The 72,089-nt window shown below is 32.6% G+C and overlaps 6 protein-coding genes and 1 non-coding gene across 10 annotated transcripts in view; 3 read left to right on the top strand and 4 right to left on the bottom strand.

Annotated features, from left to right (window-relative positions):
- The window catches only part of RSY3 (Adenine nucleotide alpha hydrolases-like superfamily protein), an 11,134-nt gene extending 3,983 nt beyond the window's left edge, over positions 1-7,151 (top strand). For both annotated transcript variants that reach the window (XM_083072532.1, XM_083072538.1), the window contains 5 exons: positions 4,102-4,211; positions 4,417-4,506; positions 4,593-4,673; positions 4,877-5,728; positions 6,549-7,151. In XM_083072532.1, the coding sequence (XP_082928658.1) occupies positions 4,102-4,211; positions 4,417-4,506; positions 4,593-4,673; positions 4,877-5,728; positions 6,549-6,641 (1,226 nt within the window). In that variant the 3' untranslated portion in view covers positions 6,642-7,151. The remainder of the gene's footprint in view (positions 1-4,101; positions 4,212-4,416; positions 4,507-4,592; positions 4,674-4,876; positions 5,729-6,548) is intronic.
- Positions 7,152-15,870: 8,719 nt separating this feature from the next.
- Positions 15,871-26,399, top strand: LOC109801631 (Tesmin/TSO1-like CXC domain-containing protein). Of its 2 annotated transcripts, none has more exons than XM_020362745.3 (8): positions 15,871-16,460; positions 18,898-19,005; positions 20,802-20,979; positions 21,832-22,182; positions 23,276-23,376; positions 23,449-23,543; positions 24,504-24,935; positions 25,608-26,399. In XM_020362745.3, exons 1-8 carry the CDS (start codon positions 16,243-16,245, stop codon positions 25,838-25,840), a joined length of 1,716 nt encoding a protein of 571 aa, XP_020218334.2. In that variant the 5' UTR covers positions 15,871-16,242; the 3' UTR covers positions 25,841-26,399. The 2 variants fall into 2 exon arrangements, with proteins under 2 accessions (XP_020218334.2, XP_082928646.1); XM_083072520.1 differs by having other exon boundaries at positions 24,504-24,939; positions 25,608-25,782.
- Positions 26,400-31,811: 5,412 nt separating this feature from the next.
- AIM1 (Enoyl-CoA hydratase/isomerase family) lies at positions 31,812-39,790 on the bottom strand. The gene is made up of 18 exons (XM_020360750.3): positions 39,510-39,790; positions 39,329-39,400; positions 39,177-39,239; positions 38,994-39,050; positions 38,817-38,884; positions 38,632-38,713; positions 38,466-38,521; positions 37,734-38,036; positions 37,476-37,562; positions 37,155-37,329; positions 36,525-36,646; positions 36,099-36,262; positions 34,889-35,143; positions 34,394-34,515; positions 34,164-34,285; positions 33,826-33,974; positions 32,870-33,008; positions 31,812-32,135 (listed from the first exon to the last, which is right to left on the bottom strand). The coding sequence occupies exons 1-18, from the start codon at positions 39,601-39,603 to the stop codon at positions 32,091-32,093; spliced, it is 2,175 nt and encodes a 724-aa protein (XP_020216339.1). The 5' UTR covers positions 39,604-39,790; the 3' UTR covers positions 31,812-32,090.
- Positions 39,791-46,254: 6,464 nt separating this feature from the next.
- TRNAN-GUU (transfer RNA asparagine (anticodon GUU)) lies at positions 46,255-46,328 on the bottom strand. Its single transcript has one exon. It is a non-coding gene; the product is annotated as a tRNA-Asn (tRNA).
- Positions 46,329-50,786: 4,458 nt separating this feature from the next.
- Positions 50,787-54,434, bottom strand: LOC114915797 (transposon Tf1-107 polyprotein). The gene has a single exon (XM_029270731.2). The coding sequence runs from the start codon at positions 54,432-54,434 to the stop codon at positions 50,841-50,843; it is 3,594 nt and encodes a 1,197-aa protein (XP_029126564.2). The 3' UTR covers positions 50,787-50,840.
- Positions 54,435-62,429: 7,995 nt separating this feature from the next.
- Positions 62,430-65,922, top strand: LOC109799811 (protein ABIL1). 2 transcript variants are annotated; one of them, XM_020360446.3, is made up of 9 exons: positions 62,430-62,586; positions 62,720-62,819; positions 62,938-63,020; positions 63,889-64,036; positions 64,211-64,310; positions 64,454-64,490; positions 65,300-65,460; positions 65,562-65,626; positions 65,718-65,922. In XM_020360446.3, the coding sequence occupies exons 2-9, from the start codon at positions 62,730-62,732 to the stop codon at positions 65,802-65,804; spliced, it is 771 nt and encodes a 256-aa protein (XP_020216035.1). In that variant the 5' UTR covers positions 62,430-62,586; positions 62,720-62,729; the 3' UTR covers positions 65,805-65,922. The 2 variants fall into 2 exon arrangements, with proteins under 2 accessions (XP_020216035.1, XP_020216034.1); XM_020360445.2 differs by lacking the exon at positions 62,430-62,586 and having other exon boundaries at positions 62,611-62,819.
- A 500-nt stretch (positions 65,923-66,422) lies between these two features.
- Positions 66,423-69,759, bottom strand: LOC109799809 (rop guanine nucleotide exchange factor 9). The gene is made up of 7 exons (XM_020360444.3): positions 69,014-69,759; positions 68,708-68,824; positions 68,373-68,527; positions 67,963-68,037; positions 67,607-67,876; positions 67,065-67,385; positions 66,423-66,951 (listed from the first exon to the last, which is right to left on the bottom strand). The coding sequence occupies exons 1-7, from the start codon at positions 69,285-69,287 to the stop codon at positions 66,514-66,516; spliced, it is 1,650 nt and encodes a 549-aa protein (XP_020216033.1). The 5' UTR covers positions 69,288-69,759; the 3' UTR covers positions 66,423-66,513.
- Positions 69,760-72,089: the final 2,330 nt, after the last annotated feature.

Below are 72,089 nucleotides of genomic sequence, written 5' to 3'. Positions count from 1 at the left end.
GATGTGAAGAGAAGTATGCACCGGGACATGTGTGCAAAAACAAGCAAATTCGAATAATGCTGTTAGAAGAAGGCGTGGTAGTGGAAGATGAAGAGGAGGAAATCCAATGGAGTGGTAAACCATCCACCACAACATTAGATTTTCGGAGCATGGTGGGAATGACTTCAAAACATTCTTTTAAATGCTGGGGGGAGATAGGTGATAATTCAGTTTTGGTTTTGGTGGATTGTGGGGCTTCCCACAACTTTATTGCTGATTCAGTGGTAAGGAAATTGGGGCTGGAGGTGGAGAGAACTGAACCGTATTGGGTGAAGGTAGGGGATGGGCATAGTGTGAAGGCGCAGGGCATGTGCTCAGGGTTGGAAATGGAGTTACAAGGGGTTCCGTTGAGGCAGAATTTCTATCTGTTCGCTTTGGATGGGGTTGACGTGATTTTAGGAATGGAATGGTTGAGGGGGCTGGGAGAAATTAAGGCTAATTTTGATAAATTAACCTTAAAGGTTAGAGTGGGAGGAGGGGTCTATCTAATCAAGGGGGACTCTTCTTTGAGTGTGTTGGAAGCACCCTTGAAAGGCACCCTCAAGCAACTGAAGGAGGAGGACGAAATCTATTGGGTGGAATGTTGTGTGGCAGAAACGGAGTCAGGGGAGAAGATGAGAGCCATTCCGGACAGTATTCAGAAACTCTTGGAGGAGTTTGAGGAGGTTTTCAGGGAACCCCAGGGACTACCCCCGTCAAGAAGGCAAGACCATGCGATCAATTTGAAGGAGGGAGCGGAGATCCCTAACCTCAGACCATATAGGTATCCATATTATCAAAAAAATGAGATTGAAAAATTGGTGCAGGATATGCTGAGAACCGGAATTATCCGACCTAGCATCAGCCCTTATGCTAGTCCTATAATTTTGGTTAAAAAGAAGGATGGGAGTTGGAGGTTTTGTGTAGATTACAGGGTGCTAAATAAGGTAACCGTCCCAGATAAATTTCCAATTCCAGTTATTGATGAGTTGTTGGATGAACTAACTGGGGCCACTATATTTTCCAAATTGGATTTGAAATCGGGATATCACCAAATTCGGATGAGAGAGGAGGATATTCACAAGACGGCTTTTAGAACGCATGAAGGGCACTATGAATACTTGGTAATGCCTTTCGGCCTTACTAATGCACCCTCAACGTTCCAAGGGCTGATGAACGAAGTATTGAGGCCATTTTTGAGAAAGTTTGTTTTAGTATTTTTCGATGATATATTGGTGTATAGCAGGAATTTGGAAGAGCATCAATACCACTTAAGGCAGGTGCTGAATTTGTTAAAGGAAAATGTGTTGATGGTTAATGGAAAGAAGTGTGAGTTTGCAAGGCCTCAAATGGAGTATTTGGGTCATGTTATTTCGGTCAAGGGGGTGGCAGCTGACCCTTCCAAAGTAGAAGCCATGCTTAAGTGGCCTCAACCTACGAGTCTTAAAGGTTTGAGGGGGTTTCTGGGTCTGACCGGGTATTATAGGCGATTTGTTCGTGGCTATGGGGTGATTTCTCGACCGCTGACTGAATTGTTAAAAAAGGAAGCATTCGTTTGGAGTGGGGAAGCCACCAAGGCTTTCGATGCACTAAAGCAGGCCATGGTCGAATTACCAATTCTGGCCATACCAAATTTTTCCAAACAGTTTGTGGTAGAGTCAGATGCATCCAGCAAAGGGATTGGGGCAGTGCTGCTTCAAGAGGGCAGACCTTTAGCCTTCATGAGCAAGGCACTTTCTGAAAAGGCCCAGAGCAAGTCAGTTTATGAAAGGGAACTGATGGCGATTGTGGTGGCAGTTCAGAAATGGAGGCATTATTTGATGGGAAGGAAGTTCACTATAAAGACTGATCAGAGGAGCCTTAAGTTTCTTACAGAGCAGAGGTTATTGGGAGAAGAGCATCACAAGTGGACGACCAAGTTATTGGGATTTGATTTCGAAATCCAATACAAACCAGGTTATGAGAATAAGGCGGCTGATGGGCTCTCAAGGCAGATGATGTATGCTGCCATATCAAGAGTGGAAATGGAGGAGTGGCGGAAATGGGAAGAGGAGTTCTTGGGGGATGCTGAAATGCAAGCATTAATACAGAAATTGGTCACAGACCCGGATACGAAAAAAGGGTATGAATTGAAGGAGGGAAAATTATTCTTCAAAGGCAAATTGGTTTTACCCCGACATTCGAGCAGGATTCCTCTTATCATCCAGGAGTTCCATGCTTCAGCAATGGGGGGGCATGCTGGAGTCTTCAGGACTTTCAAGAGAGTATCGGCTGCATTTTTCTGGAGGGGAATGAAGAAGGATATTGCCAAATTCGTAACTGAATGCCACGTTTGCCAAATTAATAAGTATCAGACGTTAGCGCCAGGGGGATTGCTGCAACCATTACCGATTCCGACACAAATATGGACTGACATATCCATGGATTTCATTGGTGGACTCCCAAGAGCTTTAGGCAAGGATACCATTTTGGTGGTAGTAGACAGATTGTCCAAGTACGCTCATTTTTTACCCCTATCACACCCTTTTTCGGCACAAGAGGTGGCTCAAGTGTTCATTCAGGAAGTGGTGAGACTACATGGATTTCCAGAATCCATTGTAACGGACAGGGACAGATTGTTTTTGAGTCAGTTTTGGTCGGAGTTGTTTAAATCAGCAGGTACGAAATTGAAATATTCTTCTGCATATCACCCCCAGTCGGATGGACAGACAGAAGTGGTGAATAGGTGTTTGGAGGATTACTTGAGGTGTTTTGTAGGGGATAAACCCAGGCAATGGCCTAGATGGTTAGCTTGGGCAGAATTTTGTTTTAACACTCATTATAATCAGTCTTCGGGTATGACCCCATTCAAGGCTGTGTATGGAAGGGATCCTCCTACGATTTTCAAAGCTCAAACTTTTCCTTCCAAGGTGGAAACTGTGAATGTAATGGCAGAAGAGAGAGACGGAATTTTGGAAGAGTTGAAAGCTAACATTGGAAAGGCGCAGCATAGGATGAAACAACAAGCAGATAAGAAAAGAAGAGATGTGAAATTTGAGGTGGGGAACTGGGTTTATCTGAAGGGCCAACCGTATAGGCTCAAATCGCTGGCGAAGAGGAGAAATGAGAAATTGAGTCCTAGATACTATGGTCCTTTTCAGGTAGTGGCTAAGGTGGGTGAGGTGGCTTACAAGTTGCAGTTACCAGAAAACAGCAGAATTCACTCAGTCTTTCATGTCAGCAAATTGAAGAAGGCAGTTCCACCAGAAAAACAAGTGCAGTCCCTTCCGGAAGACATTTCTGCAGACTGGGAATTGCAGCCACAGCCGGCGGAACTTTTGTCTTACAGGTACAACAGAACAGGAGAGTTAGAGGTGCTTATCCAATGGCACAACCTTCCGGATTGTGAAAACTCGTGGGAGACAGCAACCAAGATGCAGATTGCATTTCCACAATTCCACCTTGAGGACAAGGTGATTGCTAGAGGGGGGAGTATTGATAGGAGACCTGTGGTTAAACAGGTCTACGTTAGGAGGGAAAAGGGGGACAGTTAGTTAATTTTGTAACTAACTGATGACAGTCTGGTAGGGACTGTTAAATTGTATAAATAGGAGGGAATAAGGGAGAAGAAGGGGGGGAGAAGTATTGTATTTTGGGAGAGATAGGCACTCTCGAATTGCTTGATTCATTGTATTCTTTCTTTCTGTTGTGTTGACAGCAAGAACTCAAGAACAATAATACTACAATCTTTCGTTATTCTCAAATTCTCTCTTAATTTCCAGTTGAGACCTATCAGGATTTTTTTCAGCTTTGGTTGGTGGGGACTAATTTCTTAAACGATTATTTTAGATAAATTCACTGTCTTCACTGTTCATACATTTAAAGCCTCCTGCCATGTCCTGGGACAAGCACAACATTTTCTATATCTGAGAAGTTGTCCTCGGCATTGTGTGCTAAAAATTGAGTTTGTGCTTATATATCATAGAAACTTTCAGTAACATTTTATGCATGTTCTTGAAGATCAGGTGGTATAGTCATGATTTATATGGAAAACACAGGCTCTGAGTTGCCTAAATGACTTTTTTTATATTTTAATATTTCCAGCTATATTCAAGTTTGAGCTCCAAGCATTAATTTCTGCATGTCGAATGACACGAACATATGTTGATCAAATTGGCTATAGCTTGATACGTGATGCTGTGGTTGTCAAGGATGTGGGTATTACTTAACTTCTTATTCCATTCATTGTCTATTTGAAGTATGGAATAACTAATTAGCTATTGTCGATGTTGCTATGAAAAATAGTACATATAAGGCTATAAGCCCTTTGTCTATTTGTTGATTAACTTATTTAATCTATGTCCCTGGAATTTACTATTACTCTGATTGTTGGGATTATGGCCTGGTTTTTGTTGGCAGCATGGATATGCTGTTATTGATTTACAGATTCTTTGTCCTTCAAAAATTGAGGACATATGCTTGATGAAGTTTCTTTCCATGGTCTTGCAGGTACTTCTGATCTTATATACGACAATTTTCCTTTTGAACTTTTTTTGTATGTGAATACTCTTGTAAAAGCTGTCAAATTGTTTCAGTTTGTATCACAAAGGCAAAGGCAAATCAGAGGTAGTGCTTTAAAATTGCTAATGGACTATATTCGTATTTTTCCGTGCAAGGTAAATCTTCTTCCATCTAATTGCTGTGTTAGTAACAAAAGTATAGAAGTTTATCTAATATTGCCTTTACTGCATGTAACTATAAGTCTATAAGGGATTAACTCTGACTATAGTATTTTTTGGACACATCAGTATTTTAGCTTTAAATATTTGATTAATTTCAACATTTTTAACTTTTCATTTTGTCCTCAATTATCCTGCAGAGCTCTATAACAGCAGCAGGTTGTTACCTTTGTCCAGATCCTGGTTCTAGAGGCTCCAAAGTCTTGGTCTGCTGCTGTAATGATGACTGTGGTTTGCCTTTGAAGATGGAATTTTTTGAGTCGCACCCTTATGGACAACAAGGGAATTTTGTTGCCAATGAGTTAGAAAATAGTATAGAGGATGAGAACTCATACGCAAATCACTTGGTTCCAAATGCAACAGATGTCCATTTTTTGGATGTGAATCCTGAGTTAGTTTTGACTGAAGCCAAAAGGCTAAACATAATTGGTGAATCAACTTACAATAGCATCCTTGTATTGCAAAAGCAAGAAAACACTCACTTCAGGTCTAAAACCGAGGCCATTTCTGACTCTGGTTCAAAGCATGGAGTTGAATTTGTTACGCCTGTTGGCAAATCACTTCAGCCAGGACAGTTCTGTTACTTCATGGATAGATTCATCCTCACGTGGAAGTTGAACAATAAAATTGATAATGATGTAGTTTCTGATTTAGTTGATTACAACATGGATTTCAGCGAGAAAGACTGGAGCTTTTGTTGCACATCTTGTGTAGCTGATCATAATAAAGCACCTGAGTTGCGGCACATGGTTGAATCTGATTGGCTGTATCTCACCGAGTTATCAAAATATCCTCTTTCCAAAAATTTCCTTCAATGTGAGGTTAAATCAGTGAATGGAACCAAGCAGATAATGGACAGAACAACTCCATGTTTGCACTATGCCAGTGTATCAGCAAAACAAGCTCTGCGCTTGTTAAAATCTATCCCAGGTCGCGCAAGGAGAAGCCTGCCTGTTCTGATCAATCATCACGGGCAATTACTAAGCATTCCAGTAAGCTGACCTTTCTCACTGCAATGCATTCATAGTGATGACAAATTTACTATTTCTATTTGCCTTGTTTTAACAACAGTTGTTTGAATTCCTTTACCAAAGGAAACATTTACACATGATGATGTTAGATCCCATCTTAAAACTAATTGACATTAAGGGAGTGTTTGGTACATGAGAAGTTTTTACTTTTCTGTGAATCTGACATTAGGAATGTCAATATTCAGGGAGTGTCATGTACCAAACGTTCTTTTAAGGGAGTATTTGGTACATGACAAATTTTTTCATACCTAGAAAGCATGATCCATGGGAATCATAAATTTTGGGAATTATGATTCTTAAGAATCATGAAAATCTGTTTGGTAATCAAGCATTTTTACTAAATTAAATAAGCAAATAAAAGTAACATGATGTTTTTACTGTATACCTCGGGAAGGTAAGTTTTGCACCTTCTCTGTGAGAATAATTTTGTGGAAAACCTATACAAAAACCATTCATTGGAAGCAATATTTCCTAGCAATGTTAACAAACCAAATGCGGAACGTTTTCATCATCAGATTCTTGAGAAAGTAAAAACATTGTGTACCAAATGCTCCCTAAGTGAAGTTACTCGATAGATATATAAGTTGTATCCCAAGAATTGAGACAGATATGTGGAACCTTCCAACAAATGGAACTCCCTGAATATTGATTATCCTTAACTAGTGTCACCAAATAATCAGAAGACATCCTCTAATATTTGTATTCTTCCTATTTGTAATTTTTTGCTCTGTTGTCAGCACTCGTCTTTTGGGACCTGATTTTGCATTGCTTATTATTTCAGAGTGTTCATTTCAAGCACTGCCCCTTCTTGATGGTGCATGTGGAATTTAAGCCAAAAATACCGCTTGGGGGAGGTCATACCTCATTCTTATAACCAAATAGTGACACGAGACTAAAGATCATGACTGCAATTTGCGAGAATGTTTTCGTTGTTGAAAAATGAGAGAAGTTGTAATCATCCCTGACTCCAGCAAATTTCAAGTCAACCAAAAGGGACACATCAAAATGGAATGATATGCTAGCTGTGGCCACCCAACAACCACAATCTGCTTCTCTTACCAAACAAAGTTCAACTTCCTATTCCGACTCTCGCACAGATTGACTCGGAAGGGTGCTAGATCTTAGGCCAATGGATATGAAAATGTGCAAAGATTACATCATTAATAATAGGGTATAGAATTTGCAAAAGTAATCAAACAACATATGTAAAAAGTCTACTCAAATACAAGTTTAGAAGAGGTTTGGAGACTATTTACCAAAAATTAGAGTTTTTTGGTTAGAGGCTCTTCCGTGACCTAGTTGGAGGTTTCTCTTAAGGAATGTAAGTTTTATAAGACAGTTAACAAGTTTTATAACGAATGCATGTTCACTTTTTGGTTGTGAACTCCTTATCTATAACTAAGCTCTATTACACGGTCAAATTCATGTAGATAGACGTGGAAGCTTAAGAAAGTTCACACTTCTAATATTTATGGACTCAATAATTGCTTATAGCTCGAGAATGATGAGGAGATTGAATAGGTATTTGATTATTAACCATCTATTAATTGTTTAAAATACTTGTGATTCTCAATAAATTATGAAGGTCTGTGTGATGGTCAGAATACAATAGGATAAGATAGGATAATTATCCTATTCAATTATATTTTGTTTTTTCTTGCATCAACAAGATATGATAATATTATACTGTCTCTTATTTATTTTGTTGGTGTAGTGTTTTTTTTTTTCTTTTCTGAAGAGTAAGCTAAGTTAGGAAGCAATAAGATATAAAAAAATTTCTCTCTTTTTTCTATATACATTATCCCATATATTATATCATACAAAATAATATATATATATATATAATATTAAAATATTAATTTATATATAATATAGGAGTGATTAATGGATGGATTGAATAATTTTTTAAGCAAATTATAATAGATCAGATAAAAATATTTTATTAATTTATTTAGATCTATTTATAATTTGCATAAAAATACAATTCACTTAAAACAAAACAAAAAAAATTATCCATTAATATTCAATCCATCCATAAAAATAATGTTTTAAAATTAAATAATTTTTATTTTCGAATTTTTTTATTTACAAATTATTACATTCTTATATAATTCTTTTTATAATTAATAATAATTTTTTATGTCAAAATAGTCTTTTAAAATATCAATCTAATAAACATTTCATAATAAAATTAAAAAGATGCATTGAATTTGATCTATTATTTATTTTTATTGAAATAGATAAATTGGATAAATTTACATATGGATATATTTAATAGATAATGGATAAATGAATTTATCTGTCATCCCTAAATATAATATAATATTATATATTATAACGTATATATTATTATATATAATGTTATAAAAAATATATAATAAATATAACATAAATTAAATATTAATTTATAAAATATATATCAATATATTATAATATTAATTTTATATTAATATATAATATTATATATATATATATATTATAATTGTATATTAATGTATATAATATACATTATAAAATATGCTTTCAACATTTTATTTTTATATAATTATAATAATTTTGACATTTAAGTTTAAAGTAAATTATTATTATTTAAAATATTAAAATTGAAAAATTATTATTTAAATATTTTTAAAGAAAATATTTGAATAATAATTATAATTTTGGCAAAAAAATAACTATGTACATAAAAATATTTATATTAAATTATGTTTTTAATTTTAAAATTTTAAATAATTAAATTGAAACTTAATTTAGAAAAATTATATGTAATTCTAATAGAATAATAATTTATGTTATATGATATTGGTTTATATTAAATATAATAAGGTTATTTGATTTGTTATTATGATTTATACTAAATATTAAATAAGATTAAAACTTATCTTATTTCCGACGCTTAACTTACCTTATTTTCACATTATATTGACCAACAAACGCTCACTAATATCATTGCATCCCATATTCTGGCAAGTGGCAATTATTCGTCTATTCCCTGCCATTTGTTTTTCTAGAGCCAAGGAATTAGATCAAACATTATTTGGACCACTAAACTAGTTTAAGAATTACTAATTCTTACTTCCATTTACTTTTGACGTATGATAATACGTTGAAAATGTGAATCAAAGTAAAAATTATATTAAAATATAAAAGTTATAATTAATAATTTTTATTTTAACATCATAAATCACGTTAAAAATTTAAACCAAACACACACTTCTTCTTATTAACACCATGTTTTGTTATCTTATAATATATTCGCTTTGTTTAGTCTTTTAATTTTTCAAAATAATTCATATAATATTTAAATTTTGGACATTTGTGCACGCCGTTACCAGAAACTATTAATTGCTATCTCAGCATGCCATGTGATGATGACATCAGACATGTTACTTTATACAAGGCATATAAGCCTTTCGAAAAGTAGTTATTTGTTTTTTAAAATTTATTTATTATTTATTTACCTTTCGAAGTTTGTCTCTTTACTCTTAAAACTAGTAATATTTTATTTGGGACTAGAATATTACCCTATGTACGTTTATAATTATTGACAGAAGTTACTATATTTTACAGTAAATATTTTGTATTAATATTATAATTAAAAAATAATTTTTGTTTGTCCAAAACTCTGTCCTTGGGAGAAAATAGAAGAATACTTTGCTCGAAACATAAAGCAGAAGAATATTAAGAATATATATATCATTTCTTAATTTCTTCTAAATTGTATACTTTGCATTGCTCCTACTCATGTTTTCATTCATTACTGAAATGAATGACAGACACCATATAACAGAATTAGCTAATATAGTTTGCCTTCCACACGCAAATTGCATAAAAGATTTCGTCAAAAAAATTAATATTACGTTTCCTTTCTGCTACTTTTCTATGCCATTGCCGATTAGATTTCGGGACCATGTTCTTTATGTTGGCAACTAGTCTAGTGTTTGTCCTAGTCTTGTTTTTCTCTTTGCTTTTTTATGTGGAGAAAAACCTTGAAACATTGTTTGTTTCTAACACCTAAATGCCTTTCTGAGTTATAATGGTGGTTATCATATTTATCTTCTTAATTCATATTTTTTCATGACTAATTACGTCCAAAAAATAAACCAAATATGCATCGAAAATATGAAATTGGGTGTGGCTCATTTTACATTCTCCACGAATTAAATGTTTGGTCACCACTCAAATCACTCTTTCAAGTTATTCAGTGTCATTTTGCAACCACCATTATGATTCATTCTACACTGTAGTACACTGCTGTCTGCATTATCAAAATTTATTACAATGGAACGTTGCTATTAATGTAACCCTTGTTAACTTGAATAGAAAATGTCCCAAAAGCTGTTGCATTATCAAATGATGGCTGTTATATATTATTGTGTCCCTCCTAAAAATATCCTTAGACATAAGGCATTAGGAAGAGCCTAATGTGGTTACTACTCACGAAGATGAAGAAAGACTTTGTTTATAGAAGCTTACACAGCATCAACTTAAATTCAAGTTAGTTTGGTTTCTTGAACCTCAAATTTTTAGTTTGTGTTGGAAATTACAATGTTAGGCTCATAGTGTAGGGTAGGTTCCTAATGACTAGTTTTAAATGTAGACAGTGTTATTATTCAATGCCTTGATCTCTTAAACATGAGAAATTATATTACTTCAGATTCGTAGAGGGCATGTTGTAATTCATGTGGTTGAGAGGAGTATGACAAATTAAAATTCATCTTTGAAATACCTTCTTATGGCACAATAAATTCTCTGTTAAAAACAACACTTTGCCCTATATATAAATAAAATGATAGATATATGCACATAGGGTCGGAATTTGAGAAAATTATTTGAAGGGGGAAAACAATTAAAATTATAATCTAATGATCCGAATTTTAAGAAGTAATATGTTTGGGAGAGATTATTTTGAAGTTTTAAGATTTTTTTTAGTACAAATATTATTTTTAGAATAAGTTTTTTTTTTGTTCGTCCCTGGAGTAACCAGGGCCGATAGTGGTGACTAATTTTCTCGCTACGAGGGAGGCACCTCAAGGGTGGGATAGCTGACCCCAAGATTTAACGCGGTTGCATACACAAGGCAGGATTTGAACCTCTGACCTTGCTTAAGCGTGGATAGGGATGGCAAATATACCCGTACCCGCGGGTAATACCCGAACTCGTCCCGACTTTGACGGGGAATACCCGGTTTGACCGGGTACGGGTACGGGTACGGGTAAAACCCGATATATTAAATCGGGTACGGGTACGAGTACGGGTATGTACTTACCCGCCCCGTACCCGTACCCGTACCCGTTCCCGTTTCCATTTTTAATTTAATACTCACTTTTAATTTAATTATATTAAAAAAAAATTAATATTTTTTATGTGTGATTATTTATTATAATATGAGATAGAAAAATAACTTAATTATAATTATAATATAATAAAAAAAATAATTTAAAAATATTATTTTTTTACAAAAAATAAAAAATAAAAAAAATTGACGGGTACGGGTATACCCGATACCCGACGGGGACGGGGATGGGGATGAAAACCACATACCCGGCGGGTACGGGGACGGGGATGGGGATGGATTTGACTCGCGGGGACGGGGACGGGTATCATAAAACCCGTACCCGCCCCGCCCCGTTGCCATCCCTAAGCGTGGATCAACCTCTACCGCTAAACCACACGCTTGGAGTTATTTTCAGAATAAGTTTGAGACAATATTTTAAATTTGGAAAAAAAAATCTAGATAAAATAAACTGTTATAAATTTAAAGAACTAAAATTAAATATATCCTTTGAAGAATTAAAAATATTTTTTTAAAAAAATATCTAATATCACATGTAGTAATGAATTTTTTACTACCATACTAGTGAACCATTGAGAGTAAAATATAAAACTAGTGAATATTTTTTTTATTTATGAATGATTGATATAACATCTTGATAAGGGAATATAATAATAAATGGGTGTTCAGATAATAACAAAGAGTATATATGGAACTATTCTAAGGTATATATATATGATTTAAATTTCATTTGAATGCATGAGTGATAGTGATGAACCATGATTCCCTCCTATGCAAACCTAACCTAACTGTTGTTTAGGTTTACTCTTCTAAGTTCTAAGCCAACAACTTCATTGGATCCCTTTATTTTAGTGTCAACTTGTTTTTATTTTCACTTCTAACGGAGCAAGAGAATCTTAAAAAAAATTATTTAACCCCGAAAAAAAGAAAATATCAAAATAATAATAATAAAAAAAGAATCCCTTGTTTTCAACCCGTGCGTTTTTCAATTATTCGACGCCACCCAATCAGAAGCCTCCACGTAGTCAGCAACTATGACTCCATTATGCCAAACCACACGTCGCGTCTCTACGGAACTTTCTACCTACTGTGGTGCTTGTCACACCGGATAATCCTTCACATGAGAAAATAAATACTATTTGAACAAAGAATTATATAAATTAGCCATAAATTTTATAAGACATTCATTATAGAAGCCAGTTTAAAGTTTTTTTTTATAAAAAAAATATATTTTCTCGAAATACATCGTTTAATATACAATTGTTTCTATTTAAGTAACTTATAAAAATAAATATGAATATTTAAAATAATAAATATAATCAATTCAAAAATTAAGTAAAAACTAACTTATTTTATTTTATCAGAGTAAATAACATATTTGAAAAAAAAAATTGTGAATGTGAGAAACTGGTATTTAGAGTTAAAAACTAGGCTTAAATATATTTTTAGTCCCTCAAATTTAAAATAAATTTATTTTTGGTCCTTCAAATTTAAAATAGTTTTTTATCTTGTAATTTTTTTTTTTTTGTTTTAGTCCCTTAGATCACCAATAATATATCTAAAAATGACAAATTAAGATGATTATGATTTGATGTTTTCACTAATAGAGATATCAATAGGTAGATTTTATGTAATAATGTTTGATAAATTTTTTAACAAAATTTGAATATAAGGACTAAAATAAGATTTTTTGAAATTACAAGGACTAAAAACAATAATTTTAAATTTGAAAGATCAAAAATAAATTTATCTTAAATTTGAGGGACTAAAAACATATTTAAACCTAAAAACTATTACTACCAACTTTCTCATATATTTTAGATGTTAATATACATAAATTAAAAAATATTTAATAGAAGTAAAAAAAATATATGTAGGAATGAAATTTAGTATCAAAACATTATATTATCGATGGATTTAAGTTTTCTTAATTAAAAATTCTTTGTTTTGTTGTTCGGGTTACAAATTGTGCTTGAATATATGCGTTATCTTTAATTGTATGTATAATGTTGCTCATTTTTTCATAGATATGGAACAATCATAAGCGTTATTAAGGAGCTTAAAGGTAATCCTTGAACTATTCTATTGAAAGATGGTATTGTTTGTGCTGATTTTATAGCAAAATTTGGTCCAAATTCTCATACTGTGTTATTAGAACTGCTGAAATCAACATCAACTGAATTGTACTTTCTACTTCTAGCCAATGCTAGGGGAGGTGCTTTCTTGAGATTGTAATTGGTTCCTTTTTATTCTTCTTCATGGTTATTCATCATTATTTACTTAAAAAAAATCTTAGTTAATTGAAGTAAAATATTGTATTTGAACTAAAATGTCTTTGTTTATTACAATAATCTTTGATATTTGTACTACTAGTGGTGTGAAATTAAATAATGGTAAATTTTAAAACATCAATTGTTTTAGAATAAGATGAAATAATACTAAAAAAAATAGAAAGTAAGTGGTATAAAGTTTAAAAACAATTAAAACATCAGTTGAAATATTTTTTTTAATGTAAAAGGATAAAATAATTCTTATTTATTTTTAAAATATCTATGAGATGAAAATGATTAATAAAAAAAAAAAGACATGTGAAATATAATACTTTAAGTAAATAATACGAGACAAAAGGATTTTAATGTAACAAATATACACTTGATAAATTAAATTCAAACAAGATTTATTGAAGGACTGACATTGCCCCTTAGTCGTGAAAGAAAAATAAAAATATAATTAAGCATAAAATCAATTAAGAATATAAGAATTTAATTAGTAATAATGGACTGCCTATTAGGAAATTAGAAAATACAAGTGAACATGTCCTTAAAAATCTCTATTTTTACATAAAATAGAACAATTACATTAAATAAAAATATTTTAAAAATTAACCTTCAATGATATAATTTTAGAAATTTCTTTAAGAAGGGTAATTTTAAGATTTTTTTTAATGTTTTTTTGTCGTTTTCAATCTATCATTTTTTAATTCTAAATTTAATTTCATTATTTTTTAAATGAAATATTAATAGTTTAAGATAATTTTATATGATAATATAAATTATTTACCATAAATTAAAAGTAAATCTTATATGTTTTAAAAAATTATTTAATAAAACATTATAATATAATATAATTTATATATTTAAATTTATTTATTAATTATAAATTTTATTTATATAAGATAAAAATTCATATTATACATTATACATGACTAAAATGCTAGTTTAAGAATAAAGAATTAGATTTATATAAGAAAAGATTATCATAAGAGTTATTTGTTTATTTAAAAAGTAATTAAAACATATAGTTTAATATTTTATTAGTTATATAAATTCTTTGAAAAAAAAACCTCAGTAATTTATATCAATATTTTTATCATATGGTAAAAGATAATTAAGTTTTTGTTATTTTAAACAGAAAAAGATACTTGAGTTTTAAATTTTTTTTAAAAAAAGTATAGACATTAAAGAATTAATTTAACTGATTAAATGTTGGTTTTAAAATAAAACCAATAAAATATAATATAGTTTATATATTTAAAACTCTTTCGTTATTATAAATTTTTATTATATAAAATAAACATTCATTTTATATATTATACAAATTAAAATGTTAATTTAAGAGTTAAGACTTATATATTTATGCCTATTATAAAAGAGAGATATTTTGATAATTATTTTTTTAGTTTTTATTTTTGTATTAGACATTACTACTTCTAGATTTAACAATCATCTTCTTTCAAAAAAATTTTAAAAAATAAATATATAAAAATACGAAATATCTCTTTTTTTTTTTTTACTTATATATTTAATAATATAATGATCAAAATTGAAATAATATGTAGATAGTTTATGTTTGAATTATGTCGCTACTATTATAATTTCTATAAATAAAATATTATATAATAACAATTAATCGATAAGACTCATTTTTTATTTTAAAAAATTAATTAAATATATATATTTTTTAATATTATATTAATTATTTAAATTATTTGAAAAATTAATTCATCAAGAAATGATATCAATATTTTTTCATATGGTAAAAGATACTGAGTTAAAAAAAAATCTTTAAAAAAAATTATAGACTAAACCACTTTATTTTATATTAGGAAAATAAAGAACTAATTTAACTGATAAAATGTCCATTTAAAGATTTATTAAAGTGACACACATTAAATGAAAGAATAAATGTATTTAATATCTTAAAATATAAAATAAAACATTTAATACTATCATATTTTCTTGAACATATTAAATACTTACTATATAAAGATTTGTAGGATAATATTGTAAAATAATTTATGATTATTCGTTTCTTAAATATATTTTTCATTGTCCTAAAATATGTACCTTAAAATATACTGTTAAAATAATAATTTTATTATCAAAATTTATGAAAGGATCTTAGACATTAAAAATAAAAAGATAAAACTAACAAAGCATTTTTAATATACTTTTTCCAACACATTCTTTATTATAAATTAAAATTTATTAACAAATATAAAAACGTTAAAAAATTGATAAAGGAAAACAAGATTAATTTTATATATATATAATTTTAATATATAACAAAAGATTTATTAAATTTTTTTTCTGCATTAAAAATTATGTTAAAAATGTATTACTAGTATAGTATTTCTATAGGAAAAATAAAAATACAGTAGAAGGCATGGTACTCAGTCGTGGAGTCCCTTCAATGAATTGTGACCGTGGGATTGATCTGGTGCATTGTGGAGCGCACGATGAAATTGGAAACGCGATCTGGCCGTTCAATATTTACAAGTAAATTGAATTTTCAAAAGCTTCGAAGAGAGAGGGAGTGTGGTGTGTTTTCTTCTTCTGCTTCTCTTCTTCTTCTTCTTCTTCTTCTTCTTCTTCTTCTTCCTCTTATTCTTCTTCTCCAAATCTCACTCTTCTTCTTCTTCTTCTTCTCTTTCTCTCTATACAATCTCCAAACCCTCCCTCGCTTTCTCTCTCTTCACCTCCATCTCCTTGCGCGCCGCGTTTCGATCCACGCGCCTCTCAATTTTGCCACACTCGCCGAGCTGCGCAATCCTCCAGCTGTGCTCGAATTCGAGCTGCGTTTCGAAACCATCGCCACTTCCCTTATCCGAATAGCCGCAATCGCAGGTCGGCTTCGGCGGAATTCGCGGTGAGAGTTTCCGGATTTTGTTTCGTGTGCCATGGGAGAAGGCGAAGGAGGCGATTGCGCTCCGAAGAATGCGTCGTTGTCGCTGCCGCAAGTTGTTGCTCCGGCGGAAACGGCAGCGTCGTCGTTGGAAGTTCCGGCGAAGAAGCTGGCGCGGCAGCTCGATTTCACTGGCGCGCCGGAGCAGTCGCAACCGCAGCAGCCGGTGGCTGTGCAGCCGTTGCCTCCGCAGCCGCCTCATGTGAGGATTGGGTGAGTTGGTTGAAACTGTGACTTGTTGAATGTTGAAAATGATTTATGCACTGTTTTTTGTTTTGGTGTCTGAAGTGAAGTTTTAATCGTGTGCCGTGCTTCTTAGGAACACTTGAGAGTCTGTGGATTGGAGGCTCGTGTACGGAGTTCCTTTATTTCTTTTTTGTTGGTTTTAATTTTCGAATTAGTTTGTGGTAGCGGTTTTACCACGGGAATCACTGTTTTGTTTGGATGATTTTAGTTCTCGAGTGAGCTGGGCTTTCAATGCATGTGTAATGTCATCGTTTGCTGTTAGAAAATGGCAATTTTGGCAATCATTTCCGGTCTTTTTACTTCCGATATGATTCACGTGTTTTCATTGGTTCGCTGCAACTGTAATTTCTTCCTCCTGTGGGAATAAGATGGCAGGAAGTTTAAATTGATTTTTGTCCATGTTTGGATAAACTTTTTCTTAAACACCTATATAGAAAAATAAAATAAGAATGTAAAATGAATCGAACTTTCTCATAAGCTTAAATCAACTTACGAAGCTCAGATTTTGGAAAAACTAGATGAGAGAACTTAAAGTCAAGTACATATGTTGAATTTAGTATATGGAATAAGTCCAATATATTCACCTTTTTTTTTTCTCCTATAAATGCTTATGAAGAAGTTTATCTAAACTAGTAGCTTACATCAGTTAGTTAGGAACTTTTGAACTGTAGGAGTGTATGTGTTTTTGCAAGCATAATTTATGAAGTTGTTTATAGTAATTTCCATTTGGGTTTGAGCTTTTAATGGCTGGGATACGCTTATAAGATGTACGTAATCTAAATTTATTCTAACGTATGACACACATGCATATATGTACAAGTCCCAATACAGCATGGGTGTGATGTGGAGGAGATGTGAAATTTGTTAGAAAGGTTGGATATGGGTACAATAGGATACAACATAGAACTTATATGTATCATTATCATCTTATAAAATATAAAAAAATATAAAAAAAAATGAAAGCATCATAGAACTTCATAATTAAAAGACATTAGTTGGGCCCCTGCATGGTAGGGGTAAAAGTGGAGAAAAAATGTTCATTTATTTTTCTGACTGTGAAATAGAGGGAGATGTAAATAATAGGATTCAAATGGGTGGATTAAAATGAAAGAATGCTCAACCTGGATTTGTGGTTGTAAGTGTTCAAACTTAAAGCGAAAATCTCACTGCACAGCCAAAAGATTAGCAATGCTCGATGCTACTGATTGTTGGATGAGAAACAGCCAACAAGAACATAACAAGTGTTGCAGAGGTGAAAATGTTGTGGTGGATGCTTGGTCATTTAAGAAAAAATAAGATTAGGGGTTAAAGTACTAGAGAGAAAGTTGGGTAGTGCCTGTTGAGGAAAATTTGGTAGAATTACTCATAAGATGGTTTGGACATGATAAAAAGACTAACAGTCTAGTTAGAAGAGTTGATAAGATGGAGGATATACCAATAATTAGAGGTAGTGGTAAGTCATGAAAGATTCGGTGAAACAAATAAAAGGGATCTAGATTTAGACAATCTCTCTAAAGAATTGATTTTGAAGATAACATAATGGCATTGTTCAATTCAAGTAGCTGAACCAACTAGTGTGGGAAGGCTTTGGTTATTGCTGTTTTTGTTTTAGCTTATCCCTTGCATAATGATACAAATTACCTTTTGTCAATAAGCTGAGGTATCTACTCATCAAGTATGGTAATTGGTAAAAAAAGATGCAACTAATGCCACTATGGCATACATTTTGAAGTATCCATACTTGCTAGATTTTTTTGTTATGGATAAGTTGGTGCCTTTTGTATGTTATTTACCTTTGAAACTAAAATACTTGTCAATTGAAGTTTCTATTCATTTTCCTTTTGGGCTGGGAGCAAGGGTTATGGTCAATGCAGATTATGCATATTGTTTTCTTCAATTTCGATCATATCGTGGCAAGGTGTACTTTTTTTTTCTTTTCTTTCTTTTGGGGGGCCATTTTATCATATGCTTTCATCAATAATGTTTTCTCTTTTCTGTACAACAATCTATGTCTGGCTCTTTTTTCTGAAGAATTTTCTCACATGATGTGAATAATGTGGCTTTTTCTTCCAAAGTATTTTCTCATACAATATGAATGTTTTTTCGCTGTACCTTTCACAATTGTAAGGCTTATATATTTCCGAAGTTACTTCTTGAAGTGAAACCAGCATTTCCTAGTTGTAGAAAATCATTTTGAAGTTTTGGTTGAATCATGAATGGTGCGTGAAACTGAGTGTGATACAGAGTATATGTTTATGTTTTGACAAGCTTGAATTGATGGATATTTTTGGGAGTAAATAAATACTAAGATATCTGCTTTGACCGTGGCATTTTGCAAATGTCTTCATGGAGTAGCTCAAACTGTATGTTTTGGTTTTCCATTAACTATTATTTAATTTTTCAGGAAACCAGAATCTCCAAAATCAAGATCAAGACCTAACTTTGAAATGAAAGATGCTACTCCAAAGAAGCAAAAGCAGTGCAATTGTAAACACTCTAAATGCTTAAAGCTGTAAGCAAAATTCTCTCTCTCTCTCTGTGTGTGTGTGTGTGTGGGGGGGGGGGGGGGGGGGTTTCAAGGTTGTCAAACTTTAGAGTTTGTGCAAACTGGTAGAGCCTCTGTATACTCAATTTGTAAACTCGTAAGTGTTTACCTAATTATAAAAATAATATTAAAAAACCTATAAATTACATATATGCATGAACATAATTTAGGACACGTATCATATTATATCAGTCTGAACGCTTGGGCTCATACAAAAATATGATATAGAGAACAGAGGCTTATGACTGTCATACAAAAATACACAAATCATAAATTCAGGATGGCACAAGCTTGGAAGAATGACGCTCATGAAAATCACAATTCACAAATGAAGAAATGAAGTGAGGAAAATGGCTCATGGCGAGCTTGGAGGAATGAATCTGCAACACAAGCTTTGAAGGTGAAATAGAGGAAAACAAAGCTTGGAAGCCTTTGAACTAAGGAGAGCATGGTGCTGTTTGAAGTTTGGTATCCCTTCCAAAGCTGTAAGCAGAGGAGAGGCTGCTTGGATGAGCTGAACGCAAGAACTAAGCATAGAGCAGAGACACAATCATGAAAGATGTTCAAACCCAGCCATAATGGGTTTTAATCGCACCTCAAAACACACAAGAAAGTACATCATTTTGATCTGAATTGGAGTGAATTGTAGACTTGCACTATTGCTCTCCAACTTGAAAGTGTTTACTTTTGACCAAGACTACTAGAAAATGCAAATCAAACTTGTAGACTCACTCTTCAAGCATGTTTGATTCTACACAAGTTCGACCAAGCCTACCAGAAAATGGTTCTAGCAGTGAGTTAAACAGATTTGCATGTCTGTGATCATAAATAAACTCAAGAGGTTATAAGTTGGCATGTGAGTTTGACAACCATGCGTGCATGTGCCCTTGAACATGTGTCTTTAGAGAATAAGGCTATAAGCACGCATTGGAAAATGTATGTGCGCGTGCCACGTGTGTGCACATGTACTCACATTAACTATGAAAAGCAAAAAGTTGTTCTTAAGTAACTATCACCAGTTCTGTACAAGTATGTGGTCTTGTTGGCCTTCATAGTATATTAGTAACTTGTTTCTATTGTCAGAAATTTATTTTCTTTTTTTTTTCATATTAACGAAAAAGGAATTTTCATAAGTGACTCATCATTTATGCATGGAGTTGAGCATGACCATCCTATTTCTTTGGGATTAACTTTCTGATTCATTAATATAGAATACTTCAAAAATTGCAGGGAACATGGAAATATCACTCTAGACCATCAAATTCCTTATTATATTACATATTAAAGAATTTAGAGGAGACACGAGAAAGAAAACTGATAGAATTATATGAAACTGAAAAAATGAAATGTTAGTCTAATTAAGATAGCTTCTACTAGAAGCTGAAACAGTATGCTTCTACTACAAGCTACTAACTAACTCCGGGTATCCAAACAGAATGACAGCTGGCTAACTAACTCTGAGAGGGTTCTGAGTCAGACCGACAAGGTGCTGAGTCAGTTCAACTGACAACCTAGCACATCAGTTAGAATACACATATAACTGGATAGTTCTTTGATAACGTTGTCAGTTCTATCGTCAAAGTTAGGCTAAACCATTGCAGTGCAACAATATATTTTTCTTTGAAAAGGATCTGAAAGCGTATTGTGTAAAAAAATTACTGTCTTGACTCTTAAGTCATTTTTTGTCCCTTCAACTGAGGACATTTCATTGTTGCAACTTATTGTTTCCTATATGAAGCTAATTTTTGAAGTATCTTGAGCAGGTATTGTGAATGTTTTGCATCAGGAATATATTGTGATGGTTGCAACTGTGTAAATTGTTTCAATAATGTTGAAAATGAAGCTTCTAGACGAGAAGCTGTTGAAGCTACCTTAGAGCGCAATCCAAATGCATTTAGGCCCAAAATTGCAAGCAGCCCTCATGGAACACATGATAGCAGGGTACTTTATTCTAACTTTTTGTGACTGATAGTGTTGTATATAATGTTTTACTTTTTGTTGATGAGATCAGTTTAGATATGGTGCTTACATTGATTATAAAAATTTCAACTATGTTTTTTGGAGCATACTGTGAATACTGTGCTGATAATTCCAACATTACTCTAATTATCTTTTCTTCATGTTCATTGTGGAATTTTATGGAAAAAAAGCAAATAGATATGTTCTGTATATGATGGGAGGTCACTTTCTCCATGCGATTTTTTTCACTTAGTGAAAAATGCTATTCAACTAGGTGCAACATTCCATACTTTATAATCATGGAATTAAGCCTTTTGCATATGACTGAAAAATCAATTTTCTAGAAACAAAATTTGTTGATATTAAATATTCTTTTGGGGTGTGTTAGTCACTGTTGGCCATGCCCTTTTCACTATGTTGATTTTTATTAGTTGAAGTTATAACTTTCATCAATTATTCCTCGTCAATGTACTAAAATAATTTTCTTCTAGATGAAACCAATTCATTGTTTTTAGTTCCCTTATTTACATCTGCTTTTGTTTGGCAGAAGTAACTCAGGTAAGTAATATTTTTTTCAATCATGTTCCTAAACTGTAGTATGTCTTTGCAAGAAGTTGGACTTTTCATGGTATATTTTTATGGAAAAACAGGAGCTTACCATTAAATTACTTGGCTAGTGCTTTCATGTATTCTGTACATGAATGATAAATAAAGCTTTCTGGACACTAATATTCATTGTATAAGAAAATGTGTTGAACAACATCTTTTTTGCATTCTATTCTCTCTTCTTTTTTTTTTTCCTAGTCTTGACAATCTGACTGGAAATAAATGTAGGAAGAGACTGGGGAAGTTTTAATATTAGGAAAACATAACAAGGGGTGTCATTGTAAGAAATCTGGGTGCCTCAAGAAGTACTGTGAATGCTTCCAAGCCAACATTCTTTGTTCTGAAAATTGTAAATGCATGGACTGCAAGAATTTTGAGGGAAGTGAAGAGAGACAGGCTCTGTTTCATGGAGATCAAAATAACATGGCATATATTCAGCAAGCGGCAAATGCTGCCATAACTGGAGCTATTGGTTCCTCTGGTTATTTATCGCCACCAGTATCCAAGAAAAGAAAAGGTCAGGAACTCTTCTTTTGGCCTACAACCAAGGATCCATCCGTTAGCAAGTTGGGACAACAGGTAAAACTTGCTCATAGCACAAGTCATGCTAGTACAGGGGTTTGTTTTAAATTAAGTCATTGATTAAATCAGAGAAATATAGAACAGTTAGTCCAGTCAACATAACTATTTTTAGTCACATAACTATGTTCTTGTTAGGAGCTGACATCACTATCGTTTTTATTAGAGCTGTCAAAATGGGCTCAGCCCGGTGAGCCAACCCGGCCCACCACGGGTTCGAGCCGGGTTGGGCTAAATTTTTTTTGCAAATTTCAGTGTGGGCCAATTTTAAACCCGGCCCACTAACAACCCGGCTCACCCGGGTTCAACCCGTGGTGAGCCGGGCTGACCCACCAGCCCATAAAAAAAAAAAAAAAAACTTCTGCTATTGGGTTGGGCCAAATAAAACTTCATAGACCATCATAGGTTCTCAATTTTATGTATTTTTTCTTCAAATTATGTAATTAGTGTAGGAATTTATTTACTTTTCTCTAGAAAAGCTTATGTGCATACTATTTTTGCAGGATTAGACATTAAATTTGATTACATTTTTTTAAATTAGGTGATTTTTTCAAATTAGGTGAGCCAACCCGTTTAGCCCACCAACCCGTGGTGGGCCGGGCCGGGCTCAATTTTTTCCAGCTCACCAATAAACGAGCCGGGTTGGGTTGGCCCACCAAAGGCTCAACCCGTGGTGGGCCGGGCCGGGCCGGGTTACCCGTTTTGACAGCTCTAGTTTTTATTTAAAGGATGCATTTATACTTGAATTTAGTCTTGCCTAAACTGAACTTGCTCCCTCTATTTTTGTGAACTTTCTAATTTTAAACCAGAAGGAACAGAGACAAGTAAGTGTGTGTTTGGATTGGTGGTGAGTTGAACTCACCATGATTTTTGGAAGCAACAAAATCTATTTGTTGCTACCAGAAATCATGGTGAGTTCAACTCACCACCGATTCAAACTCACTAAATCCAAAGCTAAAGCTTTTGTTTCAATACCATGATGACTTGTGTTGCAATTTATAGTGAAAGCTATCATCATGATTGATGGGCAATTTTTTATTTCTTGACTTATGTACACTATCAGCATAGATCTTTTTTTTTTAATGCTCACCAGGTAAATAATGTCAGAGGTCCAGCACCTTCCTCCTCTTTGTCACCTGTCCCAGGTGCTCGTGTTGGAACTGCAACATTAGGTCCTTCAAAATTTATGTACAGGTAATGTTGGTTATATATATGAAATGAAGATAAATTTACCGCACATAATTGCTGACTTGATTATTGTTGAAGATCTCTTTTAGCAGACATTATACAACCACAGCACCTCAAGGAGCTATGCTCAGTTTTGGTTCTAGTATCAGGACAAGCTGCAAAGACACTTACAGGTATATATTAACCTCGTACATCACCAACCACCACTTGAGCCATTGAGTGTGCATTATAAATGAAACAATCACGGGTATTTCAAGATGGGTTGTGTTAAAATCTCTAAAAACTTCATAAGGTATAGCTTTCTTAAGCCCACCTCTCGACCCTAGTGCTGTAGAAAAACGAAAATCAAACAGCTTTCATACTAGGGATTAGAAAAAAAAAAAATTCACAACCCTCAATGGATTGGCAAATGCTTATAACAAGATAATTATCATAGTGATCACATTTCTTGTTTTTACCTGCCAACAGAATGTAGATTGAAAATTGTAGAGTTTTAGGTATAGAGGGAGGAAAAGGAGAGAATAGAGACTTAGTACTCTGACATTGATATTAACTTGATAATGATGTATTACAATGTGATACAAAACATAAAACACTAATCTTTATTTATACCAATACTAGACCAAAATCCTTTCTAAATAAGGAAACATATTATTAGATAATAAGGAAATACGGAAACTAAGGAAATAGGGAGACTAATCCTAAGAGATAATCCCTATGATACTAAATTATTCTGAAGATATAATCAAGATAATATTTAGATATTTTTCATATATTCTAATAAGATCTATCCTTATTATTCTAATTGCATAATATTGTCCCACATATAATTTCCCTATTTACATTCTCTCTAATATGGTTTATCAAGGATTCCCGTTTATAACTAAACTCAAACTCTACTTTTTGCTCTAGGATAACAGTCAAAATTGATGATCATTAGGAAACAATTCATGAAACACTGCTATAGCCATTGTTCATGGAACATGACATTTTGTATTGCATTTTTGGGCTACAACCTGCTAGTTTTATTTTCACGTGAAGCTTTTTATTACATGCCAAGTGACTTCAGCCTTGTTAATGCAGATATCATTAATTACTTTTTTCTCACCCATTTTTGTTATTATTATAATCAGACCAGAAAAATTTATTGGAAAAGCATGCAGAAGATCAGACGGAAACTTCCCTTGCTTCTTCAAGTCAAGAGCAATTACCAAATCAAAAGCAAGGTCATGTTGAGAAGACTGTAGCTGATGATTGTTCGAGTGCAAACCAAACAGATAAAGTCAGCCCCGATAATTCCAGTTCAGACAATTCCAGTTCAGACGGTGCTGATGTCCCAAAAGGGAGGCCAATGTCTCCCGGGACTTTAGCCTTGATGTGCGATGAGCAAGATACAATGTTCATGACAACTGCCTCCCCCATTGGGCCAATGGCCCATCGCAATACATCTTCACAATTTCCTTATGGACAAGGAATGACAGAGGTCTATGCTGAGCAAGAAAGGATTGTATTAACAAAGTTTAGAGATTTTCTCAATAGGGTTATCACTATGGGAGAAATAAACGGCAAGTTAATATTTTCCTCCGTCGGTTATAATTTTACTTGCAGAAATATTCATAAATCCCATGGTGTCATTGGGGCTTTCGTAAGAAGACTGTCACCTTTCCATTTTGACAGTTAACCCCTCTGACTTTTAAAAGCATATGAATACTGCTTCTATTCGTATTTTTTATTAGTTCATTTGTCTTTGTTGTCACCCCCATGCATGACTATTTCAACTGCTAATCTATTTATGTTCCTTTGATTCCTCTGCAAGTGTCTGTGCTTTAAAGCATCAAAACTATTCATTTCACACAAACACAATAGTTATTTAGACTGATAATTGAGGGGGTTAATTGCCAAAGTTAATAAGCTAGTTGAAGAGCCAAAGCACCGAAGTTAGGGATGATGTTCTAATCTTTTTATACTGTTAATCATAACTGTTTTAAAGGATGATATGGAGCATGACCAAAAGAGGGTCTTACAATGAGAAAACAAATGACACTCCGGTTGGAGATGTATATCAGTATGTAGCCAGCTGTTAGCATATATTATGCTTTACATGGCTTATGTCATTTGAGATGTATACCAGTACATATTGGGGGCTTCTCTCTGGTAGAAAATGTATTATTCTCTGACATATTTTTGCATTACCTGCTTTATTGTTAAAAATGACCAATTTCTATTCTCATTTTCAGAAACAAAGTGTTCTTCATTTGCTAGAAATGAACTAGAGAGCCAAAAGGACCCAATCATCAAATGCATTGGAAGTGCCAGTTCTGAGATAGTGCGTCAGCAGGGAGTCACTAGCAACGGTGTTAGTGTTACTAAATCTGTTGTTTCACCCGCGGCTACAACTTCGGCATCTTTAATCCCTGGTAATATTGCTGAAAATGGGGAGACTAAGGTTAAGATCGAAAAAGAGATATGAAAGGAATATAACTTAGAAGATGTGCAGAGATACGGTTGAAAGAAAAATGAGAAGGTCTTTAAGGTATGCCAGAACTTTTCTGTAATATAATTATAAAAACATTGTCATTCTTCATTTTCTGCCTTATCTGAAAGGTCTGCTAAGCATCCAGAGCCCACCATTAGCCCATGTAGGATCAATTTTTTTCTTTTTCTTCATTTTTCTTGTCCTATTTTGGTCATTCATACATATCTAAATTAATTTTTCAGCTTCAACATTGCATTATTGCAATGCTTGTAAATTGCTGAATTATAATTTCATAAAGTATATCGCTTAGGTTTTTTGTTGAATGACTTCCATAGCTTGTAATTTAACATACATACATTTTTATTCAGGGATTTTTCCATGTTTCCCTTTTCTTCTACTATGTTCATTACTATGCCCTTTGTATTGCCAGTAATATTTCAAGCGATGAGGTTTGAGCTCTGTAATAATTCAATAAGCTGTTACTGACTTTGGCTAGGCCATCGAGTGTTTAAACATTTTAAATTTGGGCATGTTGTTGTCTTATTATTTTGAAGATGTTAGTTTTCTATTTCGTTCTTGTTGAATTAGGAGTTCCATTATAATATAATTTTTTCTTTACTGTTTCCTTACCATTGGTGTTTTCACATCACTTGTATTCTTGCACTATTAGTCACAATTCCAAAACAAATGATCGACAGGTATTTAAGTACTATTCCTGTGACAAAAATAAAATGAAACTTAAAAAAAATGATGAAGAAAGTGACATTCAACGATCAATATCCACCTGAGACATTCATTTTTCACCCTTCTAAACGCGGCTAATTGACTAAATGGATCCTTTTTAAAAGATATTTATCAATCCGGGACTGTTTTAAAGGTATTACTAATCTGGTGTAGTTAACAATCGGAAAATGCTAGTCAAATTAAGGTTTTTAAGTCTGTCATTTTTTTTTTTCTGGTTTCGTTAAGGCTAGCTGGCCTCAATATTTTTAAAAGAAATTGTCAATAGATAAAAAATAAAAAAAATAAAAAAAACCTCATCAAAATTTTTATATATTGTAAATTACAATATAATTTTATATTAAAAAAGTAATTATAAATTTTAAATTTATCACTAATACTGTGTTTATTTGGTCGTGAAAAAATAAATAAGTTTAAAATAAAGTGGGGAGCAATAAGTAATTATAAAAAAAGAAATAAAGTGAAATTTAGAGTGTTTTATTTAAAAGAAATAAAAGAGGAATAGTATTGTGTATATTTGATAGAATAGAAAGAAATAGGGGGAAAAATGAAGTATATGGAAATAGAGAAGATATAAATAGGTAAATAAATAAATAAATAAAGAGTGATAAAGTTGAAAATAAGTAAAAAAAGGAAAGAAATAATCTTTTTTTAAAAATTACTTCCTAATAATTTTTTTTAATTGATTAAATCAAATGATTTAGAGAGAATTATGAAAAGTAATCCTTGTTTAAAAGTTGCAACCTTTGAAACAATGGATTAAATTTGATCATGATTGAGTGAAGAAATTTGAAGTTGTAAATTGGAGTATTTTATGTGTTGTTTTGTTATGTAGAGTCGAATGAAGCAGATAAAATGAGCATTTCAGCCACCCAGCCCCGCTCCTTGTTTTCCTTTATGTGTTTCATTTCTTTCTTGCTTCTTTTATTTTTTCTACTTTTTGAGTCTCATTGCCACTTTCTCTATCTTATCATTCTTTCATCGGTTTAATTTTCTTTCTTTCTTAGATGTTACATTGTTTTCTATTATTAAGTTTCCGGTGAATATTTTTTTTATAGTGAATAATGGTTATGAATATTTTGTTTGTTAATTAATTTGATTATGGTGTTTTGGTTGTTGATTATTTTTAAATGTATTTTTTTAATAAAAATTATTATTTTATATTACAGATCGGTGCAAATTAAATATCATCCGTTGTCCTTTTCAAATTTGTATTTCAAATTAAGGTTAGTCACTTAATTTAAATTTAAATAATTTCTTTATTTCTTTATATTTTATAAGTTGTAATAAAAAATTATGAGTTGTATATTTGTGACACTGATTCTTTTATTATTTAGTAATGTATTTATCATATAATGATTTGTTGTGATTCTTATGCTAAATGACACATTTACTAGTAGCGAAAAATAACTAACTTAAGATCATGTATTTACAAATACTAGAATATGTACCATATCGCATATATATAAGGATGAAACGATTATTTCAATATGTACAATATACATGCATTAATCTTGTAGATGTAAATATACAACTAATTGTCAGTCAAACGACTTCAACATATGACCTCCATTGCAACACTCCACTCTTATCCCTACCCATATCATGTATGATCATTGCAATCTAAATCACATAAAAACACGCAAGGGTAAGCTAGGGGAAAAAAAAAAAGAAACAAGATATATATACACACACACTATAGGAACATCACATTATCATCTCATCTTTGACAACACAGCAACGAAGCATCACAATATACAACACAGATTAACATAATCTAACTCTGATTCAACACAACAATACATTTCATCACAGTTCAACACAACATATGAATAATGCAATCAACTCAACACATCAACTATATGCATCATCACACATTTCAACTCAACACAAGATGAGCAGTTTAAGTGGCTTAATCTTATCAAACTGACAACACAAGGTGATTCTTTTGGGCTTACTAGATCAACGACAAATTTGATATAAATCCACAACACAACAATTCAATTTCTCGAATGTCCCCACTTAAACAATAGAGTATAGTATTAATGTCAAGATAGAACAACTGGGTACGTGCCTATCACAACATTAGCTAGTTTAACCAAGTCTTCTATGAGATTAGTCCACCGACTGTTCTCCAAATACTATAACCTTCTGATACTCGATTAGGAATTAAGTTTCTAACTTCATACTTTACTCGATTGGTCACTTGTAATCAATATAACTCGACCTAACCCCTATACTATAGTCGTTTCATACACGTGTGTCTCGACCTTTCCCACACCAATAAAGTCCTAGAGGAGAAATAACACAACATCCACTTCAAGGGTCAACTTTTCAAGAAGGGTTTTCTACAAATTGGACTCTCAGAACACCACAACACAATATCCACACAATGAGATATGCAACTTTCAAAAATATATCCTCTAGTCTTAAGTGGTTATCACAACTTAACAACACAATAATTTTTTACTTATTCAACACAACAACGAAATCAACATACAACTCCACATCTCAAAATTCAATCATCACTACTCATATTCAACTTCTTACTCATTATATATCTCAATGACACATCAACATTATTCATATAGAATCTCAACACAGCTAGACAACTTCACAACATACTACTCGACTCAACTTTCAACTAGCAACTCACAACATAATTACCAACATACAACTTATCAACATTCAACACACATAAAATTCCTTATCATACAACAATATCTCTACAACTTATTCATCGTCATTTAACCATAAAACAAATCAAACAAGCTTTCAACGTACAACTCATTCATCAAGCAAACAATAAACTCAATTAGAAAATAAATTTATTTGACTAAGTCTCCATGCTTAACACAGAACTCACGCTCAGCCTCACCCTTCCAGAGGCACGTCTTAACTCTCACACTTAACCTCAACCTTCTAGAGGCAAATCTCAATTCTCACACTCAACGTGAAACTCACGTTCAACCTTAGTCTTCCAGAGGCACATCTTAGCTCTCTCGCTCAACGTGAAAGTCACACTTAGCCTCAACTTTCCAATAGCACTTCCAAACTCTTACGCTTAGGGTGAAAACTCACGCTCAACGTCCCAAACCCAGAAAAGCATACATGCAAATGAACAACCCAATCTCCAAATCCTCTCTGCCTATTCTATAATCAAGGCATGCAACCCTAAAATTTTCCTACTCTAATAATATATAACTCATAAATCACAAGAAAAGCAACATGCATCAACCACAACTCAAAGAAATCATCAAAATTTTAACCTCTCATCAAGAACATCAAAACCTAAATTTTCAACATGCAACCCCTTTGAATCCATCCCCATAGCTACAGATCTAAAAAATTCTATCAACATTAAAATTTTAATTCATTCAACAATCCAACGTTTCAATCAAAACCCAAGATTTCAGCTTCCCTTACCTCGAAACGAAGTGAAACTGAAAAACTCTGAGCTACTCTGAGGTAGAAGAAGAGAAGGAAAAGGAAATGGGCTTTGAGTTCCAACAATCCAAGTTTCGCACCTACTACACAAGATTCTTAACTCCTAATTGTTTTGAATCACCACCAGTTACAAAGTCTCAAGGAAGAAGAAAACATGGTCTCCAAGTATGAATCTTCCTTTAAGAATTTGTGAAGAAGAAGAAGAAGTATTTAGGTTAAATATCATATTTGTTACTCTATCAATATCTTCCAAGAATTGCTGGATTGACACAATTTGCTCTAAGTGTTGGTTTCTCATAGTAGTTTAGATCACATTAACTAGTACAAGAATCAGAAGAATACAACTCAAGTTGGAGTTACATCCTCGAAGGGATGAACGTTGTTGGTTAAAGCGTTGTGGTACATTAAATATTAATGATTATTTGTCATTGTCATCCCCTAGTAATAAGTAAGGGTGACCGATGAAATTGCACAAATTATTCTCTTTATTTCCAACTTCAAGTAGTGCATGTTGATATGCTATTTAGTTTTTCTTTGTCATCACTCTTCAACGCTCAATCAATTCTAATGCACCTAATTGACATTGTTGCAAAATACATGATAAATATTAACACACGAAGAAAATTTATAACAACGTATTTACTCTACAAGGAAAAATTCCCCAAAAAAGCTTACATAATTATGCTTACTAGGAGTCTTGAACCAAATTTGTATTAAGCAAAAATAACAACAATTGGAAGCAATATGCACACAAAGAGGCAAAGCGAAAGAAGCAATATATACACACAACCTATCTGATACACATTCGATTAAAAAAAATACCACAAGAAAAGCGAGGGAAGCAAAAGGATGAATAGAAAATGCCCTATGTTTATTGTGCATTTTGAAAAGCACAAAAAGTGTCTCCCTGTGTGTGTGTGTTTTTCTTTTTTGCTTCGTTTCCAACTAAGCGTCGGAAGCCAATGACGTTTTACTTGTCGTAGTGTCAGCCTGTTAAAAATAATTATTCTGATAAATAATTTTTTAAATTATATATTTTTGAATTTTTTTTATTTAATGCGGCCAAAAAAGCCAAAACCAGCTTGTCTTAACACTTAACAAAACAATATTATTAAATGCTTTCAAAAAAATCCAAGTTTGATAGAATAATTTTTAAGAGACCCAATATGGTCAACTAGCCTTCATGATAAAAATGAATCTTGCTAGTCAGTTTTTTTTTTTTTTAAAAAACATTAACATTGATTACCAATGTTCAAATCGCGTATTACAACTGACAAGGCCCTGTACAGTTTAAGTTTCGTTATAATGTTTGTGAAAACGGATGCTGAAAAAATAATTTTAAAATTCTTTGAAATATTAAAATTTTAAAATAGAGAAAATATAAAGCATTTTTTAAAAAAATTAATAGAAAACAAACTTCAAAGGTGAGTTTGGATAGAAAAAATGTAATCTTGCAAAAAAGGAACTCATTTCATTATCTGATTGCGAAATTATTTTTGCTCTTAAAATCTGGTTTAACTAGCAGCATAAAAGGAAAAGTAACACTCAGTTTTCGTTATGTATATCATAATTTATTACAAACTTACATTTCAGATTAAAACTTGTAACCACAATCACTTCACTTCAAAATCGCTTTTAACCAATACCAATTTTACTAAATATAAATGTTGCGGCAACACTACTTTTATCAACCGAGAATTTTAGTCGAACATTCACTGTTACTGAAATCGATGTGTTTCACTAGGAATGTAGTTATATTTCATGCTAAGCAAACATATTAAATCAGCTAAAATCAAAACACATACCAAACTTGAAGGAAATCAGTTTACACTTTTAAGGAACGTAACAAAGGGGACTTCAGTAATCCCAATTTCTTAAGATACATATTCAACAAAGTTGCAAACTGAGGCTTTACCTCGTCACCCCCTAGAAATGATTATTTTCCTTCAAAATTTTCTTTTTGCCAAACCAACTTTAATTATTTAATGAAGGAAGCAAATATTATTTGTTACATTTTCAATCGTGGATCATCCAACATGCTGAACACTTGACTTTCTCATAGACGAGACTTTGACTTTGGAGTAGATGAAGCAGGTGCACTCTGCAACCAATGCAAAATACAAAGTTAGCACTTGATCTTGGTAATCAATGCAATGTATGAGCGCTTAGAGATAGTTCACAATAAGAAAGACAATCATATTCCTTTCGCTCCTTTAAGGTTTCTAGTCCATTAAAACATAATACGCTAATGAATTATAGACATAACACAATCGGGTTTTACTGCAAGTGCAAATGAATACATTTTTGAGAAGAAAAAAAAAGTTATGCATTGGAAATATAAAACAATTTTACACTGTCATTCAATCATAAACCATCATGTATGAAAAGTTTGTTGATTTTTTTATACCTCTCTTAAAAATCATACTAATAATAATTTTTGATTGATTGACAGTATAAGTTTTTATGATGATTGTGTATCACCATTAAACCCTAAATTTTACTCAAATCAAATATATGCCAACATCAAGACAAAATATAAGGACAACCTTCTCCAAGAGTTTGTGATACAAAAAAGAGACTTCTCATTTCCCTTTTATGATTCTCCAAATTCATACAAAGATTCCCAACAAAAAAATGTTTTATCTGTTTAGATAACCAAGTTTCCCACGCATCACACTATCTCTAAAAGGGAAATTTCATATGCCAAGAATTAAGAAGTATGTGCCTCATAGTGATGGGTATATCATATTTCTATCAGCATATATAATCAGTTCCCAACTAAGAAAACTTAATTTCATGAAATTTTGAGTAATTAACAAAAAACATGCATCTTACCAAAGGAATGCCTTTGATCGCTCTTTCTTCCAAATACCTTGAGGGCTTATAGAAGTTACCATATAATTGTGCCCATTTTTTTAGGCTGGTATATACATGATTAGCCCCAACCAAATCTGCCCAGCAAACAATGCCACCCCTGCCATGAAAAGTGATTGCAATGAGACACAAGTTAAACATCCAGACTGACTGATAAAGCACAAAACACAAGGGCTGGATGAAAGAAGTAAAGGGGGCACAAGGACATTATCAATTATACTTTCTGCAGATAAAGAGATTACTAATTACACAGTTCATCACATCTTGATTAAACAAAGAATTACATCTTGCAACCTGGACATGAGTGCAGGTTATAAGGAGTTCAAACAGTTTGCAAACTGTTATATATTCATTTAAAGGAGTCTTAACTCTTGATAAGAAAAAAAAAGGAGTCTTAACTCTTGATAAGAAAAAAAAGGAGTCTTAACACACTCTCTCATTGGTTAAAATTCATTTTTGTGTTGTTCAATAAATTTCAACCATTCAAAAGAAGTGTGTTCAAAAGAACATCAGAGAATGTATTCCTAACATTTCTTATTTATTTATTTATGTAACAATCAAGTGATTTCTTTATAATGCCCTTTCTTAGTGATTCATGCTCTTCATTTCTCCTTGTTTGATGCATAATAAGCACAAAAGGAGTTAGCAAATAAACTCAACAGATTCTGTGTTTTTGTTTTTCCTGATAAAGTTACCCTGTGCTGCAAATCATTCAATTAGCCAGCAGCACCTTTTGGCTTTCTCTAACACATCTCATTTTTTTGTTTTTCATTTTTGTTGCTCCTTATGGTTATTGCTTTTTATTTCCTCACTGCACACTGCATATTATTTTCAAATATTCTACTCGGCTTTATCTCCTCGGTACCCTTTCTTAGACTTGGTCAATTTAAAAGAGTGAAGAAAAAAGGAAATCCAACCGGTAATTCGGGAAGCTCATTCCAAGAACAGATGCAACGTCAAGGTCTGATGCTCGAATAACAATTCCTTCGTCTAAGACACGGCACGCCTCATTCACTACTGGGAACAGTACCATTTCCACGATCTCTTGGTCAGTAACAGATATAGGCTACAAAGAAAACAAATACTATTAGATTTCCTTCACTTCACCCAATGACAGGCAAATGTCTATTTTCCATCTAGTGAGAGAGGAAACATAGATTAAGCCAATACTTGAAAAGCAATAATGTCAATTTCAACACAACGTTAATATAAATGGGAGTCTTTATATGACACTGCCAAAGCCAAATAAAACAACCTTTCCATTGGGCATAATATTGCAAAGTCTTCTAGACTCCTCGACTATTGGCAGTATTGAAGGATCAGGTTTTGGCTTGCTACCCTTTTCATAAATGTAGTACCCTTTCCCATTGTTTTTACCTGGTAGGACACAGATGGTCAAGGTCAGAAATCATTGATTATATTAACACAATGTTATTTATACAGAAAAAGTAGGAATTATTAAAAAGGGCATTGATCCACTATTACCATTTCGCCCAGTTTTGATTAGAAGATCAAGCAGTGGAGATTTAAATATGCGATCAGAAAATGAACCAGAAAATTCTTTTGCAACAGCAACGGCAACTCCATAGCCAGCCAAGTCTTGAAGCCTGCAAGTCACAGAAACATCAATTTCACACTACAGAACAATAGTGCAAGACTTAATGCTTGATTCCTCAAATACCCAATAAACCATTAACTTTTTCTTTTTGCCAATCCTTAATTTTAGCATACTGTTGGTGACTAGAGACTTTAAAATGTGTTTCAAAATGCCAAATTGACTTGAAACAGTTTCAACAACATAGGATTGAACTAGAAAGTAGAAACTTCAAGATAGTGAAATAGCATCATTAGCATATGCATAGTCTTAATTTGTAAATGCATGCATTGGGGATGCTAAGAGGGTTAACATTGATTAACAAATCAATGGAAGTGTAGACATATTACTTGGAAGATACAAAAACCCTAAAAGAAGAGAATTACTGGAAAGGACCCATGGGAAGGCCGAAATTGCTTATCAATCTGTCGATTCTGTAAACATCCACGCCCAAGTTGACCAATAAATGGGCACCTTGTGAATATGGGAAGAATGTTCTGTTCACTGCAAAGCCAGTGCAGTTACCCACCACAACAGGAGCCTTCTTTATGATTTTACCAACGTTTATCAGATCAAGAATCACTTGTGCAGAAGTTTTCTCAGTTCGTATAATCTCCAAAAGAGGCATAATGTGGGCAGGACTGCATATCAAAAAATGAATTCAGAAAGCATCCATAAAACATTTCCAAACAATTATTTAAAACAAGATTTTAGTACAACAGAGAGATGTAATTTCAATATCTATGCATTGAGACATTAACTACCGGAATTCAGAATCTTCTGTAGCATAGGCCATAGGGTAAGTGAATAGTATATAAGTTACATTCATTTAGAGTACATGGCAATTGTAAGCATATGTTTGAGGTAATAAATGTGGCCATATTAATAACAATTGTAGCCTTTTGCCAAAGATCAAGAGTGGGATCTCTAGAATTTATAAGTGGCTTCATATAGACAGCTTATAGTTAAACAAAACTTTGAGCTGAAAAGTTTTGCAGTATCAAAATTCAAAAACATTTTTAAAATCAGCCAGCAACATTGTGCTCCCATGTTGCTTTCATTAAGAGGACTAATTAAAGCTTCGACATCCCTTATATGAAATAATACTCCTAAAAAATTTGGGGGTGATTCTGCTGATGGATCAAACTAGTATATCTTGGATGAATCTAAAGGAATAACCTGCTGCCAGAGATTAAACATGCTCCCCAGTCCCCCACCCACACCCCGAAAAAAAATAGCCCAGCATTTTCAACAAGTGTTATTCATAAAAAATAAAAATAAATAAATAAAAACTCTCAAGCTCAATCATATTTTGTTCTTCTAAATGTTCCACATAGAAGATCGAGACAATATTCACATTACATCAATTCCCCTGCTTAGTGGAATAGATGCAAAGGGGGCATAAATTATAAATCAAGTACAGTTAACTTCTCTCAACATATCAAAACGAAGAAAAATACAAAGAAATTTTAACATGGTATTTGTTCCTATTATCAGAAAAATTCTCCCTCCTAAACTTAAAACACTGATTTAGAAAATAAGGAAGTACTTTTCACTTTAAAAAATGAAGACAACAAGAAAAGTGAGTTCTATAACCTGAAAAAATGAGCACCCACAATACGATCTTGAGAGCTGGTCTTTTTACCAACAACATTAAGGTCAATAGTTGATGTGTTTGATGCTAAAATACAGTGTGGAGGACAGATCTTCTCAAGATCACTAAATATAGTTTGTTTGAGACTGACATTTTCAATTACAGCCTGTATATAGAGAAAATTAACACTAGTTAAATTTGAACAGACAACAGTATCAGCAAAGAAATGTTACAAATATCCTTTGTTTGATGTTTACATGTTTAATCAGTTTAAAAAGTATTCAATGCCATGAAACTGAGGAAATGAAATGAAGAATAAGCATTTATAAGAAAAACACTTCACCAAGTTCTTTAATGGATCCAAATTTCAAAATTCTAAACCACGTCAGCTATTTTCCAAGTAAAACAGAGGACTTCAGGCAACCAACCTCAATGACCAAGTCCACATCTTTAAACTCTGTGTAATCCAGAACGCCTTTAAGCAGTGACAGTGCAGCATCTGCCTTCTGTTTTGTCAACTTTCCTCTTCTTACTAAGCCACTAACATTTGCTGTCATGCAAAATGAAACAAATATACATTGAAAATTTGTTACAAAATTATCATATGTATCAAGGATGAGACTATTGAGAGTTGTTTACACTTTTCATAAAGGCCTTCTTCTGTTTGACTAAGAAGTTTATGAAGGAGAAATTCATCCTTCAGAAAACCATACCACCGAAGTTATAACTACTCCTTCAGGTGTGATGAAGAATAATAATTACAGCTAAGAACATTAAGCCATCATTATCATTTTAGTAGCAATTAGATAGACTAACCATTGTCCTGAAAATGTACTATTGATGATGTGCATATTAAACTAACCATTTGATAGCAGATGCATGTTAAAAATGTCCTCAAAATAATTCTGCTGAGCATGATATTTGTATATAAAAATCCCAGACTATGGAAGATACTACTCATAGAAACTAACAACAACTATTCACTAACATCGACCAACTAACAATTGGTCTTCCGCATCCAATTATTCCTACTTCACTTGCATAACTGGAATACTCACTTTCTATTGTCTTAATTCCCTTAAGAAGAAATTCAGAATTTATTTCCTTGAGTACAACACGAATGTTGCCTAGTATAAGAGCTGTAGCAATGCCAGAACCCATCAAACCTCCTCCAATGACTGCAGCTTTTTTCACATTTGTTGGCTTAAGGCCAATATCAGTTACACCTGGCACCTGCCAAAAGTCAGAAGTCAGTGAATGGTGAATACATTAAATAAACCCGAGTAAACTCTCAGTTGTTGTTTTCTCAAGTTTAGCAAACAAAAGATGAGAAATTCACATTAAAATCAAAACCAACAAGTTCAAATTTAGCCTTATACCTTTGATATTGCCCGCTGAGCAAAGAAGACATTAATTAAACCTTTTGAGGTGTCAGACATGACTAATTGCTTGAATACTTCTGCCTCCTGCAATTAGATTTAGTTTTTAGCTGTGAATATGCTAAAATTGCTAGACCTAAAAAATAAATTTATCTCAGACTTAAAATTAATATGACAAGAAACTGAGTGAATAAAAAATTGGAAGGAACAAAGCACATGTTTCCATCTGAACAAAGATTATCATTGAAGTAATAATACCTTTAGAACACCACTATAGCCCCCATGGACAATTCCATGTTCAATCACATCTATGCAAGCCTGCTGCTGAGGCAAATGTGGAGCAGTCTTCTTGACTTGTTGCCTGGCAGTACTCAACACCTCACGCGCTTCAGACAGGGAACCAATTTTGTCTGTCTTGTGAAGCGAACGAATCCAAGGTTTGCGCCTCTCTCCAATTTCAAGTGCCCACAACCTAGATACCTTTAGTAACTCCTCAGAAGACACAATTGCATCAATAAGTCCTAATTTCCTCCCTTCATCTGATGTGATCGGTTTAGATGTCTGCAAGAAATGCAATATCAAATTTATCATTTCTTTTCTTTTCTTTTCTTTTTTCGCAGCATAGAGCTTTTTAAAGAGTATACAGATAAAATTATATGCACGAAGTTGATAACTTTCAGGTGGGTGGGGGGGATTATTTTTATTAGAACGAAGTCCACAAAAAAAGGTATGTAGTAATGAAGACTCCAAATACCACAAACATAAGTTCGTTCCTTTCTAATTCTTCTCCCAAAGTCTATATTCATCAAATTTAGGGAGTACAATTATTTTTTACACTTTGCTAACAAAGTAAGATCTCCAGTTTCCCCACTTTCTTCTATTCCTTTTCTTTTTACATTCTCATTACTAAATAAGTATTTGGGCTCATCTACTGTGGTAAAAAAAACAGTAGAAACACAAACAATTGAAAATGAATGGCCAACGTCTTACCAGCATCATTTCAACAGCTTTAGACAGCCCAAGAAGCCTTGGAAGACGTTGTGTTCCTTAAAAGTTACAAATTTTGTTAACATTTCAGTAAGTGCTACTAAGTGATGAAAAGGTCCTTACTCCTGATCCAGATTATTGAAAACATGCGCATGCAAATGTTGATTACCTCCAAATCCGGGAATAATACCAAGAGACAGCTCTGGCAGACCCAGTTGAGTTCTCGGAACCGCAATACGTGCATGGCATCCCTAGACAACAAGAAGGTGTTACATTCCATACACTAATGAAGACTCCTGGGCAAAAACTTCTTATTTAAACGAATAGCATGGCTTCTCAATGACAAAAACTAACCATGGCCAGTTCTAAGCCACCGCCAAGAGCAAGCCCCTCCACAGCCGCAACAACTGGCTTCTTCGAATCTGTACTTATCAATAATCTTAATTAACCATACTGCAAAAGTCACACTTACAGAAACATCAAGGCAACGCCTCCTCTAAGGTAAGATTCAACAAAAAGAATAGTCACAACCTTCTATTGAATTGACAACTAGTTCCACCGACACATCAGGCACAAGCGAGACATCCCCTGTCAAGAAAAACATCAAATACAGCACATTCAAAGGTCAAAACTCAACCATAATTTTACTAAATTTTGCATCCATGTATCCAACCCAATTTTACTAAACGAATATGCAAGCCAATCATAGTTTACCAGTTTGGTGAACCTTCTTCATAACACTGATATCAAAGCCACCAGAAAATCTCCCACCTTTGCCTGAAATTGAGGGGGAAACAATTAAATTGTCAACATCACCAAAAAAAAAAAAAAAAACATCACATATGTGCAATCCAAACAAACGTTACCAGTCAAAACTATAGCTTTCACATCGTTCCTCCTAGCTGCCTCGTCAAATCTGTCTTTCAACCCCTTGATAACTAATCAAACAACCACCAAAAAAAAGAGTAAAATATCAGACATAATAATTAAGAAATAAAAGAAAAAGTAGAATTCAGGAAGAATGAAGATTTGGTGAATTAAGCTTACTTGGAATAGCCAAAGCATTCACGGGTGGGTTGCACATAGTGATGACAGCAACCCCATCACTTCCAACCTCAAAATCAACCTTAGCCAACGCCATCTCCGAGAGAAACAAGACCCAAGTTCCCTCCTTTATGAATCAAGTTTGATTTTTTCGCGTCAATCTGAGATGGGTTTAAGAGGACAAGTCGAATGCCTTTAATGAAACGTGGCAATCAACTACCCTTCATCATTTCGTGGGCACTTCGCGAGTGACTCTCGTGTGGAAGTGGGAACAGTAACATGCTCTTCACCGAATCACACATTTTTAATCCTTTTTTCATGCATTAAAAAATATATATGTTCTTTTATCATATTATTATGGATCACTAAACAATTTTAATAAAATTATAATATATATATATATATATATATATATATATTATTTTCAATCTGTATAAACCAAAGACCTTAAACTGTTGTCCTCTTGGGATAGAAGAAGTACAATAATTTCTTGTTAAAATAAATATTTAAATATATGATTATAAAAATTAATAAATAGTAATGAGAGTGTAGATTTATTAATTGTTTTAGTTTGACAAATAATTTTGACTTTCAAATTTTGAAAACTCAAATATATTATAATATGTCTAATATTTCACAGATGAGTATATTTGATAAGGATAAAGATAAGAAAGAGTATAAAATATAAGAATGAGAATGAGGACTATAAAATATTAAAACATGTACACATGTCATCTTGTTGTCATCTCTATTCTCATAAAAAAAAAAGTTACTAAACTCACTTAGACAAGATAAAAATTTATATTTAATATATAAGAGTTGATAAATATTTATTATGTAACTAAAATTTATAATAAATTATATATAAATAAATATTATATTTAAATAAATAAAATATATTTAAATTTTGAATAAATAAATATTATTTTAAAAATATTAAATTTTATTTTATAAATAATTATAATAAATAAAAACTAAATTATATAAAACAATTATTAAAAATTCTTTGAAAAAAAACTTTTAAAAATATTTTCTTACACGGTAAAGATTTATGTTTAATATATAAGAGATGAGTCAAATAAAATTGTACACAATAAAGATTAAAGAATGTATATAATTTGTATAAAAAAGTTATATCAGTTAATTTTATATTATTAATATAAAAAATCGATATCTGCATAATATGTCAACGAAGATTTTAATTTATAAAATAATAATAATAATAATAATAATAATAATAATAATAATAATACTTAACTACATATTAGTTCACACTAAGTGGGATTGGAGAATACAATAATCTGGTACTGTTGACTCAACAACCATATACATGTGTCTCACGTGGAAAAGACGCACCACAATCGCACGCAGGCAGCACCACGGTAAGTTCGTGGAACCGCAAAAGATGCTTTTAATATTGTGATCCAACTTTTTTAATTTCCACTTTTAAACAAATCCCTCTAACTTTCCCTCTTAATTCTTAAATTCATATTCATTTTCCTACTTTTAATTATTCAAATCTCTCATCCGACTACTAAGTTAATCCTAGTAATTAGAGTTATTAGCCCAGTTCATGTGAGCCAGCCCACCTTGACCAATTTTAAAAACGAATCAATCCAACCCGGCCCACTTTTGATTTGTTCAAATAAATTTGGCCCGGCCCAGCCCACCACGGGTTGTGGATTATACGGGCCAGCCCACCAGCCCACCAAAAATAAAAAAAATAAAAATATCAATAAAATTCAAATTTTTAAATTAATTATAAATTAACATAATAATCATAAAATTAGCTTTATTAATAGTCATAAGTCATAACTCATCATACAAAATTAAATATAAATTATAATAAAAGTTTGAAATAAAAATTTTCAATATCCCATCATACAAAATTAACTACAAATCATACTTAAATTTTTATTGCAAAAAAAAAAAAAATTGGTGGGTTGGTGGGCTACCCGGCCCACCACGAGTTCAGCCCAGGTGGGTTGGGTCAAAGTAAGCCGGGTTGAAATATATCCACCTACTATAAAACTTTAATTTTTTGACCCGGCCCGACCCGTTTTCAAGGTGGACCGGGTTGGCCCATGGGTCCCGGCCCACTTTGACGGCTCTAGTGGTTACACATTATGTAAGTTTGAATATTCATTAATATAATTAATTTTAAATGAATGTTAATACATAGAATTAATTTTCTGGAAAGTGACTTAAAAGTAATATTACTTTTTTAGTAATAAAAAATATAGACTTAATTTTCATATTTAATGTTAATTAAAAATTTATTATCAAAATTAATTTTAAATATGTAATTATAAATATATGTAAATAAAACTTTAAATTAATTTTATTTGATGAAGAAGTTATTAATAGTTATTTTTAATTAAAAATAAATTTTTACATTTCAAAATTAATTTTACTAATAGTCAAACATCTTAAAAATATAATTTTGATCATTTAAGACACAATAAAATTGGTTCAAAACATGTGTTAACGTGAAAGTGAAGGCAAATATATCCTATAACTCTTGTTTCTGGACATTTCTTTATTAACAAAAAAAATTCACATTAAATACATTTCTCCCAACTCACTTCTATTCTCTTCTATTTGTTTCGTCATTCATCCAAGAAAGAAGTGGATGTAAAGATTATGAGAAACCTTAAGCAAATTGATGAAAATGGAAACATTTTCAATGCCAATACAAAATCATTATCAAATATTTGTAGATATCGGGCAAATGAAAACTGTTGTACTCTTTATAGTGCCTAAATTTACATTCATGTCTCATGGGATTATGATTTGTCTTCAAAGTAACAATTCAAAGTCCATAAAATTAGTTTGGTGGAGAGCTCTTAAGATAATTTTGTTAATCTTGCGATGTAATTTTCACCTATCATGGAAATAAAGTTACCATAGGGAGAGTTGTGAGATATTGAAAAGGTAATTTTGTTACCGGCTTTTCAGTGTCTTAGTCTCATCTTATGAGAGAATTATAGACTATTAAGATCGAAATAGAAATAATCATATTAATAGAATTTCAAAATTTGGTCATCGAAAGTAATTATTATGTAATAGTGGGGTTAAACAAAGTGAATATTCAATTCTTCAAATTGCTAACAAGATCAAATATATTTACTAAAATTATGTGTTTAAAAAATTTTATATTAAAAATGGTTGATATGGAATCAGATGTGAAATATTCACATATTTATAAACAAATAAAGTAACTGAAACAATGACAAATTTTAATTTCGATATTTAGAATAAAACTTTAAATTAATTTTATTTGATGAAGAAGTTATTAATAGTTATTTTTAATTAAAAATAAATTTTTACATTTCAAAATTAATTTTACTAATAGTCAAACATCTTAAAAATATAATTTTGATCATTTAAGACACAATAAAATTGGTTCAAAACATGTGTTAACGTGAAAGTGAAGGCAAATATATCCTATAACTCTTGTTTCTGGACATTTCTTTATTAACAAAAAAAATTCACATTAAATACATTTCTCCCAACTCACTTCTATTCTCTTCTATTTGTTTCGTCATTCATCCAAGAAAGAAGTGGATGTAAAGATTATGAGAAACCTTAAGCAAATTGATGAAAATGGAAACATTTTCAATGCCAATACAAAATCATTATCAAATATTTGTAGATATCGGGCAAATGAAAACTGTTGTACTCTTTATAGTGCCTAAATTTACATTCATGTCTCATGGGATTATGATTTGTCTTCAAAGTAACAATTCAAAGTCCATAAAATTAGTTTGGTGGAGAGCTCTTAAGATAATTTTGTTAATCTTGCGATGTAATTTTCACCTATCATGGAAATAAAGTTACCATAGGGAGAGTTGTGAGATATTGAAAAGGTAATTTTGTTACCGGCTTTTCAGTGTCTTAGTCTCATCTTATGAGAGAATTATAGACTATTAAGATCGAAATAGAAATAATCATATTAATAGAATTTCAAAATTTGGTCATCGAAAGTAATTATTATGTAATAGTGGGGTTAAACAAAGTGAATATTCAATTCTTCAAATTGCTAACAAGATCAAATATATTTACTAAAATTATGTGTTTAAAAAATTTTATATTAAAAATGGTTGATATGGAATCAGATGTGAAATATTCACATATTTATAAACAAATAAAGTAACTGAAACAATGACAAATTTTAATTTCGATATTTAGGATAATTTTTAGATCTTTGAATGTCTCTCTCATGAGATTATATTTTCTTTATTTGTTGATTCTACAACAATATTTTTTATCATGATTTTTAATTTTAGTTTTTAATCCTATTTACTTAAAAAAAATGTGTTTAGGAAATTAATTTGGTATTAGTCTTGTTAAATATAGTTTGAGTTTCTCTCTTGTATTAGTTGTTAAGTTTTTTAGATTTCTTCCCTATTCACATTAATCATTTGGACACGAATGAATCTAGAATAATATATTACGTTGATGACATATGTTATCCTACTTTCTCATCACTTTAATTCTTTTGTACACGGATGAATCTAGAACAATATATTATCATTGATGACATATGTTATCGTACTTTCTTATCACTTTGTACATTTTATATTGTATTAAAATACTTATAATATTTTATTATTATTGTTAGTTAAATAGCCTATTATTTGGCACAAAAAATATAATTAAGAACTTTAATCATAACTTATAACTTAATTTTCATTAGAATATATATAAAATAAAATAAAAATTGAGAGTTTCGAAAAAAGGAAGGTAAGAGACATGAAGCTAACGCTGACGCTTCACCAATTTTAACTGTAAAATGTGAATAAATGACAAACTATTTTATTGATAGTAAAATAAAGTTATAATGAATTTAGTTTTTATATAAACCATTATAATGTCATTATAATTTTTATACATAAAAAAAAAATCTTTATGCTCTAATGATTATTGATTCCCATATCAACTTACTTTTATCTTATCTTTATAATTCGTCCAATTATTTATATAAATAATAATAATTTTAAGCACGTAAGAGCACCTCCAATGGGAGGTGCTTAGTGTGTTGCTTATTCTTAAGCAACGGTCATTATTAAAAATTCTCATTAGAGTCATTCTACATGGCACTTGGGTTGTTTAACAAATTTTCTGTGTTGCTTTTACAAGGTCTGTTGCTTAGCATTGAGGAGAGAAATTTGATTGGCTAAACAGAATCTACGTGGAATATGGGTCAGATTTAAGAAAATAAAAAAATTGAAAAAGACGTGTTCACCTCATCTCATCTTCTAGCGTGTTTGAGTTGGAGTCTGGACGTGAAATATTTTCTCAAATAAAATAGTCTTTTAATTTTTTATTATAGAATATACTAAGCTAATTTTTATTATTATTATAATTTTTTTATTATATAATTTCTTTTATTTGTTATTCATATTTATATAGTATTTATAATAATTAATTTTTTTAAAATTTATAATAAAGTGTAGTGTGAGGTGTCAAAAAATGTAGTATGAGTTGTAAAAAAGTAGGGGTGCTTATAAGCAATTTCTATTGGAGCAAAACTTGTAAAAATATAATATGAGTTGCTTAAGAGTGATGTGGCATAGTGAGACCCATTTAGAGATGCTCTAACACGAATGTTACTGTTACATACTTGTTACAAGGAATACACATTTATTTCCACGTGTGGAGAAAAAAAAAACTACAGAAATGTCAATAAAATATTCCCTTTATATATAATAAATATAATACATACTATAAAATACGAGGAAAATCCCTTCAAAAAAAAATTACGAGGAAAATCTCTCTATTTAAAAGTAAAAATTTTAAAATAAAATAGTAAGATAATGAGTAGTTACTTGAGTAATAAGAAATTTGAAAATTGAAGGAAAAAAAAAAGGAGAGAGAATAAATAAATCAATCCCAATAAATTAAACATAAATCTCTTTATCTTGGGTGGATGTATTTTAAGAGTTTTTCTTTAATAAGAAGGTTTGTAAAAAAAATTAAAAATTCTTATTTAATTTAATTTTTATTTATCATAATTTTATGAATTAAATAATAATATTTAAACATAAATTATTAAAATAAAGATAATGTTTTTTGTTACAATAAAAATTAGTTATTATAAATATAAAATATAATTTACATATTTAAAAATATCTATATATATAATTTTAAGTATAATTTATATATTTAAAATAATATTTACTTATATACACAACTAATTACCAAAATTAGTTATATATAATAAACATATTTGTATATTACACATGTTAAAATATTAGTAATAGAAGATGATGAAAAAAAAATGATTTAAAAATAATTACAAAGATAAATTAGTCCAAAATTTGTTTACACCTAAATGAGATATTTCCTTTATTAATTGTGTAGAATATTTTATTAATAAAAAATATTTGAATTTATCATTTATCTAATTCAAATAAAAATACTATTATGATAGAAATCTTAAAACAAAATAAAATAAAATAAAGATTAAATAATAAAGGAATTTAACAATTTAAAAATTTAAGTAATTAGTAATAATTAACTTATTTAAGTGATTACACGGATAGTTAATTTTTCATATTATTTTTTATTATTTAAAAATAAAATAATCTAAAAAGTATGAAAATGATAAAACGATTATATAGTCATGTACCTTTATACATAGATACAGATGAATGATATTTGCGATCATAAAAATAAATAAATAAATAAATAGTTCGATGATTTCAATTTTATCTAAAAAATAAAAACAGTAAATAAAAAGAATCGCTAGAAGGAGGGCTTGAACCTCCGACCTTGTGGTTAACAGCTACACGCTCTAACCAACTGAGCTATTCCAGCATTTTACCAGATTTTTAAAAAGTTTTGTATCAATTTTATATATTAAATGCACACTCCTATCTCATGAGAGATTCTTTTAAGGACCATTTTCATAAGAAACATTTTTTAGTTTTATTTTTAATTTATCATATTTATTTATTAATTAAATGTTAATATTTTTAAAATAAATTATTAATAAATAGAAATAATATTTTGTTATAATATAAATCATTTATCTTAAATTTAAAATATATTTTATATTGTTAAAAACTTAAAATTGTCTATTCATATAAATTATTAAAATAATTGATATAATCGATATTTATTTATAATTTATCACATATAATAAATATTTAGTCCGTACAATTCAAAGGTTGAAATATTAGTATTTTGTATTATTAAAGAAAAAAGAGTCATTTTGTGTTTCTTTATATTTATTTAAAAAAATAAAAAATAAAAAATAATGAAATGAGTTGTTATTAAAATATAATGATAGTTATTAAAAAAATCTTGATTTTTATATTTAACTTTTCTTGATAACTAAAGCGTATAATAATACAATAAATATAGTGGTCAAAGATGATTATTAAAAAGAGATTCCCTTTAGTATATATTGTATTTTAGTTTATGTAATATATATGTAATTTGATTTTTTTATTAATTTTATTTATTTATATAAATAAATATTATCTTTGAATATATAAATTATATTTAAAATATAAAAAAAATTCTAAAAAATTGATCATCTAGAAAAAAAAAATTCTAAAAGCATTTTTACAAAAAATAGTGGTTAGAATTTTATATATAAGAATTGATTATAGGCCAAATATGAAAACTTCATTTTCTCAACTTCACTTTTTTTTAGAAATTAAGTTTATTTTTTTTATCAAATAATTTATTTTGTTGGTTAAACTTAATGCTACGACAACAAGTCTTTTTCTCTCTTTACTTGGATCGATAACTCGTGTGTTACACACTAACCTTTTAATCATGATGTTATTAATAGATTTTATATATAGAGAGAGTGAGAAGGAATCCGTTTACTCTATGAGCAAGTCTACTTATATTTACTTCGTTCAATAACTTATGTTTAACATCAAATTTTAACTTGAGTAAACGACTCCCTCCTCATATATATATATATATATATATATATGGAGCATATCAAGTGAGAGGGAATTTATTATGAGAGATGAGAGGGTTTTAGATTAATTTCCTCTCACTTGAGAGGGTACCTGTACAGTTATAATTATCATTTTATTTTATATTTTATATTTTTAATAATTTATATAAATAATATTTATGATATTTTATTTTTTTTAATTTTTAAAATATTTAGTCATTTTATTTTTATTTTATATATTCTAATTTTATTTGTAATAATATTATTATATATTTAAATAGTTTAATTTTAATAATTTTTTAAGTATATTTTTGTCTTTTCACTTAAAATATTTGAATTTCTATATTTTAATTTGAATTATTTTTTAAGTATACTTTTATCTTTTTGTCTTAAATTTTTGAATTTGTATATTGTAATTTTAATAATTTTTATTTTTATTATTTATTAATTCTTTTCTTTTTTAATATTTTATAACATTATTGAAATTTTATAATTTTAATCTCTATAATTTTATCTTACTTTTTATTTTATAAATATAATTTAGATTATTTATTTTATCTTACTCTTTCTCGGACACCACACCACCAAATCCATCTATGTAGAGAACCTCTCTTTGTGGTGTTAAATTTTTCCGATCTCCTCCTCCATTTATTTTAATTCCATTCTATACACATGAATTTGGAATAATATAGTATTGTGCATGACATATGTTATGTCACTTTCTTTTCACTTTTTTACATTTTTTGCTGTATTAAAAATAAAAAATGCTTATAATACTCTATTTGTATTAAAAATTAAAAATGCTTATAATACTCTATTATTATTGTTAGATACAGTAACACCTATTTTTAAAGTTCTAAATTTAATAATAAAATAATATTTTTTTTTAGATTATTAATACAATTATAAAATTAATTACATTTATCATGAAAACAAAAGAAAATTCTATAAATTAATGTACATATAGTTAGATTATGTATATCACATACTATTCTAAAATATTTATAATATCGTACCTGTTTGCAAATTATTCTTTTTACACTTCCATTGTACTAATTACATATTAGGTTGAAATAAATTTATTATGGGTTAACATGATTGGTTAGAGGTAGGTAGAAAATAATTATTATAGGGTCATCAATAATTGTGGGAATGTCTTGGTTTAGAAAAAATATAAAAGTTGATATTCCTACATCTTGAAAGGTAATTGAATTGATAACTGCATAACACTCCAATTCGTGTTAAAGAATACTGTAACGACCCGCCACGGTCTCTACACTTAGTGGAATCGCACTACAACTAGTTAACTAAGAGAATATTAAACTGGATAACACATACATACAGGCATAAATATAAAGATCGAAATAATTAAGTTTCTGTATATAAAATATAGCACCATATATGTACAGTCATCCCAAAATATTCCTTAGTGCCGGTCAAGCACTGACAAAAAAAAATGTTACCCAGAATGGTAACTCAAAACACGAGACTCAGCTCCTCGTCTCACAACTATCATCTCTACTCCCAAGCTATCCCTGACCTGCTCCCATACCAAGTATGATCATCGCAGTTCCACCACATGGAAAACAAAAGGGTAAGCTAGAATTCAAAGATCAATAATACAAGTACAGAATAAAAATCTATACTACACATGCATCCCAAATCCTGTCCCTAAGGAACCTTTCATCTCAATCAATCATTCATTCATCAAACATGAAGTTAAACACCACACTTCATCATATTAATAATCATGCAATGAATGCAACTCATGACAGATATGCATACATATCAATCATCTAATGCGTCGTCACGCATACACCTAGGAGATCTCCATAACAATAGAGCTGCACAAGTGACATTCCATCCTACCGAAACCACCCCAACCGTTTTCACGCCCAATGCGCCCGCTCGGTCACAGCTAAATAGGATATATAATCCTCATCTCGAGTTTACTCGGATGATGTCACTTACACACTTGGAAGTCCAGATCCACCGTCAGGTATAGCACAGCTGGGTACAGGCTTACCACGACATTGGCATGCATTAACCAAGTCAATTGTGGAGTTCGCCCACCGACTATCCGCAAGGATCCACGCACCTTCCTGAGTACTTGGTTAAGGGAATAACCCTCGACCTCATACCCCGCTCCAACACTAGCTAAGGATTTAGAGGAGACTCACCCAACCCAGTGGTCTATCTGAGTACCACTCTCCCAAATCCAGTGGCCTCCCAGAGCACCACTCTCATATATCAGTGGCCTATCCAAGCACCACTCTCAAGAGACTCTATGTGAGCTCTTCTAGTTCGAAAATATTTTTCCTCTCCTCAAGTCCTAGGCTAGACTCATGCCATAGGCATCACATGCAATCATGCATCATACATCATAATGGTCTGCCCACCATCATGATCAACAATCATACACATGTCATAAGACATCACATGCAATAATGCATCATACATCATAATGGTCTGCCCACCATTATGATCAACACATACCATATGAACATATCATATTCAAACATTCATATATATCATCACAAAGCATACATATGAATCACACCTCACCATACATCATATATCATACATACATGATCTAAAACTTCAACTTTAAACATGCATAAGCATCAATTCATTCATAAATATATTCAAGCACAGTGCCGTCAACTCGCGCCTGGCCTAACACCAACCCAAGAGCTCTAAGCTCTTCCACGCCTGACACGCTCAACCTGTGCCCGGCCTAAAACTATTCAGAGAGTTCAAAACTCTCATCCAAACTAACAAATTCAGCCACATGCAAACAATCTAGCTTCCCTTACCTGAAGGTTGGCTCAGATAGCCAAAGACTGAACAAAAGTAGAATTTTCCCTCGAGGCTCAACTCGAAACTTCAATCCTCCCAAAACAAGCTTTCTAATCTGAATTTCAATAAAAGACAGAAGGAGTTATTGATCTAGAGGAGAAAAGGAGTTAAACAGAGAAATTTGGGAGAGAAAGGAGCTCACTGACCCAGACCCCTTCTCTCTAAAACTTCTCTCTAGAACCAGAACTCCTCACGGCCCCCCCTCACCCCTATTTATAGGCAATCCGGAGTGGCCAGAATGGCCCGTACCGATACCGGAACGACCCGTTCTGAACTCCCAGATCACGCACAAAATCCACGCCCAGAACGGCCCGTTCTGAAATCAGAACGGCCCGTTCTGGGACTCATCCGGAACGGCCCGTTCTCCCTCCGGAACGGCCCGTTCTCCTTCCTAGAACGGCCCGTTCTCCTTCCTAGAACGGCCCATTCTCCCTCCGGAACGGCCCATTCTCAACTACAATATGTAGTTCAATTCAGTAGTGTGGAACGGCCCGTTCCAGTTTGGGAACGGCCCGTTCTGGGCTACTGAATCAGCCTTTTTTTTTTTTTTTTTACAATGTTACAATACTCCCCAACAAATAGGAATTTTCGTCCCCGAAAATAGGCTTACCTGAAAAGAGGAATGGATACTGTTCCTTGAACTGACTCTCTTCTTCCCAGGTTGCCTCACCAGTAGCTGCATCCCAAAGAATCTTCACCAAGCTAATGGACTTGCCTCGAAGCTCTTTCAACTTGTGATCAATTACAGCTACCGGTCTCTTCTCGTAAGTCAAGTTTTCTCTAACTTGCACCTCATCCATCTCTATCACGTGACTCGGGTCTCTGATGTACTTTCTCAACTGTGAAACGTGAAACACATCATGCAGGTTGGACAGAATCGGAGGTAACGCCAACTGATATGCTACCGGACCTACACGACGAAGGATCTGATAAGGACCAATAAACTTCGGTGTGAGTTTCTTGGCCCTTACAGCCCTTCCCACTCCAGTAGTAGGTGTCACCCTGAGAAACACATGCTCTCCCTCCTCAAACTCTAGAGGTCTCCTCCTCTTATCAGCATAAGACTTTTGTCGATTCTGAGTAGCTCTCAACCTCTCCTGAATCTGTCTTACCATCTCAGTAGTCTGAAGAACTAACTCTGGACCAACCACTACTGACTCACCCTTCTGATACCAACATAATGGAGTCCTACACCTCCTGCCATATAGAGCCTCAAAAGGTGTCATGCCAATACTCGCATGATAACTATTATTATAGGTAAACTCTACCAATGGCAACACCTCCTCCCAGCTACCCAGATGGTCCAACACACAAGCTCTCAGAAGATCCTCTAGTGACTGAATTGTCCTTTCCGACTGACCATCTGTCTGTGGATGATAGGCGAAACTCAACCTCAATCTCGTTCCCAACGCCTGATGTAGAGTCTGCCAAAACCTTGAAGTAAACCTTGGATCTCTGTCAGAAATAATACCGGAAGGCACTCCATGCAGTCGTACTATCTCTCGGATATATAACTGTGCAAGCCTCTCCAAGGACCACCTCTTGTTGACAGGAAGAAAGTGAGCACACTTTGTCAACCTATCAACAATCACCCAGATAGAGTCACTGTTCCTAGTTATCCTAGGCAATCCAACCACAAAGTCTATAGTGACACTATCCCACTTCCACTCAGGAATCTCCATCAACTGTAAAACCCCTCCGGGCCTCTGATGCTCAATCTTCGCCTTCTGACAAGTCAAACAAGCAGCTACAAACTCTGCTATCTCCTTCTTCATACCAGGCCACCAAAAACTTTTCTTGATGTCTTGATACATCTTAGTCATACCAGGATGTATGCTAAGATGACTCATGTGTCCCTCCTCTAGAACAGTTCTCCTCAACTCTGAATCACAAGGCAGACAAATCCGACCTCTGAATCTCAGAATCCCATCAGTACCAAGCTCAAAACCAGCTGCCCTCTCAGTACCAAGTAATCCCAAAGTCCTTAACAACTCTGGGTCCTGTAACTGTTTAGTTCCCACCTGCTTCAAGAACTCATTAGTTATGGTGATCATACCACAGCTAATGTGATCCTGAACAACCTCCACCTCTAGTCTCAAATCTCGGAACTGCTCAATCAACTCCAACTCCCTAATCATCATAGCCGACATGTGAATGGATTTCCTACTCAATGCATCAGCTACCACATTTGCCTTTCCAGGATGATACATCAACTGGAAATCGAAGTCCTTTAGAAATTCCATCCACCTCCTCTGCCTCATATTCAACTCTTTCTGATCAAACAGATATTTCAAACTCTTGTGATCACTGTATACACTGAATCTCGCACCATACAGATAGTGCCTCCACGACTTCAAGGCAAATACCACAACTGCAAGCTCCAAATCATGAGTAGGATAATTTCTCTCATGGGTCTTCAGTTGCCTCGAAGCATATGCCACTACTCTCCCTCCCTGCATCAACACACAACCTAACCCCTGGTGAGAAGCATCACAGAACACATCAAAATGCTCACCAGTGTTAGGTAACACCAAAACTGGAGAAGTGGTCAACCGTCTCTTTAGCTCCTGAAAACTCTGCTCATAAGCGTCCGCCCAAACAAAAGGTTGATCTTTTCGAGTCAGTTGAGTCAAATGCATTACTATTCGAGAAAAACCCTCAATGAACCTCTGATAGTAACCCGCCAACCCAAGAAAACTCCTAATCTCTGTAGCAGTCATCGGACGCTCCCACTGAATCACAGCCTCCACCTTGGATGGATCTACTGCAATCCCCTCTGCCGATATCACATGCCCCAAAAATCTCACCTCGGACAACCAAAACTCACACTTGGACAGTTTGGCATACAACTGTCTCTCTCTTAACACCTCCAAAACCGACCTCAAATGCTCACGGTGATCCTCCAATGATCTAGAATACACCAAAATATCATCAATCCTCGGAAGGGGATATTTATTCTTTATCGTTAATTTATTCAGCTGCCGATAATCAACACACAAACGGGCCCCACCATCTTTCTTCTTCACTAACAGTACCGGAGCACCCCAAGGAGAAACACTGGGCCTCACCATCTGTTTCTCCAACAAATCCTCAATCTGTGTCTTCAGCTCTACCAACTCAGCTAGAGCCATCCTATAAGGAGCCACTGATACCGGTCCTGCACCTGGTACCAGATCAATGCTAAACTCAACATCACGCCTGGGTGGCAATCCTGGCACATCATCTGGAAACACCTCAGGAAATTCACTGACAATCTCGATCCCAGCGATAGCTTTCTCTGTCTCAATACTCAAAGCTGCAAACAACATGAAGCACTCAGCTCCATCCCTCATCAACTGCTCAGCCTGACCCGCTAATACCAACACCTCATCCTCCAACTGAGGAAACATCAACTCTCTCCGAGCACAATCTATAAGGATGTGATGGGCAGATAACCAATCCATCCCTAAGATTATGTCGATATCCACCATGGGCAACACAATCAGGTTCACTCGGAACCTCCTACCAGACACCTCTATCGGGCATCTCACACACATCTCCGACGTCACCACAGAAATTGAAGTCGGAGTAGACACAAACAAATCAACATGCAAGGAAGATACTGACAAACCCAATCTCTTCACACAATCAACAGAAATAAAAGAATGCGTGGCACCAGAATCGAATAAAAATAAAACATCCTCACCTGCTGCCTTCCCCTTTCCCTTCACTAAGTCTGATGAAGTGGAAGCCTCTGCACCTGACAATGCAAACACTCTCCCCGCAGCTGTAGGTCTGGGTGGCCTCGGGGCACTCCCAGATGAAGTCGGCGGTGTCTGACAATCTCTAGAGATGTGGCCTGGCCTACCACATCTGAAGCAAACATTCCCCGGAAGGGAGCAATCTCTAACCATATGTGCTCCTCCACATCGGTAGCACCGCACTGACTGTGCTCCGCCCTGAGGAGTAGCAGGTCGAGGTCCCCTACTAACAGCTCCTCTCTGAGACTGTACAGGTCTGTCATAGGGTCCCCTCTGCTGGCCTCCCCTCCTGGACCCAGATGATCCCTCTTGAACTCTAGCAACCTTACCGCTACTACCACCACCCTCCAAACTCTCAACAGTCTTTGCCTTCTCAACCAAGGCAGGAAACTCCACTATGGACATGGGGACTATAACCCTCTTCAGCTCGTGCCTCAATCCCTCTGCAAACTTTCTACATCTCCAAGCCTCAGATATGGCCTGAGAGTAGAAACGAGCTAGATGCTCAAACCTCATAGCATACTCAGAAACAGACAAGCTCCCCTGATGTAATCTCATGAACTCTGCCTCCTTAGCGTATCTAACGCTATCCGGAAAATATTTCTCCAAAAAGACCCTCCTGAAGCAATCCTAGTCAACAGGCACACCCTTGCTCTCTAACATCTGCCTGGTGCCTCTCCACCAGTACTCAGCCTCGCCCCCCAGCATGTAAACTGCATAAGCCAACTTTCTCTTATCAGAAGATCCCAAAACACTAAAGATCTTCTCCATATCCCTCAACCACTGATCCGCCACATCAGGATCTGAATCCCCTCTGAACTGAGGAGGCTGACATCCCCTGAACTCTGCTAAATATCTCCCCTCCTGAGAGACCACCGGTCTAGCTGCCTCAGCCGCAGCTCTACCTGCCTCCATATGAGCAAAGTGAGCACTCTGCTGCTGCATCGCCATGGCCATCATCTCCATGGCCCTAGCAATCTGGTCATACTGGGGTCTCACCATACTACAAGAATTCAAACATCCTATTAGTAACATAATACCCCTCACAATTCACCAAAGGCTAGCACATATCAGAGATATGACACAACAAAAACCTAGAAGGATCACTCCCCACAAAGTATCCTAAAAGACTCGACCGGCTCTGATACCATAAAAGTGTAACGACCCGCCACGGTCTCTACACTTAGTGGAATCGCACTACAACTAGTTAACTAAGAGAATATTAAACTGGATAACACATACATACAGGCATAAATATAAAGATCGAAATAATTAAGTTTCTGTATATAAAATATAGCACCATATATGTACAGTCATCCCAAAATATTCCTTAGTGTCGGTCAAGCACTGACAAAAAAAATGTTACCCAGAATGGTAACTCAAAACACGAGACTCAGCTCCTCGTCTCACAACGATCATCTCTACTCCCAAGCTATCCCTGACCTGCTCCCATACCAAGTATGATCATCGCAGTTCCACCACATGGAAAACAAAAGGGTAAGCTAGAATTCAAAGATCAATAATACAAGTACAGAATAAAAATCTATACTACACATGCATCCCAAATCCTGTCCCTGAGGAACCTTTCATCTCAATCAATCATTCATTCATCAAACATGAAGTCAAACACCACACTTCATCATATTAATAATCATGCAATGAATGCAACTCATGACAGATATGCATACATATCAATCATCTAATGCGTCGTCACGCATACACCTAGGAGATCTCCATAACAATAGAGCTGTACAAGTGACATTCCATCCTACCGAAACCACCCCAACCGTTTTCACGCCCAATGCGCCCGCTCGGTCACAGCTAAATAGGATATATAATCCTCACTCGGGTTTACTCGGATGATGTCACTTACACACTTGGAAGTCCAGATCCACCGTCAGGTATAGCACAGCTGGGTACGGGCTTACCACGACATTGGCATGCATTAACCAAGTCAATTGTGGAGTTCGCCCACCGACTATCCGCAAGGATCCACGCACCTTCCTGAGTACTTGGTTAAGGGAATAACCCTCGACCTCATACCCCGCTCCAACACTAGCTAAGGACTTAGAGGAGACTCACCCAACCCAGTGGTCTATCTGAGCACCACTCTCCCAAATCCAGTGGCCTCCCAGAGCACCACTCTCATATATCAGTGGCCTATCCAAGCACCACTCTCAAGAGACTCTATGTGAGCTCTTCTAGTTCGAAAATATTTTTCCTCTCCTCAAGTCCTAGGCTAGACTCATGCCATAGGCATCACATGCAATCATGCATCATACATCATAATGGTCTGCCCACCATCATGATCAAAAATCATACACATGTCATAAGACATCACATGCAATAATGCATCATACATCATAATGGTCTGCCCACCATTATGATCAACACATACCATATGAACATATCATATTCAAACATTCATATATATCATCACAAAGCATACATATGAATCACACCTCACCATACATCATATATCATACATACATGATCTAAAACTTCAACTTTAAACATGCATAAGCATCAATTCATTCATAAATATATTCAAGCACAGTGCCGTCAACTCGCGCCTGGCCTAACACCAACCCAAGAGCTCTAAGCTCTTCCACGCCTGACACGCTCAACCTGCGCCCGGCCTAAAACTATTCAGAGAGTTCAAAACTCTCATCCAAACTAACAAATTCAGCCACATGCAAACAATCTAGCTTCCCTTACCTGAAGATTGGCTCAGATAGCCAAAGACTGAACAAAAGTAGAATTTTCCCTCGAGGCTCAACTCGAAACTTCAATCCTCCCAAAACAAGCTTTCTAATCTGAATTTCAAGAAAAGACAGAAGGAGTTATTGATCTAGAGGAGAAAAGGAGTTAAACAGAGAAATTTGGGAGAGAAAGGAGCTCACTAACCCAGAGACCTTCTCTCTAAAACTTCTCTCTAGAACCAGAACTCCTCACGGCCCCCCCTCACCCCTATTTATAGGCAATCCGGAGTGGCCAGAACGGCCCGTACCGATACCGGAACAACCCGTTCTGAACTCCCAGATCACGCACAAAATCCACGCCTAGAACGGCCCGTTCTGAAATCAGAACGGCCCGTTCTGAGACTCATCCGGAACGGCCCGTTCTCCCTCCGGAACGGCCCATTCTCCCTCCGGAACGGCCCGTTCTCCTTCCTAGAACGACCCATTCTCCCTCCGGAACGGCCCGTTCTCAACTACAATATGTAGTTCAATTCAGTAGTGTGGAACGGCCCGTTCCAGTTTGGGAACGACCCGTTCTGGGCTACTGAATCAGCCTCTCTCTTTTTTTTTTTTTTACAATGTTACAAATACTGTCGATATAACTAAAGTAACGGGGTCGAGTATGTTGGGAAGATCAATCTATTTTGCATTATAATTAATTTAGTTTTAAAACAAAGAAAAATAAAAGAGTGAAAACAATTATCCAATAAATACAAATTAATAAATAGAATGTACAAAATTCTTTTGTAATCAATATTAATTATAAATTTTAGATTTTTCTTGTCGTTGTGAAATTTGAATTATTCTTGTAATGACTAGTCAGGATAAGTGAGGTTTATCATAATCTCAAATAACACAAGGATATTTCATCACAAGTTCTTTACTCATTTAAATCCACAAGGTCAAACCTCTAACTACAAATTAATTCAAATTTTCATTCTTATGACCATAGATTAACATTTATTTTTGTAAGTAATATAATAAGTTAAGCTTAGAAAGATTTAAAAAAAACTATATTATAGTTAGAAATAATATAAAAATGTTTAAACTAAACGATTTAGAATATTTTTAATAATTTAAAATTTAGTACAACATAGTTTACAACAATGAGATGTGCTTAAGAATATTAAACTAGTTATATGACCGTTGTAAATATCATAAAATAATAAAATAACATAAATTAGTAACACCTTATTGACTATTTAGAATTAAAAATATCATAGATTAAACAAGTGAATGAGGTTAGAAACACCTCACTAAATAAATATATCTGTATTTAACACATAAATGGTTGATATACTAGCATAAAAAAGAAAGTCCTTTGTGTATTTTTAAAAATATAAATAAAATTAAAGTGGAAAATTAATAATTAGAGAGTCTAAACACTATTTAGATAATTATAATTACAAGGGTAGTTTTTGAAGAATAGTGAAGAGAAAAAATAGTTTAAAATTAATATAGTTATATATAAGAATAAAATTATAAAATTAATGTATACATCAAAATGAGAAATCATGTTTTATTAATAAAAATTATAAATAAAAACATACAACTCCATTATAAAAAAAAATAGTTAAGGCGTGAATCTAAGTCTAACACTTCACGAATTTTTATTTGTGAATAAATGAGAAATACTCTTTGTTTAGGCCGATGGTTGTTGATTCTCATTAATGTTACTTTTCAATTCTTCTTCTCTATAGCCACCTACTTTAAGTCTTCGAGAGAATAATAATTTTTTTAATTGTTAATTAATAAGCAATTATGTTAAGTCATTTATAGTATTTTGAAAGTTGTTAACTAAAAAATAAATTTGGAAATGAATTGCAGACATCAAAAAGTGTTTTTTCTTTAATTATTATTATTATTATTATCGTAAAATATATACTTTGTGTCTCTTTATATTTTAAAAATATATAAAAAAGTGAATAGTTGATAATAAGTTTTTGAGTAAGTATAAATGTAAGAATAATTTTTTAAGAAAACTAGAGAAAGAAATAGTAGTTTAAGATATGATTATATGGAGAAAGTGGTTACCAAAATATATAATCTCTTTATTAATAGGATAAATTATAGATTAATCCAAGTGTTTAAGTGAAAGAAACGGAATACAACTATCTTTACATGAAAAATGAAGTATAGAAGTGTTTTTGTTTTTTGAGCTTAAAAACAATTTTTATTTTAAAAAATTAAAAACCTGTTTGAGAAGACTAATTTCTGAAAAATATTTGTAAAATTTTACTTTTCCGTTTTAAAACTAAAAAATTAGAGCATTTATTAGTTATTATAATTTATTTTTATTTTTTATTTGTTATTATTCATGTTTTTATGGCGTTGTATTTTTTTTTTCTCTTTTCAACAACTTTCTTCTAAAAATCATTGTAAAAAGTATTTTAAAAAAACACCCTTGAACTTATCCTTAATTGTTCTTTTTTCTGTCTTAATTACCAAACCTTCTTTTAGAAATCACATAAGTATCTTTTATACAATGTCAGTAAGCTTAAGTTAGATGCTAATTAAAAGATTTAAATATGTTTTGCGTAAAAATATAGTTATTTTATGGTTTTAGTCCATGTATTTTATTTTATTTTTTTATATTAACATCATGTATATTTTAATTATAAAATAAAAATATATCAATGTTATATATCGGATAAGATCCAGTCAACACGATACTATAACATATTATATTAATATCAATATTATGTATATTTAAATTATAAAATAACAATATAAAACTTAAATAGGTATACTGTAGTAACTTGTTGAGGTATGTAAGAGCATTGCACTTCGCAAATGCTTGGAAATTGGAATATACAAAACTAACAAATCCATAACACATAAAAGAGAGGGGATTGATTAAAAAAGCAGAAAACAAAATTGTGTTGAAGAAAAAAAAAAGTAAAAAATAAATACCTTAATTTAAAACGTTAGCTTTTAAAAGAAATTAAAACCACGACGACAAAATATTAATATCTTATTAAAATCAATACTAACACTTTAAAAATTGTAAGTTGTCAATTTTTATGATAAATAAATAAGTATAAAATCTTAGGTGATATTTAATTAGTTAGAAAAATACACTTTCTGGCGTGTTATCGGGAATTCACCTTTCGTGGACAACAATATAGGCTCAACAAACAGGGAATAATTTACTATTTTATTCCAAAACAATAAATAAATAGAATCTATGCCAAAATTCCTTTTGATAGGTGCATTGTATATACTAAAGTAAAATGTTTGAGATTGTCTACTTTACAGATATTTCAATGCTTTTATGATATTACCTCTTAATCATTAAAGTATGTTTGTACTATATAATTTATTATTTTTTATCTTATTTTATTGATGTGAGACTTATTTGTATCCCAACATGTAATTAGTGACTAGTGTATAACATTCTAGTACTCATGCATGTATTTTACTTTAGTTGCAATCTTGCAATCATTCATCTGATATCTTCATGGGTCATGCTTGTAACTAATTTCAATTTCAATTACTTTTAGGAACTGGTTCAATTGTTGTTCATATGAATTTAAAGGGTATCTTTTGGTTATTATGAGGTTTGAATGAGTACATGTCAACTAATAATACAACACAAAGCATTATGCCTGAAGATTTAATATATTGCATGATTAAACTTGTTTCAGGTCACAACATTGTGTTGCCGAGCCTGCAATTCAGTTGGATTTGATAAACATCAGTGGAAACATACAATTAGCTTTGATATCTTTTCTAAGTCTCTATTGTTTAATTCTTGGCTTATGTTGCCTAGTAAAACATTTGTGTCTTTAGTTTAAAAATACTGAACACAATTCAAAACCTTCCATCGAATTTAACTTGTGTTCTTTTTGTTTTTTTTGGTACTATTCTTTCCATGAACTTGTGCATAGACCTAAAACTTGAAGCCTACCTATACAATATGCATTTTAAGGAATTAACTTCATGATATACTGAGGTACCCCATCCTTCTAGTTTATTTTGATCATCTTCAAAATGGGAATTGTGCAAGTTCAGCTCTTACAACTGCATCTGCCAAGGAGTTTCAACATCTGGATCTTGGCAAACATGAATTAATAAGGCGATCATCTTAAGAAATGTACAAAATCTGAGATATTTTTGGTCAGGAGAATTGATAAGCGGTTGTATTGTGTTGCAGACACAAAGTTCGTTTTATTTTTTTGTAGCTAAAAAAAGAAAAAAAAATAGTGATAGAAGTTGCTTAAGTAGTTTGCACGGGATTTTTACTTTTAAGTTCAAATCTTATTGTTGTGTACACATAATAATAATTATAAAAAAAAGTGCTTGTGATTTTAAATATTTTGTAATGTTCTGTTTCACATAGAGACAGGCAGATTAAGGTGTATCTATAATAAAAGTCTGCCATTCAAAGTTTTTACATGGGTAGAAACAGATGATTTGGCAATTTAGTTTATCACAATTAAAAACATTTTCCACAAAAAAAAAGAATTACTGACCAGAATGTTTATCGGTATTAAATACTTCCACGCACCTATAAATACTCTTTACTTGAACTATTTCAAATTATCAATCGGAATAAGCAAAGAAATTTGGTAATGTTGTCATAAAAAGAAGTTGATTTGTAATCCTCATCAAATAGCTGGAAAATACAAATTAAATGGTTCTGGCTCTTGGACTTTATTGCACACCAAGCCGATTGGAAAATTTCTCTCTTAATCTTAACTGGCATTCTCGAAATTAAATCAAAATTTTCAATAAAAAACTTCTGCATGAAGCACACGTTACTAAAAGTATAAATAAAATTTAAAATATTTCATTTTCCAAACCAGAAGAAAAATAAAATAAAATCTCCCTCCAGTCTTTGAGTTGATTTCAAGAATAGCATTTTCAAACACTGCACATGCCTTGCTAGCTTTCCGTGTAGTGGTCAATGCAGTGAGAAACAAGTATGGTTTTAGTTTTCATTTCTCTTATTCTTCCTCATTACCTCAATCATTCTGACATATACCACTAATTAACCTTCGGAACTAAATTTTGTTATGTTATTATATCCTCTTTGAATTCTGTTTATTTTCAAAACACCTAAAATCAACACCTCCTAGTCGTATTATTTGTACATTTCAATGTAACATTTATTTATAAATCAAAATTAATTTGGAGACATTCCTACTACTTTCAATGATTCAAAATTAATTTCTGTCCAACTTTAAAATAAAGCTACAAGAATCATTTGCTTAATTGAGGTACTTAATCACACTGTCATTTCTTCAATGAGAGGCATCCTTTACAAATGTGCCTGTAATCTATCTATCTATTACATGAGCCCTTGAACAGTTGCGTGTGCCGTTTAACGCGAACCAAATCTGAACAATCTCACCCCTTTATGTGCCATTCAAAATGTGAGGCAATTATTTGATTTTGTTTTTGTCTCATCATATATATTTTTAGTGTGAGACAGTACAACGGTAAAAGCAACACTACATTGTTCTCGTCAAAAGAATTTCAGAAGATAATCCGAATCAGCAATTCTAGCTTCAATTGTTTGTACAGTCAATTTTTAAATAGGTATAAAATTAAATTTGTTGTGTAACGCAAGTACTAGTGCGGTGTCTTTCATTACATTAGTGTCAGAAATGACCTTGCCTTTTAACATAAAAGCTCACAAAAGGGAGAAACAGAATGTCACGGGACTGAAACTGTTATTTGTCATCTTCCACCATATTTTTTGTGCTTGCTAATCACCCCTTTATTGAGTTTTGTTTGTTTCAACATGTCACAACACAAATTAACCTCGATTGGTGACATCATCACTCCCTTATAAGCTGCACAAAAATAAGGTATGTAGTCATATTACATATACATCCACAACTCTCATTCAGCAAAAGGAGTAGATAAGAAACTCTTGTGAAGTCTTCATTTGTCTTTGCATTATTTTCACAACTTCATCTCTTGTTTCTTCCTCTGAATCAGTAACAAGACCATGGAGGTGAATTTCAAGTCTCCTTCCCTTGAAAAACAGGAAGCTGAGGCTGAAGAAGGAGAAAACATGCGCTTTCACAAGTCTCTTCAGGTTCATATATATCTATATATATCTATACATGCACATGTGTTGTTTTGTATGCATGTATTCTGTTCTAGTATTCTACAGTTTTTCAGTGAAGTTCCTCTTTTGGTCATGCTGGTCGTAGGAGCTAAGAGAATTGCAGTCTCAACTTCACCATGCTGCAGATTATTGTGAAACAACTTTCTTGAAAAGTGAAGCTAAGAGAGAGTGAGTCCTTTCTACACTTTAATACCAATCTGAAGGTTATTTTCTTCCTTTGGCTTCAGGCTGGTGCTTTTATCTTTGCCAGTTTTCTATCAGGTTCAGGATTCATTCCTCTTCTGTGGTCTATGTGACATATGACTAGTCATGTCTACATGGCAAGATTTTAGTTGTAAATTCTTTTTCTCCTTGTGTTGAATAATTTGCTAACATTTGTGGCCTGTGAGAGGCCTTTCTGAGTGTCACCCTGATGTTGCACCAGCCCATATAAGTGCAGGCTTGGGCCTAGAAGTTCATTTTGCATCATTGTTTTGGGTTAAAGTTGTCTCCCCAATCCGTAGGGCATAATTGCAAAAGATATGCATTTGTATAATGGGGGACCACTACCCATCATGTCACTGTTCGGGGTTAGCATAATCCAAAATTCAATGAATGTAAATAAGTTTACATTTACTCAAACGCATCGACAGTGTAACAAACTTTTATATTTTTATCTAATCATACATTATCATGTATTATGTATGATAAATTGATTGACTTTTATAATAAATACAAAAGTTATACCGGATTTATTAAAAGTATAGAAATCTTTACACCGGTATAAAAGTTAAACTATAATAACTATTTGTGCTAATTTAGGATGGTAAGGTAATAATATGAAGAGGTGAAGTATATTGTTCACACTACGTTATTGTTGAGTTTTTAGAATGCCACATATTTTGCTTAGAAATCCTAAAATCATAGTGTACTAAAACTTTATATTTTTTTCTGGTATTACTTTTTCAATGAGCTTTCTAATTTTTATCTAAGAGTTTGTTTGTTTGTTTGTTGGATGTGTTGACCCGTGACTGATTAGTATTTGTACATCTTTCAGTGTGATGGAAAACACAAAAGAATACATATGCAGCGCCATGGTCACTGTAGTTGATCATCTTGGGAACGTTTCGGCTAATCTTGAAGGCCTAGTTTCTCAAACAAATGCCTTTTCTGAGGCTGAATCACGAATTCAGTGCCTCAAACAAGTTAGTATTATTACTTTGTACTTGCTCAAAATAGCCTTATCAGTAAGTTATCCAAAAGTTATTTGCATTAACAAAATATAAGATAAATGCTTCAGTGAAGGAGAAAATAAAATATAAAATTTTAACACACATAGCAAATCAATAACAGTTACTGATGATGGTCCTTTTCTACAGAGACTTTTCTCATGTGAACAATATGCTGATAAGCTTAACCTCACAAAAATGAGATGGAGGGAGAAATTGCCAAGATTCCATTCAAGATATTTATCATCACGTAAATATTTGATGTAACCCTTTGAATTTTTTTATAGGGACAAAAAAGTTTCCAATCAATTACATTATATTGTCAGTCCATTATTGTTTTTCCATTTATCTCATTTCTGTTTTATTTGTTTTTTACTTGCTTTCCATGATCAGCACCCATCCTTGAGAGATCAAGCTGTGAAAAATTAAGGTACTCATTCCTCAAAACCCTCATGAATATGACAATGAGTAATGTTTGACCATATGTTTTCTCATAGTCAGAACCTATGATGCACCGATACGATACGCGTATCGGATACGACACGTATCCGATACGGCGATACGATTATTTTAATATATATAGGATACGATACTTGTAAGATACGTGTCATCATATATATCAATGTTCATGCAATATAATAATTGTGTACTTATAATTTTGATCAAAATTCATAAATATTAAATATATAATTTCTATTTTGCAAATCCAAATTAAAAGCATATTGTACATTACTAAAAATAAATAAATTATAAATCATTTTATCATAAATTACTTTTTATTATTTACAAATAGAAATAATATTACCAATTTCATTCATTTCTTAAAATTATCTATATAAAAGACAATTTTCATTTACAGTTCATCAAGGACCAATATTTCTATGTTTCTATATTAAACATGTTTATTGTAATGGATATTAATAATTTTTCAAAAAATTTGAATACTTTATTAATACATATCAATCACTAATAAGTATCAGTGAAGTATCTGAGAGTATCGGAATTGAATAAAATTTTCATAATATTTTTAAAGACCGGGATACTTCATTGACACGTATCGGTGAAGTATCCAAGAGTATCGTATCGGATACGTATCGGATACGGATACGTGAAGCAAATTGAAGTATGGGTGCTTCATAGGTCAGAACCAATGAAGACCATGGCATTTTCATCATGATAATGAACTATATTTTACGTTTCAGTTTAGTCTATATTGTATTTTATTTTTATCCAATGCAGAGACTCTAAAACTGAAGATCCCTCAAAAATAGAAGATAAACACATACTAGAAAAACAGGAGGATTTGCCTCTTTTTTTGTACACCCAGAAGGTACATGCAAATAAGAATTTGAAGCCAACCAGCGTTACAACATTAAACAAGCACAACAATTTGACAATGGGTACAAAATTATGTTCTTCTAATGCATATTCTTTATCTTCTACATGGCTTTTTTTTTAGTTGCACCTCTAACATAATTTTCTTTCCATTCTAAAACTATAGTGGTACCTGTTCGGGATGGTTTATCAGTCTTAACAAAAGTTTCAAATCCTACATTTCATTTCCAAGTGAGTTTGTTTTCTGTAATGGTTTCTGAGTCATATATTTGTAATTTGAAAGGCTTATTATTATTATTATTATTATTATTATTATTTGTAGGGTTCCCCGAAAGTTACACGCCATAGAAGATCCTTGCATGGGAGTGACATCTTATGGCTCATTCGGCGTACTAAAAGAATCCAATGAAACTAATAGTTTTAAACACTCATTGTGTTGATGTTCTATCATTTTCGTGTGGAAGTTCAATGTTAGATGTATGATTCAGGAATCAAACATTATCTGCAAATATTTATATTTTGAAGCACTTTGAATGTAGTTGTTTTTGTAATTTTGCTAGTTATAATGATTTAGATTTAGCACGTGTGAATATTCATAGTCACTGAACTGAACAAGACATAAAGTCTGGTTGCATACAAGGTAGAAATGTTTTTGGAAACTTTTCTACTAGAAACAACTCTTTATTTTCAGTAGAGAAACTTTCAAAAGCTCTTCTAAGTTTCTATCCAAATAGAATCATAAGGAAACAACAGCCTGCAAACTAGTTCCAAGGGCAATAACACTAAGATGAGCAAAAAAAAAAAAGGGTGAAGATTTCAAGAATGATTTTACATGAATAACTATCAATCTTCCACTATTTGGAAGTAAAGAAAAAAAAAATTACAACCAGTCCAGCAATTACAAAACCTAATAGTCTGAATGGCATAATGTACAAGCCGGTTATAATAAGAAGCATAAGACCCCATAACATAGTTGTATATAAACTTCCCTTTCTAATCAAGTAGGATCCTGCTTCTACATAACCAGGGCCTTAATCTGAGTGTTTACATTTGCATTCTAGCTTCTTTTTTATTGTGTTCCAATATTTTTCTCTCCCATTCCTATTTTGTTATTGATACTAATGTCGAGCTATGGGACTTTTTAAAGCATTCAAGTACTCAAGTTTGTCCAAATAGAAGGATTTCTGTGGCTGTGGGGTTTTAGGAGATTTATTCACAATCTTTTCATCCTTTTCATTCAAGCACTCTTCCGAGTCTTCTGAGGAGTTACTCTTCCTCATGTCACTCCCCTCCTTGATTGAACTCCAACCCATGAAATCTGAGAGAGTCATTGAAGGTGGTGTCCCTGATGATTTTAAGTTGCTATTCTCCTTCCCAGAGTTTGGGGAAGTTTGCTCTGACACTGATTCCAATGAAATCCTTCTGCTACTCACTACCAATGATGGGTTCTTTGCCACTGAATCAGCATATAAGACATCCTCAATCCTTGAGGTAACTGTGTAAGCCAGGCTTTCTATGACTCTTGAGTAGCTCTCTAGAATGGCTTGTCCCACATCCTGTGATCATTTTGTAATCATTCAAATTTTGTTAGTGGCCATCTTATTTAAAAGTTGAAACACGTGTAACATGAACAAACTAGTTACAAACTTGCAATGTTGTTTGTTTTTACCTTGTTGTATTGGATTTTGCTAATGTCAAGTGAAGATTGTGGAAGTCCTGGGTACTGGTGTTTGAGCATAAGCAATATTGTCTCAGCTCTCTCCTCGAAGAGTTCCCTCTTCTCAATGCTCACTGCTGAACTCCAGGAAGACTTACTATCCTTGTTGGTCATCTTCCTTCTCCATATCACTATGGAAGCTTCAATCCTATTCTTGAGGTCAAGCACCTTATGTTCTGTGGACAAGTCCATTGTTGCGAGAAATTGCCCAGGATCAAAAAATTCCACTGTAATGCTCTTATAGATTGATTCACCAAGGCTTTCTCTACCATTCTGCCAGAGACATGAAGGAGAAGATTGACCCAAGTTACTAGTTTTGTGTTCTAATAAAATGATTAAGAACCTGTTTGGATACACCCTAGAAATGTTTTTGTTAATTTCTCTACTATAAAATAAACTCTTTATTTTTCAGTAGAGAAGCTGACAAAACTTCTAAGCTTGTATTCAAATGGACCGTAAGCCAATTAGAGATTCTTTTGGTCTAATTATATTACCTTGGGGAGTGATTCGATGTAGTTCTCAGGAATCCCCATTTCTGATAGTATTTGAGCATTTATTGCCATGGCTGCTTTAAGCACTTGGGTGACATTGTCCTTCTGGTACTGTATCCATTTTCCGGCTACTTCAGACATTCCTGTTGGGGGAACTTTAACTGTTGGAAGCCACCATTTGTCACTCTTCCTTTGGTTGTTACCCTCAGAATCATCATCATTTTTAGAGACATACCAGAACTCATTTTGATCTCTAAAGTTGTCTAACGTGTCCTGTTCCATTGCTATCTAGTTAGTCCAAAGTGTGTGAATTGAAGCCATTTGAATAGTAATGATTCAGATAGTATTTAATTACTTACAATGAGCATTGCATCAAGCTTGCGCAAGGCCGGGATGTTCATGAGCAGATCAGTTCGTTGCCGAGTAGTCATGATCTACACAATGTCAGAACATATTACTTTGTAAGAGTAGGACAAAAATGAAACAAAGATTTTTGAACCTCTCATTTGTAGTTATACGTTAGTATTATTAAATTTGGAGGGTAAGAAGGGGTTAGTTGGCCTTGGACCACATGGTGTCTAATGAATCTTTGCATGACATATAATTAACTGCTATTAACTTTTTTACGTAAACTGAAAAACTTAAATACATGTTATGTTGAGATTGACCGGGATCATGAATATTTGGTAATTCTATATTATCTAATAATTTTTTGTAAGAAGGGGGCAGGAAGAAGCCAAGAAGGTAGAGGCAAAATAAGGTTGCCTACCTCCATGGTTGATCCATCCTTGGCTATCTGTTGTGATGGAGCAAATTCAACAATATGATCCGTTACAGATAGAAGCCAACCAATTTCTCTTTTCCACCTGGCCTTTCTTTCTGCAGACATTGGCTCCAGCTTTGATGATTCTCCAAAAACAGATGCTGCATTGCATCAATGGAAATTTCATTGAGACTTGAGAGAACACATTTCAATTAGTACACTTAAAATAACGTGCTTGAATTTGAATTGAGATAACTATACTATCAATTAATTGATAGAAATCAAAGCTAGTAGAAGAAATAGAATAACACACGGATTGGAGGGGGAAAAAGGGTATATACCAGCCAGGTTTGTTATGGCATTTGACAAAGCCAATGCTGAAGAAACACCATTCCCTGCACCTGACATGTCTTCTCCTAAAAGCAGCTTAGCAAACCTCTCCTTCATCATGTCAGATTCTGAAATAAAAGCACAAGTTTTTTTAGCAATATGTGCTCAGTGTTATTGATGATCTTCTGGTAACTACCAAGAAGCAGTTTATGATCTTATTTCATCCTTTTGAGTTTTGAGGGTGATCAAATTAATTTAACTGCAATATGAAATCCAGGCACAAGCTTGACTTGGCTTAAAATTTAAAGAGAATATACCAGTTGGTGCCTTTGGCTTTGGAGGTATTTTAGGTGCTTCACAACCCAAGCTTGCTGCTGGACTATGATCACTATTGTGAGCATGTTCAAAACGATGATCAAATGAGCTCTTAGACTCGTAGCTTTTTGAGTACACCTTATCAGTTTCATCAGCTTCGTCGTGATCCCTTTCAAATAAACCATGAATATGTTTCCCTGGAATCTCAAACATTTTTCTGAAATGAAAAGACTTGGACTTCTGCATGCTTTTTTGGTGACGAAAAGCTCGAACCATCGTTGATTCGACCTTTTTTGTGTGTTACCTTTGTTTTATAAAAAAACAAAGGAACAAGGAGTTGAGGTTGAAGTGTTGGCCTTGAACCTATGTTTGTTGTGTTCCTTCTTCTATAGAAAAAAAGTACTATTTGATCAATGAGAGAAAGAGCAGAAAGAAGGGAAAGAAAATAGAACCCCTTCAATCAAAAAGTGATGTTAAAAAATGAAAGCAAAAGAGTCTAAGAGAAAATGAATAAACTCAACACTGTTTCAATGAATTGTGGTGTGCATGTTTGAAGCAGAAAATAATGGGGTTGTTTTGAGGACATGGTTGATAGCTGTTTAGTTTGTTTTATGAATGAATGGTTGAGAGGCTAATACTTGCCATTTGTTACCATAATTGACAAGGAAAGAAATGAGAATCTAAATATAGCAGTTGTTTTTCACGCTATTTCTCTGCCAATTCTAACCAATGCCAAAAATATAATAACAGATTGAAGGAAAAGAATATGAATGAGTGAATGGATGCAGAAAATGGAATTTAGATAACTGCATTTAATGGTTGTCATATTTTCTGTTAATTTGGATTAATTTCCGGAGAGACACATGATTAGGTGACTATAATTAGAATAGGGGCTTGATCATCGTTTTCTTTGTTCACCCACTGCCACTGGATGCAATTTTTACACATATACCATAAACCATAGTGGTATTGTCATGTGTATATGCAAATATAATAGGGTATAACTATTATTGCTAAATATGTTCTCGACAATTTAGTTTTAAGAGCTTATACAAAAAGGAGAGAGATCGGAAAATGAATGAGACAAGTACAAAATTTGTTTCAAATCATCAATAACATGATTTATAAAATTGAGATTAATATATATATATATATATATATATATATATATATATATATATTAAAATATATATGTGTGTATATTGATAGGTTATTTTATATTTATATTTTATAAGAAAATTATTTTTATTAGAAAGCATGATCTAATTTTATTCATAAATTCTTTATATACACATAAAAATTGTAATACAATAATCAAATATTGATAGTATCATATTTTAAAAACAAGGAAACAAACTCTAAAATAACAAAAATAAATTAAATTTATATATTTGAAATATAAATTAATTTTTTTTATCAAAACTAATTTATTCTTATTTAATCATATTTTAATATATATATATATATATATATATATATATATATCAATTGATTTTCTTTTCATGTTATTACCTTTTATTCAAGTTGAGTTACATGAAATTAGTAAAGATAATAAAACTTTTATTTATTTTTAGTATACCTTCAACCAATAATAAAGTGAAATTATGCTGCAAAATTTATAAACCAATACTTAAACACATTTTATAACTAAAATTACATATATTTTATTTATTTATTTATTATTATAAAAATATTTTTTAAATTTAATCTCATACATTGCACGAGTAAACATATTATATATATATATATATATATACCAAAAAAGACATTATATACCAAAAAATATATTCCTTATAAAATATGATTCTCTCAAGAATTTGATCTAAGTACTAAATTAAAAATTTATCATTATTTTAACTGATACTCAAATAATAAAGATGTATTTTATAATTTTCATTGGATGATTCTCGAGAGGAAGAATAAGAATACAAAAACATAATTCCAAGATTGGGTTTCATATTAATGAACTCCGTAATACTAAGAAATTGGATTTTTTAAATGAGTCTAGCAAACAAAAAAATTACATAATCCAACAAAATACTGGTCACAAAAATTAAAATAATAATATTACTAGTGTGATGGCTAGGGTTGGATTCAAATTCTGCACTTAACCAAATCATCTTAACCTTCAATTCAAGTCATTATCAATCAAGTTAAAATTCACTACTCTAAGAAAAAAAATATTTGTTGACATTAAGCCCTTTGTTCTAACCAATAACCCTAATTCATTATGTTTTTTTTTTTATAGTAAAAAAAGGGCCTAGAAGCCCAAAACACCAGAAGCCATGGTAAAAATGGATCAAAGATACATCAAGTAATGGTAATTGAGTACATGCAGAAGCAAAATCAAACACTAGCAGACCTATTTCAAAGCTTAAACCTTTCTTGGTCAAGGAATTCGCCACGAAATTGGCCTTCAAAAACACAAAATCGTTGTGTTCCTAACCAAAACAAGTATTAACCATGAGAATCTTACGAGATTACACAAGTATCAAGTCATATTCGTAGGATAAAAACAATAATGAAGAAGTTAGTAGAAAGGAAAAGCAAGAAAATACGTTTATTGAAAATATTTCCTTTTCTTAGGGGAAATATAAAGTACACATATTGTTCATTAGTTTAAAATCTTTTGAAAGATGATTAAAAGAAAAATTATAAGAGTTTAAGTTTAAAATAGACTATATCATACCAATGTAGAGACATGTGTATGTGAATCTCAGGTACCCAACAATGGTATTAAAGTCAATCTTCTTGGTCATATGGGGTCAGACAGCGTGCGAGCTAACATGTGTGGCTAAAGTTCTAAAAGCTACCATTGAATACTCGTAGTTGAAAAAAAAATTTCCTTGAAGGGAGGTTAAACCATGATCTTTTGTTTGAGAAAAAATTTGTTGGAATACAAATAAATTCATATATCATTGGATCATGAGGAAAAAGAAAGATTTATAAAGCACACATAATTTTCATTAGTTTGAAATCTTTTGAGAGATGATAAAAAAAATAAAATTATAAGAGTTTAAGTCTAAAGAAACAATATCGTACCAACATAAAAACATATGTGTATGAATCTCGGGTGTT

The sequence above is a fragment of the Cajanus cajan genome, chromosome 1 (assembly GCF_000230855.2).
Source record: "Cajanus cajan strain Asha chromosome 1, NIPB_CcT2T_4, whole genome shotgun sequence".
In the NCBI taxonomy this organism is placed as follows: Eukaryota; Viridiplantae; Streptophyta; class Magnoliopsida; order Fabales; family Fabaceae; genus Cajanus; species Cajanus cajan.
The sequence above is the reverse complement of the archived record's forward strand: the minus strand, read 5'-3'. Positions and strand labels throughout refer to the sequence as shown.

Excerpts from the sequence above, each read along its gene's own strand:
- LOC109801631 (XM_020362745.3), top strand. The coding sequence starts at position 16,243 with ATGGGAGAAGGCGAAGGAGGCGATTGCGCTCCGAAGAATGCGTCGTTG. Across the intron at positions 22,183-23,275 it reads TTAGCAAGTTGGGACAACAG|GTAAATAATGTCAGAGGTCC; the intron begins GTAAAACTTGCT and ends AATGCTCACCAG. Across the intron at positions 23,377-23,448 it reads CCTTCAAAATTTATGTACAG|ATCTCTTTTAGCAGACATTA; the intron begins GTAATGTTGGTT and ends TTATTGTTGAAG.
- AIM1 (XM_020360750.3), bottom strand. The coding sequence starts at position 39,603 with ATGGCGTTGGCTAAGGTTGATTTTGAGGTTGGAAGTGATGGGGTTGCT. Across the intron at positions 39,051-39,176 it reads GAAGAAGGTTCACCAAACTG|GGGATGTCTCGCTTGTGCCT; the intron begins GTAAACTATGAT and ends TTTTCTTGACAG. Across the intron at positions 36,647-37,154 it reads GGGAATTAAGACAATAGAAA|CAAATGTTAGTGGCTTAGTA; the intron begins GTGAGTATTCCA and ends TTTGCATGACAG.
- LOC114915797 (XM_029270731.2), bottom strand. The coding sequence starts at position 54,434 with ATGTCCATAGTGGAGTTTCCTGCCTTGGTTGAGAAGGCAAAGACTGTT.
- LOC109799811 (XM_020360446.3), top strand. The coding sequence starts at position 62,730 with ATGGAGGTGAATTTCAAGTCTCCTTCCCTTGAAAAACAGGAAGCTGAG. Across the intron at positions 64,491-65,299 it reads TCAAGCTGTGAAAAATTAAG|AGACTCTAAAACTGAAGATC; the intron begins GTACTCATTCCT and ends TATCCAATGCAG. Across the intron at positions 65,627-65,717 it reads ATCCTACATTTCATTTCCAA|GGTTCCCCGAAAGTTACACG; the intron begins GTGAGTTTGTTT and ends TATTATTTGTAG.
- LOC109799809 (XM_020360444.3), bottom strand. The coding sequence starts at position 69,287 with ATGGTTCGAGCTTTTCGTCACCAAAAAAGCATGCAGAAGTCCAAGTCT. Across the intron at positions 68,038-68,372 it reads AGGATGGATCAACCATGGAG|ATCATGACTACTCGGCAACG; the intron begins GTAGGCAACCTT and ends GACATTGTGTAG. Across the intron at positions 66,952-67,064 it reads GCAAAATCCAATACAACAAG|GATGTGGGACAAGCCATTCT; the intron begins GTAAAAACAAAC and ends AAATGATCACAG.